This window comes from Canis lupus, chromosome 10, assembly GCF_048164855.1.
Source record: "Canis lupus baileyi chromosome 10, mCanLup2.hap1, whole genome shotgun sequence".
Classification (NCBI taxonomy): Eukaryota; Metazoa; Chordata; class Mammalia; order Carnivora; family Canidae; genus Canis; species Canis lupus.
In genome coordinates, this window is record NC_132847.1 from 27,454,891 (window position 1) to 27,526,265 (window position 71,375).

At 48.4% G+C, this 71,375-nt stretch overlaps 1 long non-coding RNA gene across 2 annotated transcripts; it reads right to left on the reverse strand.

The window, feature by feature from the left end:
• Positions 1 to 8,337: 8,337 nt before the first annotated feature.
• Positions 8,338 to 26,649, reverse strand: LOC140641417 (uncharacterized). 2 transcript variants are annotated; one of them, XR_012037922.1, is made up of 4 exons: positions 26,010 to 26,649; positions 11,915 to 12,087; positions 9,046 to 9,189; positions 8,338 to 8,563 (listed from the first exon to the last, which is right to left on the reverse strand). It is a non-coding gene; the product is annotated as an uncharacterized lncRNA (long non-coding RNA). The 2 variants fall into 2 exon arrangements; XR_012037921.1 differs by having other exon boundaries at positions 8,338 to 8,566.
• Positions 26,650 to 71,375: the final 44,726 nt, after the last annotated feature.

The following is a 71,375-nucleotide window of genomic DNA, read 5'->3' on the forward strand; positions in this document are numbered from 1 at the left end:
TGGCCACAACTTGGCTGCATGCCATTATTATGTATACAGGACCTCTCTGCCCCCAAGTTTTTTTGTTTGTTTGTTTTTTAAGATTTTATTTATTTTTAAGACTCTATTTATTTAATCATGAGAGAGACAGAGAGAAGCAGCAACATAGGACACAGGGAACCTGATGTGGGACTCTATCTGGAATCCTGGGATCACACCCTGAGTTGAAGGCAGACGGTCAACCACTGAGTCACCCAGGCATCCCTTAGTTATCTATTTATTTGAGAGAGAGAGAGAGCACAAGCAGGGGGAGCAGCAGAGGGAGAGGAAGAAGCAGGCTCCCAGCTGAGCAGAGAGCCCAATATGGAGCTTGATCCCATGCTGGGATTATGAGCTGAGCCTAAGGCAGATGCTTAACCAACTGATCCACCCAGGCGCCCCTAGGGGGTTTGGAATTTTAGTTGGGTAAGATGGAAAAGTTCTGGAGAGGGATGGTAGTGATGATTGTACGGATGCACTTAGTGCCATAGAACTGCACACTTAAGAATGGTAAATTCTATGTATATTTTACATTGAAAAAAAAAAGACTTTACATTGATTTCCCATGTAGCAGGGCCCTATAAATGCTGGTTTCTGTCTTCATCCCAGCGCCCTTACCTCAAGGCAACTACCTGGCTCTCCTTCCAGACCCTGAGGCACCACAGCTCCCTGCTCTAGAGAGCCGGAGAACCACAGGGCAATGAAGTAAAGTCTCCAGGCCTGGGAGATAGGACCGTTATGTGCTGGGCACTTTGCAAGGCAAGAGGCCAGGACTTGAGGTTGCTGGGTCTGAGATTTGACCAGGTCCCCAGGGTCTGGGGATGCCAGTACATGGGGCAGTATCCAGAGTCCTGTGGGTGGAGTCTCTCTCCCCGAGAGAGAAGAGCACCAGGAAGACTCCTTGTCGGGAAAGAGTGGATAGTTGAGTTGTATCTCTGTGGGAAATTCCAGAGCTCTCCTGGGAGGTCTTCTTTCTCCTAGCCACCAGTTTTCTGATCACATCACTACAATGTTCATTGTGTGCTCTCTGGAGCTGGGCTGCCACCCCCCCTTCCTTACAGCACCCCTGCTACCTGCCCCGAAGTCAGTGCCTGTGTTAATATGATGATGCTGTCATAATGGCCAGGAGATGACTTCAGCTAACTGAGTAGGCCCTCTGGAATGGTACCCAGGGCACTGTCTTAATTCTCCCTGGTGAGCAGGCATCCAGGGCCCAGGGCTGGAGTACAGGTGCTGGCTGGGAAATTGCATCCAGGAAAGCACTGAGGGGGAAAATTGGAAGTATCAGGATTTCCCAGGTTGCTATTTCATAGGGGCCAAACATCTTTAGCAGCAACACTAATTAGGATCCAGGAGAGTCAGGCCTGGCTGCCTAGCCTGCCCCGGCAGTCCTTGAGAATGGCCTTGGGAGGCAGCAGGGCATAGGCACAGCTGCAGGGAGGTATAGGCTCCAGGGCTTGGGGACTCTGGGAGATGAGATGTGTGAGGAGGGGGAGCTGGATAAGGTTCAGTTGCTGGGGCCCCATGTCCTTCAGCATCCTTGCAACTGCCATAAGAAGAGTGGAAGTTAGGTCACTAGGATGATTTCTGCCTGCCAGGTATTCAGAGGTGTCTTCACTTCAGCTCTTCTTCTGTCTCATCTTTGGTGCTTCCCCGAAAATTCTCTTGTCTGTGCCACCCATGACTTCCTCGTTGCTGATTTCAGCAGCCATGAACATGTCTTAGTCATTCTGGAGCCACATCCACACGGATGGTTGCTTGTTCTTTGCTAAAACATCCTTTTCACTTGGCTTCCAAGACACCCCTTTCTGTGTTCTCCCACCTCCATAGTCTCTGATCCTGGCTCCGCCTCATTGTCTTCATCTCTGGGATGGCCTGGGGCGTCATCATACTCCTGCTTCTTTAGTCACTTCCCTAAGTAATCACATCTATCTCCAGCCGTTAAAGCTAGCGCCATGTTTATGAATCCCACATGGACATCCTCAGCCCCTACAACTTTCCTGAACTTCACACGTATATCTGGCTACTATTTGACCTCTCCATATAAATGTCACCGATGTGCCTCTCAAACTCACTGGACCCCCCAGTCTTCTCTCTTGTGATAAATGCAAATCTATTCCAGCAGTCCCCAGACTTCAGTCATTCCTGGCTCTTCTCTTTCCTTAGCACCTCCTTATCCAATTCCTCAGGAGTTGCTGTAAGTTCTACATTTAAATTATCTCCAAAATCTGGTCACTAATATCTAGTTATACCACTACTGCCCTCATCAGAGCCACCAGCATTATTTGCCTAGGCCATTTCGATTACCTCTGAATTGGTTACAATCTGGATTAGGCTGCTGTATCAGATTCTCCAAAACACAGGGTTTTATACAAGACAGAAGATTGCGTCTTCTTGAATGTGAACCTGTGCATGAGTAGTCGGGCTGATAACAGTCATTCCACATTGTCAGGGACCCTAGCTTCTCAGGGCTTGGGGCTCTGTCATCTTCATGTGACTTCTGCCTTATGGCCTAAGGTAGCCACACTTAGCTTCATGAGGGGTTGGGAAATGAAGTCCTCTTCTCTTCTCTTCTCTTCTCTTCTCTTCTCTTCTCTTCTCTTCTCTTCTCTTCTCTTCTCTCTTTTCTTTCTTTCTTTCTTTCTTTCTTTCTTTCTTTCTTTCTTTCTTTCTTTCTTCCTTCCTTCCTTCCTTCCTTCCTTCCTTCCTTCCTTCCTTCCTTCCTTCCTTCTTTTTTTTTTTTTGGAGTCCTCTTTCTGAGCAGCCTTATGCTCAGCTAAGATGCGGAAAGAGTGAATGAATTTGGGGGGAAAATGAATCGACTCTGCCATAGGTTCCTAAGTGGTTTCCCTGTTTCTGCTCTACCCCCTGGGAGGTTGTTCTCAAAATGGCAGCCAAGGGGCCCCAGGTGGCTCAGTTGGTAAAGTATCCAACTCTTGATTTAGGGTCAGGTCATGACCTCCAGGTTGTGAGATGAATCCCTGTGTTGGGCTCTGCACTGGGCCTGGAGCCTGCTTAGGATTCTCTCTCAGAGACGCCTGGGTGGCTCAGCGGTTGAGCTTCTGCCTTTGGCTCAGGGCGTGACCCCAGGGTCTTGGGATCGAGTCCCACATCGGGCTCTCTCATAGAGCCTGCTTCTCCTCCCTCTGCCTGTGTCTCTGCCTCTCTGTGTCTCTCATGAATAAATAAATAATTTTTAAAAATCTAAAATCTTATGGTCTACAAGGCCCTATGTATCTTAAGCATGAATTTTTTTCTTTTAAGTATTTTTTTTAATTTTTAAAATATTTTATTTATTCATGAGAGAGACACAGAGAGAGGCAGAGACACAGGCAGAGGGAGAAGCAGGCTCAATGCAGGGATCCCGATGTAGAACTCAATCCCAGACCCTGGGATCACACCTTGTGCCAAAGGCAGACGCTCAACCACTGAGCTAGCCAGGCATCCCAAGTTTGGTTTTTTTTTCTGTTTTTTTTTTTTTTTTTTTAATTTATTTATTCATGAGAGATACAGAGAGAGAGACAGAGACACAGGCAGAGGGAGGAGAAGCAGGTTCTATGCAGGGAGCCTGAAATGGGACTCAATCCCAGGACTCCAGGGTCATGCCCTGAGCCAAAGGCAGAAGCTCAACCGCTGAGCCACCCAGGTGCCCCTTGAGCACCAATTTCTTTCTGATCTCATCTTCTGCCTCTCCCTGCCTTGCTCACTCCATTCCAGCCATGCTGACTCCTTGCCAAATGCCCCCACCTCAGGGCTTTGCAGTTGGTGTTCCCTCTGCCTGGAGCACTCTTCCCTCAGATAGCTGCCAGTCCAGTTCCTTCACTCCCTTCAGGTATCTCTGCTCAAATACCACCTCCTCACAGTGGCTTCTCTTGACCCCTATTCTCACTGTCTGTAGCCCCCTAACACTACTTTGTTTTTCCCAAGGTAGTTAATACCACCTGAAATACTATAGGTTTACTTACTTTATATTTGTTTCTCCCCATTAGACAATAAGATCTAAGGTTCACATATAGCAGGTATAGCAGGTATGCTATATGTGCTTGTCTAAGGATGAATGGATGAAGCTGGCAGTGCCTGGGTGCAAAGGTGCCAGGCCAGAGCTTCTTTCCTAATCATTTCAGAGAGGACCCTTTTTTTTTTTTTAAAGATTTTATTTATTTATTCATGAGACACACACATACAAAGATAGAGAGGCAGAGACCTAGGCAGAAGGAGAAGCAGACTCCATGTAGGGAGCCTCCCAAGAGGACCCATTTCTTTCTTTCTTTTTCTCCTTTCTTTCTTTCTTTCTTTCTTTCTTTCTTTCTTTCTTTCTTTCTTTCTTTCTTTAGTACCCATTTTTTTTTTTTTTTCCTTGAGTACCCATTTCTTGATCTCTGTTGTGTTTCCAGTTTAGAAGCAGAGATTCAGGGATCTCTGGGTGGCGCAGTGGTTTGGCGCCTGCCTTTGGCCCAGGACGCGATCCTGGAGACCCGGGATCGAATCCCACGTCGGACTCCCGGTGCATGGAGCCTGCTTCTCCCTCTGCCTATGTCTCTACCTCTCTCTCTCTCCCTCCGTGACTATCATAAATAAAATTAAAAAAAAAAAAAAAGAAGCAGAGATTCATTAGTGTCTTGCTTCCAGGCACTTCTCCAGTTCACTTATCAAATATTCACTAGGCATCTAGTGTGTTGGATATCTAGTATGGAAGATATAAAAGGAGAATAACCTATATACCATAACTGGCCCTCAGGAAACTTACAGGTTAGTTAGGAGCCTGAATTTTGCCTTCTTTCTTTTCTTTGCAAGTATTACCATTCAGGTATGGTGTAAAAGGTCATGGAAAGAGCTCCTCTTTCTCCTTATGGTGTGGCCTGGATGTAGACAGAGGGGAGGGTATGAAGAAAGGCTGCCCCATTTTTTTTAAAAGGTTTTATTTATTTATTCATGAGAGACACACACACACAACGAGAAAGAGAGAGGCAGAGACACAGGCAGAGGGAGAAACAGGCTCCACACAGGGAGCCCAACGTGGGACACGATCCCGGGTCTCCTGGATCACACACTGAGCCAAAGGTGGTGCTAAACCACTGAGCCACCCGGGCTGCCCGAAAGGCTGCCCCATTATGGGTGAAGTTACAGTGGGCTTCTTCATCTTACTCCCTGGTGGTAGGGTCTAACTCCTAGTATGCTTAAGAAACTGAACCAGTTCTCATTCACTGGATGACAGGAAAAGATACAAGATGAATGGGGTGGCCAGAGGGTTAGGGAGATGGTAGGGAGGGACAGAGCCTCAAGGGGGCCAGCTGGACAGAAAGGTAGCTCACAGAAGTTGAGTAGGAGATATTTTACCTGAAATAATTGTTCCATTATCCTTTCCTGTCCTCAGCAAAATATAAAGGGTCAAGGTTAGTTATTTTCCCCAGACTCCTCTGTGCAGGGCCGCTTAGGCATTGTTGTGACATTTACAGGCTGAGAAGGTCAGAGGAGGCCTGGCTTTGGATTTCCACATGGGGAAAGTTAGTTATTTTTTTTTTCCCTTGAATGAGGCTGCTTATTGCATCCTTTCCTAATCCTACTTTGTCTTGACATTCCCCTCTTATCTGAGATAGAGCCAAGAGCAGTGGTTCTCAAATTTAAACACGGGGCCACTTGGAGGGCTTGTTAAAACAAGATTGTAAGTTCTCACATCCAGAGTTTACTAATTCAGTAGATTGAGGGTAGAGCCTGAGAATATACATTTGTTTATTTTTTTAAAGTATTTATTTATTCATTTGTTCATTCATTCATTCATGAGAGACGCAGGCTGAGAGAGAAGCAGGCTCCCTGTAGGGACTCCTGGGACTCCAGGATCACTCCCTGAGCTGAAGGCAGACGCTCATTCACTGAGCTACCGAGGTATCCAGAGTATTTACATTTATAGCTAGTTCTCAGATGATGTCGATGCTGCTGGTCCTAACCACTTTGGGAGAACCACTGGCCTAGAGCAGCTAATTTGGTTGCTAATTTCCCACTCCAGTCATTTTCCCTCATTCTCCAACCACAGAGAAATTGGCCTTCACTTATCACAAGATTAACTTAAGGATTTCCTGACCATTAGGGTTATGGTAGAGTCAGACCCAGGATCTCCCTCCCTGTAAATCTTTGAGAATCTCTTCCACTGCCATGTGTCTGGGTGAGTGAAGATCTGTTCTCCCCCTGCCACAGGTCTTCCCTCCTCAGACAGGGAATCCCTAGACCTGAGCATTGCAGAAAGGGTTGCAGGTGGAGGCTGGGAGAGCAATAGAGGCCGAGTAAGCAGAGGGAACTCCCTTCCCTCCTATATTTCTGTTTCTTAGAGATTAAAATATTTGTTTCTTCCTGAGTTCTGCTTATGCCAATGTCTGGGAAACCATTTATGCTTAATGTCTCCAACCCATTAGCTGCCCGGCATGAGGTTCTGCTAATCAGGCTCCTTAATGGCAGTGCTCTGAAGAGTGAGGTAGTGAGTGTCTGCATCAGCCTCCCAGCCTCAGCTGGAGAGGAAGTGTCTAGACAAAGATCAGGGCCCAGATAGGCTCAGAGGTGTCCTGAGAATGATTCATGCCAGTGCAGGAAGCCCATCTGATAGTAACCTGTCCTCCCACATCCATTTTGGTAGACATGCCATAGTAGGCCCTCTGATCACCTTGGCTGAGATGGCAAGACCCTCCAATCCTACTCTAGCCTTCTTTCTCTTCACATTAGAGGACAGTGGGCTCCTTCAGAAACATATTCCTATTCCAGTGGCCCTCATCCAACATTCACTGAGTACCCCTATGCATGAATGTCTCTTTTCTATATCACCTGCTTCCCTGCTTCCCCCTTCAAAATCCAAAAAGCCTGTACTTTGTTCTACCATCAAATAGGTGGTAAGGGCCTTTGGCCAGGAATCTAGGTGATCCCTGAGGATTGTTTAGCTAAGACTGTGGTTCTGTGTTGCTGTTCCTTCTGCAGCCACTCTTGAAAAGTTTGGGTTCTGTGGCTTTGATCTACAGAAGAAATATTTGGAGTACTTTCTTTCTTTCTTTAAAAGATTTTATTTATTTATTTATTTATTTATTTATTTATTTATTTATTAAGATTTTATTTATTTATTCATGAGAGACAATGAGAGAGAGACAGAGACACAGGCAGAGGGAGTAGCAGGCTCCATGCAAGGAGCCCGATGCGGGACCCGATCCCGGATCCCAGGATCATGCCCTGAGCCGAAGGCAGACGCTCAACCGCTGAGCTACCCAGGTGTCCCAGATTTTATTTATTTATTCATGAGAGACACAGAGAGAGAGGCAGAGACATAGGCAGAGGGAGAAACAGACTCCATACAGGGAGCCCAATGTGGGACTCAATCCCGGGACTCCAGGATCACACCCTGGGCCAAAAGCAGGTACTAAACCACTGAGCCACCCAGGCATCCCTGGAGTACTTTCATTTAAGGGTGACTAGATGATATTGCCAGACAGGAGGCATGCCTTAAATCCAATGTCAAAGTATTTTTCTCTTGCTCCTCTTGACATCACATGATGCTTTTGGTCCTACTAGAAAACTCAAACTCTTGGCAGCTCCACAAGATGCTAGGAGATGAAGATATCCTCCCCCCACCTACACCTCCTTCAGTGAAACACTTGAGAGAGGAGGTGAGTCTCTGTTATTAAGAGGCATGAAGGAGGGATCCCTGGGTGGCGCAGCGGTTTGGCGCCTGCCTTTGGCCCAGGGCGCGATCCTGGAGACCCGGGATCGAATCCCACGTCGGGCTCCCGGTGCATGGAGCCTGCTTCTCCCTCTGCCTGTGTCTCTGCCTCTCTCTCTCTCTCCGTGTGACTATCATGAATAAATAAATTTAAAAAAAAAAAAAAGAAATTAAAGAGGCATGAAGGAAGCCAGCATGTGCCAATGACTGGTTCATGCTTACCCTCTCCTCATTTCTTGGAACTTCAGGGGCTGGGACAGATTGAACATCTTTAATGGGAATCCCAACATTGAGTGAACCCTAAGAGCCATCAGAATCCCAGGGCTAGCTGAGTGAAGTAAGTCAATCGAAGAAGGACAAACATTATATGTTCTCATTCATTTGGGGAATATAAATAATAGTGAAAGGGAATATAAGGGAAGGGAGAAGAAATGTGTGGGAAATATCAGAAAGGGAGACAGAACGTAAAGACTGCTAACTCTGGGAAACGAACTAGGGGTGGTAGAGGGGGAGGAGGGCGGGGGGTGGGAGTGAATGGGTGACGGGCACTGGGGTTTATTCTGTATGTTGGTAAATTGAACACCAAAAAAAAATAAATTAAAAAAAAAAAAAAAGAATCCCAGGGCTAGATAATGCTGACTTTATTCCTTCCAGGCAGGGAGAGCTCATATAGGTACCTATATTCTGTGCAGCTGATTGGCCAAGAGCTTGGGGGCCTTCTCTTTCTTGCGTTTCTCATCCTGGCTCCTCAGCCTCAGGTCTGAGGCATGGGAAACTCTCTCCAATCTGCTGGAACAGAACACCACAAGCTGCTCCTGTTATGATCTGGGCTGCCAGGTCCCCAGCCTGCTGCTGCTGGAAGGAGACTATGATGTTAGTAATCAGTCCACAACATCCCTCCACATGTCAGTCCCTTCGTTTGGGGAGAGGGGAGCCCATTTGGAAAGAATCACATCGGAAGCAGGCAATTTGGGGAGCAATGGGGACAATGGATGAAGGGAAAGTGCTCCAGTAACCAACTGGGCAGAGCCATGTTTCCATCAGGCCACATGTCCACATTCTTTCCCCATAGCCCAGCCCCTCCACATGGCCTCTCCAGGCCCATCTGCCCAACTCTCATCCTCTTTCCTGCTCCCAGGCCCTGGAGAAATGACAGCATTCCCTCTGCCTTTGAGGCCCTACTCGACCCATGCCCAAGATATGAACCTCCCAGGTGGAGGCTGGCTTACAGGCAGAGGGTATAAGCAGGGCAGAGGCTAGAACTAGGTCTGGGCTGACGATCCTGTGTTCTAGGGCCAAGGGTAGACAGGCATACTTAGCAACTGAAATGTTACCTCCTTCTGGGCCCCCTTCTCTACCAGGACGTAATCTGCCAGAAGCAGGCCGAAGAGGTGGAATACTTATGCTTGACTCAGATCTGTTCCTTTCCTAGCTGCTAGCATTGGCAGATTGACCCCTCTGGGTCTCCGCTTCCTCATCTGTAAGATAAGGGCATTAGGTAGGTAATTAGAGAAGGAATGAGTAAACCGGGAACTGCAGTACAGATCTTAGTTATCCTTTTCATGCCCTGACCCTTTGGGCCCTCTAGGATGCCAGTCACACAGCAGATGCTGTCTGGTTTCCCTGAAGGGTCAGGATGCTCCCAGGAGGCAGCCCCATCCTGCCCAGGAGCAGCCAGAGGCCTGACATTTCTAGGAAAGGTTACTGTGAGCCTGTGTTGTTTTTCCAAGGGCCCAAGGTTGAGGGTGAGTGTGAAGCACTGAGGTCAGAGGAGCCACTGGGGGGGGGCTGGGGGTAGGGAGGGGAGGTAAGGTCTCATTTCCATTGCTTTGCCCTGGAAGGCCAGAGAGTGTGGGGTGTGTGCGTGAACACGCACAAAACTGCTCTCCTGCTTGGCTCTGGTTGGGTTTGAAGGAGGAATCCCCACTGGAGATTGATGTCACAGACTTGCCTTCCCCTCCCCCAGCCTCATCCTTGGTGATTTAAGGAAATTATTTGGACATAAGAGTTAATGAAAGTAGGTTGCTGTGTGTGGGCGAATTCATCATGTCTTCCTGCATTCCAGGAGCAGATCTGTCTTTCAGGGTGAAATAGACTGGAGTGACTTTCCAAGGTCTGGGGAATAAAGGCTACCTTGGAAGGACAGGGTTGGTGGCAGCCTGGGTAGGGACTTGGGGAAGCTGGGGTGACTGCGAAGTGCCAAGTGCCTGTAGGGCTTTACTGGGAGGGCTTTCTTTCCCTTTTGTTCTGTAATTCTGGGGGAAAGGGAGGCAGAGGGTATGGGCATTGCTGAAAATGCTGCTGCCCAGACCCCTCAGCTCCCGCTGTGTCCTGCCCTGGGAAGTAGGTGAACCCTTACAGCCCCACTGCTCAGGACCAGGAGGGCTGTGTCTGCAGCTATTGTTGGCAGTGATGAAAGAGGTGGGGTGAAGGAGAAGTAAAGGAAGACTGATTGATGGGGTAAAGCTCTGGGGGGAACACAACTAGTTCTCTTCCCTTATTACCCCCCTATGCCCCCCTCCCCCATTTAAGCAGCTCAGCACTTCCAGGAGGTGTTTTGAAAGCACAAAGACCTAGTACTGCAAGGCTTGGAGGCTAGGAAAGTAGAGGCAATCAATGAAGGGAAGATAATTATGCAGGTGGGGGCAGAACTCCCTGGGCCAAGAGAGCACTGCTGCCCCTTCCAGCCTCACACAGCCAGGCCTTCCCCACAATCTAGGGGTGTGTGTATGAGGGGTGCATGCGCTCACACCTCCATTCTGCATGTGCACACCCGTGAGATGTTGGGAGGGAGGATGACTGGAGGAATGCTGGGGCTTGCTCCCCACCTCTCCAGCCCATCAGATGGTTTCTTTCAAATATTTGCTGAGCCTTACTTGGTCATGTCCACTCCTTAATCTTGCTTCTCTCTCTTCCACCAATTTCTCCAAGTCCTTCCTCTTTCCCCTACCTTTTTTTTTTAAGATTTTATTTTATTTATTCATGAGAGGCACAGAGAGAGGGAGAGAGGCAGAGACACAGGCAGAGGGAGAAGCAGGCTCCATGCAGGGAGCCCAACATGGGACTCGACCCCAGGTCTCCAGGATCAGGCCCTGGGCCAAAGGTGGCACTAAACCGCTGAGCCACCCGGGCAGCCCTCCCCTACCTTTCTATCTCTGATCTTAAATATGGGAAGCCTTGAAAGAGTCCCTTCCCCCCCACACCTAGCTGCCACTATTTAGGATGCAGGAAGAGAAGTTGAAATCAAATTAGAGGAAGACCTGGGAGTAGGGAGTGGTGTGTGGTTGGGAGAAGACAGCCTCTAGAGATGGGCTGTAGAATCCTATAGGCTCATGGAATGTTGGAGCTCAAGAGGCCTGAGGAATCTTCAAGTCTGTCCTGAGCCTGCACACAAGGAGCCAGACGTCCCTTTGGAAACAGCTATTGTCATCTGTAAATTCAATGGTGAATTTAAGGGGTCCCCCTGGCACCTGGAGGAGTTGCTGGGGAGAAGTGGGCTGTGTCTGTGCTCCTCAAGGCTGGCAGGGACCCCCATACCACATTCACTGAGATGATTCGCTGAGTGTGGTGCAGCCTCATCTGTCTTGAGGCCCAGAGGAGCCAAATGATTTTGCTACAGAATGTGACTTTCTCCTGAAGCCAGGATACCTGCAAACTGGACGGCATCCTCAGAGCTCGGGGCAGGTGCCCAGAGGCCAGGCTGCAGGATCCCCATGCGGCCGTGTCCTCAATCAGCAGTTGTCTGTTAATCCCCCTGCTCAGAGGCCCCTAAGGACACTGCCGGGCTGTGACTCAGATGTTGGCAGGGTGTAGACAGGGCGACATGCAGTGCGGGCAGGAGCTGGGGCCTGCGTTACCCCTCCCTCCCTCAGCCCTTGGCAGGCTGCAGTCCAACCAGGCAGCAGGGGGCGCCCCTGGGCCGTCCTGGGGACAGGACTTGGCTGCCGTCTAGCCTGGACTTTGAGGACTGGGCAGATTTTGTCTGTGCCCCTGTCAAATCTGAAGATGAGCTGGGCAGTCCCTCTGGGAACTGAAAGCTGTCATTCTCTGGCAGGCAAAGACAGGGATGAGAAAGAGGCTCTTCCGGCTGGTCTGAGACTCCTTGGGCTGAAAGAACAAGCTAGTAGGGCAGGTCTCCACCCAGGAACCACAGCCACGGTCAGTGAGTCCTAGTTTGGGGGCAGTATAGCTCCCACCTCTTACCAGTCCCCAGCAGCTGACCCTGGTTTGGCTGTCCTTGGAGAGCTGAATGTTCTTCAGAATGACTTCCCAGTTAATCTGTGTGGCTATTGTCCATGTCCTGGTTCTCCATCATGGGGCAGAAACCAAAAACAACTTCAGATCTATCCATCTTCCATGACTGTTCCCAGACCTACCTAGGAGGCAAGCAGAGATGGGGGTGAGTCAGAGACTGCCCAGCAGGGGTGTGCACACTCCTAACTTGAGCTTCCCTCAGGGAAACCTGGAAAGGGGGCGGCTTCCAAAGGCCCAGCTCCTGCTTTTTTTCCAGATGCATCCTTCAAATCTCCTCATCCCAAAGCCACCAATGGTCAGAAGTTCCTGGTTTCCAGTACCAGGGCCTGGGCGGTCAGATTGATGGGTACAAGGAGGGTGAGCCCTGTACTAGGTTATGCCACCCCAAGAGAAAAGCCTGATCGTTGGCTTCTAGCACCTCCGTGTTTTTCTGTCTAAACAATGAGAGGAGAGTCCAGGGCGTGATGGCTGGTGTGGAAGACAGGATCTTGGGGCTGCAGACAAAGATTGCTGCCAGCAGAGTTGAGGACACAGGCTGGAGTCTGTGAATGTATTGCAGGGGAGGACGTGACTGAGTCATACTCAGACCTGGTTTCTAACATCAGAACCCAGCATCACTGGTCCTCCCCAGAGTCTGGCTCTGCAGGAGCCCCATCTCATCCCACAAGGCCTCGGAGTTTCTGTGAACATTGAAGTAAGAGGTCTTCCAGAATTCTGAGGAAGGGGAGGAGAAAGACAAACACAGCATTGGGGGCCACAGCTGGGTGTTGCAGGAGAACTGCTATACCTTCCTTAGTGTCCTAGGGGTCCTGATGGCCCCAGCCCCAGCCACCCCTCATTGGGGCTTTCACGCTCAAGCTCCCCAGTGCAGTAGAGCTGAGGGGTGCAAATTCTGCAGTTTGTAGGTAGCCCTTTCCCTGTGTCCCCCAGCTCTGCCATCCAGGGTGCCTCCTGAGGTTTCCCCTTAAGTTCTTCCTGCTGCCGTGTTAGCCAACCCTCAGCTTGGGACACACCCTGCAGGCCCCTGGGACACCTGGCTGTGCATGCCACACTGTTGGACCAGTGGGCTTGCCTGTGAGGAAGGGGCCCCTATGATGAAGGCTGCATCACAAATTGGCCTGTTCACAGGTCCCAAAAGTCAGAGTGTTACTGGCCCCTGGAGGCCTGTTGGTGTTTTCAGGCAGGAAGGTGCTGAGGGTTTGGGAGCAATGTGTAGTTGTTCAGCCATCTCTGAGGACTCTTCACAGACATGAGACTTCAGGGGCCCTGGGTGGCTCAGTCCGTTAAGTGTCTGCCTTCAGCTCAGGTCATAATCTCAGGGTCCTGGGATCGGGTCCCACATGGGGCTTCCTGCTCAGAGGGTAGCCTGCTCCTCCCTCTCTCTCTCTGCTGCTCCCCCTGCTTGTGTGCTGCTCTCTTTCTCTCTCTCAAATAAATAAAACTATAAAAAGAAAAAGAAACAAAACCTCAGGTGGACCAGAGAAACAGAAGCCTCTAAGAGGCATTGTAGCTCCACCCATCCATGGATCCATGGATGTGGCTCTCTCACCCATTCTCTGGTGTCCCCTCCCTCAGCCTGGCAATCTGGCCTTCTGTATAGGGACAAAACCTTCTTCTATCCTTTTTTTCTTTTTCCCCTTCTTCCATCCTAAATGACCCTTTCCCCCTTTTCTCCAGGATACCAGCCATTTGCTAGACATCAGCCTGCTTGCAGAAGCTCAGGCTCCTAAGACAGAAATGAGAGAGGGCAGAAGTCAAAGTCATTCCTGGTCTAGCAGCAAGTTGAGAGTCCACAGTAGAGCCATTGGGAATGACACCCCCCACCCCCCACCCCAGGATTCCAGAAGCTTCTCATTTCCATGGTCTCTACTGCTGGGGGAACTAAGAGTTTGGGCCAGCTCAGTAATGGCTCCTCCATACATAATCTGAGGCCCTGGGGGAAGAGGGATGTAGGAATCAAAATAACAGCTCCTATTCACTGAGCACTTTCTATGGGTAAAATATTGGTCTAAGCATTTCATATGCTTTGCCTTATGTGATCTCCAAACAACTCATTGAATTGTGATCCTTATTTTACAGATGAGTAAGCTAGGCATGCACTTAATGGTAATAAAAATTAAAATAGTGATATTAATGAGAAGATTTTAACAGCTTTCATTTTTTTTAATACTGATCCAGTGCCAGGCTCTGTGCAAGCAGATTCTACGTATGATATTTCTAAATCCTGACAATTCTGTTATATTATCCCCAATCTCAGCTAAGGAAACTGAGATTGAGAGAGAAGTGACTCGTCCAAGGTCACAGGGTTTGCGAGAGTGACCAAGCCAAGAGCCACACTCACTTCTGATTCTGAAGCAGCTTGAGGTCATGATGCCTTAGCCATATGTCTCCCAAGTGGGTCATTATGGAAAGTGCAGGGGTCTGGCCTTTAAAAGCAGGGGTGTGCCGGGCTCAGAGGTGGGCTCCTGGCAAACCTGCTGTTGTGGGGAGCTGTGGGAGAGACTAGTCCCTTCCCACCTGACAGTGGGGGGCCTGAATGTTCTCTTGTCTCCCACCTGGGACTGGGCTGTGTCAACTCATGAGCCGCAGGAAAGCACTTTCTTGAACAGGGACGCAGGGGATGTTTGCTCTAGTTTGAAGCCTCTGCCTCCCTGCTCTCTGGTTTCTCTTCACTGTTGCTGTGAATCCTGCTGGGCTGCGGTTGCCTTGGTAACTTGGTGGGAAGCTCCTGAGGTTTTCTGGAACCAGAGAGGGCTGTGGAGGGGGAACCAGGTTCTGCTGGGCTGCCCATCACGGAGGAGGAGAAGAAACCATCCCAGTGTTTACTGCCCTTCCCACAACCAGATAGCCGGTCCTTCCCTAGGTTTAACCTAAACCTCTTCTGCAGCCTCTGCAGGAGCTTTGTAGCCTTTGGGGTGGGGCTTGAAGGGAGGGAGCCGCCTGGCTGCTCTGCCCTTTGGGTACGCTCCTGTGGTTGCCACAGCCATCTTGGACTGCTGCTTACACCTGTACCCTGGCCCCAAAATCATAATTGGTTTTATGAAGCTCACTGCTTCGGATATGAGAGACGGATAATTATGGTAAGGGGAAGTCAGGCCCTCCTTTGCTAGACTTGGCGGGGCCTCCAGAATGGCTGACTCCCAGGTGGGATCAGGGTGGGTGGGAGGGCTCCGAGCTGGGGCTGGGGCTGGAGGAGGGGCCAGGTCTTCAAGCTTGTGCTCCCCAGGATGGGATCAGGAATCTGAAGGAGCCCTCATATCTGAGGTGGACACCTGCAGCCGCCGTCTTAGGAGGGGTGGGCTCCTCTTCTGGAGACCTCAGGCTGCTCTCTTGGGCTTCCGGGCGGGGCGGTTCCTACATGGGGCTGCCCGGGCTGTGCCAAGAAACCCTTCCTCTTGACACGCTTTTACCCATGGACCCTTCCTTCCTCCCTGGCTCCTTCAGCCTTCTGTCTTCTCTCCCGCACTCCCGCACTCCCGCACTCCCGCACTCCTGGGCTGAAACGTGATCTCTTCCTCCCTCAGACTAGTCCTCTATAACTGGCTTCTACTGCCCTCAGTCCCAGTCTAGCATCGGTGTCTCCATCTGTCTCTGTCCCCCTCTGCCTACCTTTCTGTCCTCCCCAGGTGGCAGCTGACCCCCTGCCCACTGGCCGGCAGCTCCCTCACTGGGCCGGACACACTGCTACCAAAGGCAGGGGCTGAGGTGGGGGCAGGCCCTGCAAGGCATTCCCCTGACCCTGGATGGCCCCCTCCAGCTTTGCGGCCAAGAGGAGCCTGGAGGGCAGTGGGGGGACACAGGTGGATGTGCTTCCCCGTCGGCTAGGAGCTGGGGTCCAGTGTTGTGACTTCCAGGGAATCTCCATTGCCAACTCTGCCCCTGGACCAGGCCAAATGTCCATGCCCTATGTCCCTTAGCCCCTGGGAAGGATCTTTGACAGCTACTCCGGCTCTCGTTATGGTGCCTTATGCCCTCCTCCAAACAGGGAGAAGGTGGCCGACCCATCCATGGCAGATGCATAAGCACGCTCTCAGACCCAGCTGGTCACTGGATGTGCCTGCCAGTGGAACACAGTGACCTCGGGAAGACGCTAACCTGCTCCATGTCTTGCCAGACTCCTCCCTTGCTTGCTGCCTCAGTGGCTAGCTCCCCAAGGAGTTGCATCCCCCCGCCCCCCCCCCCCCCCCCCCCCCCCCCCGCATTGCTTCCTCTTTAAAGTAAGTCCAACCCTAAAGGGAAAGAAGGAGGGAGCAATGAAACTAGAGCTGCCCAGGTCAGAAGGGCAGAGTCCCAACTGCAGAGGCCAAGCCCTCCTCCTTCTGCTCCTCTTCCATTTAATTAGCTAATGTCTGTAAAGGGCTGGGCCGCAGAAAAGCCCTGTACAAATGTTGAGCACAATTTCATTTCCAAGACTCGCCAAGAATATATTTGCAGACTTGAGCGAAAGGTCACTGGGCCTGCCCAGGACATAGGGAAGCCTCCCTGTGGGGCTCAGACAGAGGACCCGGGGAAGCCAGGGCAGGGGAACTAGAGGCCACCATGGAGGCCAGGGTCCCAGCTCCTTGGTGTTCTAGCAAGGCACCGTGCCTGCCTCCCCCTGCCCTCCACCCTCCGTGACAGCCCGGGTCCTCCAGGCTCAGCCCTCTGTAGGGACCAGCCCCGGGGCTGACCTACCAGGAGATGACGTGAATATCCACAGTAGCTAATATCTACTGAACACTTATTGTGTGCCAGGCTGTGCTAAGGGGGCTCTCTCTCTCCAGCCTGGGGAGACGTGGCTGCTCTCAGGGGTAGTGGGGTACAGGAACTTTCCAGGGGGAGGACTGTCTTTGTGCCGCAAGCTCAGGTCTGCCAGAGGTCTTTAGGAAACATTTAAGGCGGGGGGGTGGGGGGGGGATCATTTATGTTTTCTGACCATCAAGAAGAGTTCCTACTTCTGTAATCCAGGTCCCTGTAATGTAGATGCTCTGCGAGCTTCTGGACTCTCTGCTCCTTGCCCCAGATGGCAACTCACCTGGGCCTACATCCTTATTAAAGATCCCTGAAGCCAATTAGCCTTGACAAGGAACAGCCTTCCAATGTTTGGTGCTCCCAGGCCTGTTTATGGGAACCTACCCAACTCAGGACTCTACACATATGATGCTGAGGAGTAGCTGCCTCCCTTCAGTTCTGGGCAGGATTGGTGGCAGGGGCAGGAAGGCAGAGGCAGGACAGGGAAATAACCAGCCTCACCTTTCATGGCTCCATTATCAGGGTGAGTGCTTCAGGAGGGGGAGGGGGAGAAAGAGAGAGAGAAAAAAAAAATGGAGGGTTCAGGAAGAGCAGGCAGGCCAAGCTGGGAATGCTGCTGTTTCTCACGTCTCCTGGGCCTCCTTTGTCTCCATCCCCTCACCCTCTTACAATCTGAACAGAGCTGGAATGAGCTTCCTGGGTCCTTGGGCCCCCAACCCCCACGGATCTCAACTGTGTCCCTACTTGCTCTTCTCTGGCTTCCCTCCAGAGTCCAGGGGCCTCCATGTGTCATCAGTTCTTTATCATTCTGATAAAAGTCATTAGTCCTTGAAAAAGTATGACTCCCCAGCTGAGGCTGGCTGCCCCTCCCCCGCAACCTGGGAAGGATCGCGAATACTGGGAGACACTGTTGGGAACGGAGTAGGGAGGGATGCAGTTGCACAGACACAGATGCAGTGATGCTGGTTCCTGGGGCTGTGTGTTGATGGGCACAGACCGACTGGTGCACACAGCGTACACCTTTCCACACAGGCTCGGGGGCGGTTCCCATTACACCAGGGGCCCAGGGGACTGTATTACTGCAGCCACACTGGCCACACTTGCTCGCTTCCCACACTGCCCTCGTCCTCCAGACCCGAGGCGCGGCTTCCCGAGCCTCCACCACTGCAAACCCAGAAGCTGGGCTCCCAGGACTTGGCTGGGGGCGGGGAGGGAGTGCAGGAGCCAAGGTTAGAGACCTGCAGGTCCCGTTAGCCGTGGGAAGCATGGCCGGAATATCCAAGCCCCAGGCCAAAGGCACCGGTCCTGATGCATCACATCCCCATCCCTCCCTGCTGGGAAGCTCCTCTGGGCGGTAGAGCCATTTAGGGATTAGAGCCACTTCCTCCAGAAAGCTGCTTATTCAGAAGGTGCTTTCAGTTAATTTGCATTTACTTTATGGATGTTATAATGTGTGGAAGAGAAGCCTCAGCCTGTCCACGTCCCTATCCCAAGCCTCCACCTCTCCTCCAGCCAGGCCTCTGTCCTCTGTCCCCACTGAGGGCACTGTGGGGCTAAGCTGTGCCTGGAACCCCTGGGGGCCCTGAGGGGGGGGGGGCTGAGCTGTGCCTGGAACCCCCAGGGGCCCAGAGGGGAGTTGGGGTGGGGGGACACGGGCAGTGGACCCTGTTCCCTGGGGGCAGCTCTAGGGACGGCCTGAGGGGCCTGGCTGAGAGCTTTCCCCAAAGAGAGGAAAGCAGCCTAAGGCCCTGCGAGGAGGAGAATGAGGGGGGCGTCCCACTCCAGGACAGGTACAGACCTGTACTAGGGAAGAAGTGATGTGACTGTTTGGAGGCGGGAGGCCACAGGGTTGGATGGAGTCACCTTCGGCCTCTGAGACTTCCTCTGGCAGCACCTCCCATACATGCCGTTTATTCAGAGAATATATAATTAGTGCCTACTGTGTGCCACACCCTGTGCTGCACATCCCAAACGCCTCTATGTGAGCAAGACCCTGTGGCCCCTGCCCCACAGAAATTCCTGTCTCATTTCCCACAGGAAACGAGGGAACAAGCCAATGAATATAGAATTACAAGTTATATAAAATGTCATTAGTACTATAAAGTGACCAGCTAGGGCGCTGAGAAAGGAAGGGGGCCTACTTTGGGTGAAGCCATCAGGGAGTGTGTGACATAGGAACAGCTGGAACAGAAGCCACAGGAAAAGCATTTCAGATTGTAGGAACTATGCTGCCAGCAAAGGGCCTGTGGCAGGACTGATGGAGAAACACAGCAATGAGAGGAGGAACGGTTAGATCGGCTAGGTTGGGCAGGGGCCAGTCCTGTGAGCCACAGCAAGGGACTTAGCATTCTCCTGGGGAGGAGGGAAACTGATCCAGGCCTCATCAGGGACACAAAGGGCATGATTTGACCTCCAGTCAGCAGGAGCCTGTGAGACAGGTGGTGGTGGCTGTAGGCAGGCCACTGAGGAAGCTGTGGCCCTCATCCTAGCAGAGGGGTGAGAAGGGGAGAAGGGACCCTCCCAAATTCCAAATTCCAAGGGGAGAATCAGGGACACCTGGGGGCTCAGTGGTTGAGCGTCTGTCTTCGGGCCAGGTAGTGATCCTGGAGTCCTGCATCGGGCTTCCCTGCAAGGATCCTGCTTCTCCCTCTGCCTGTGTCTCTGCCTCTCTCTGTGTCTCTCATGAATAAATAAGATCCTTAAAAAAATAAAGGGAGAATCAGAGTCCTCAAGGTACCTGCTAGATAGGAATCAAAAAGTCCTCTATTTTTTTTTAAGATTTTATTTATTTATTTGAGAGCAAGCGTGTGAAGAGGGAGGGGAGAGGGAGAAAGAGAAGCAGCCTCCCCACTGAGCTGGGAGCCCAATGTGAGGATCAGTTCCAGGACCCTGGGATCACACCCTGAACCAAAGGCAGCTGTTTAGTGGACTGAGCCCCCCAGATGCCCCATCTCTCTGTCCTTTCTTTTTTTTTTTTTTTTTAATAAATTTTTATTTATTTATTATAGTCACACAGAGAGAGAGAGAAGCAGAGACATAGGCAGAGGGAGAAGCAGGCTCCATGCACCGGGAGCCCGACGTGGGATTCGATCCCGGGTCTCCAGGATCACGCCCCGGGCCAAAGGCAGGCGCTAAACCGCTGCGCCACCCAGGGATCCCTCTCTGTCCTTTCTTGATTTGTCCTTTTATCACCCCTGAGGTCCTTTGATGTAACACCCAAGGTACACCATGAGATTTCCCATCCCAGTTTAGGGCAAGGCCATGGCTGGTACCTCCTCAACCCTGTGTCAGCCCATAATATGGGCTCTGTGTTTTCTTTTAAAAAATAATGTATTTTTTTTTATTTTTTAAAAGATTTATTAATTAATTCATTCATTCATTCATGAGAGAGACACACAGAGAGAGAGGTAGAGACATAGGCAGAGGGAGAAGCAGGCTCCATGCAGGGAGCCCGACGTGGGACTCGATTCCGGGTCTCCAGGATGAGGCCCTGGGCTGAAGGTGGTGCTAAACCGCTGAGCCACCCAGGCTGCCCTATTTATTTATTTTTAGAGAGAGAGCAAGACTGTGCAAGCAGGGGGAGGGGGCAGAGAGAGGGAGAGAATCTCGTTTTTTTAAGATTTTATTTATTTAAAACAGAAGAGAGAGCAGGGGGAGGGGCAGAGGGAGAGGATCTTAAGTGGCCTCTGTACTGAGAGGCCTATCTCATGACCCTAAGATCACAACCTGAGCTGAAATCAAGAGTTGGACGCTTAACCAACTGAACCACGCATGCGGCCCTGGGCACTGTGTTTTTGAGACTGTCCAGGGAAGGGGCCCACCTGCCTCCGGGCACATCCCGCAGGACAGGAAGAAAATCATCATCCAGGGAGGAGGGGTCAGCTTCAATGCCTTTGGGCCCAGTTGCTCCACGGCATGTTCACAGAACTGCACAGGGTAGGGCCTTGTCCAGATGGAGCCTGGCTGAATCAAGACACAGCTGCCCACCTCCATTCCCCAAGCCAGGGCCTCAGAGACCCCAGAGCCAGTTCTAGTTCTCCCAGTTACCCTCCTACTGTCAGTTAGGGGATACGATGGATGTTGGAATGATAACTGGAGGAGGGGACAGCAGAGAGCCTGAGTCACCCTCCCAGGGATGTAGGAATATGAGGCCAGGATCCTGTGCTTGAACATTTACAGGTAGGTAGCACTCAGGATTGAAAACTGATTTATAGTCCGCAGGCAGGCAGGAGGGATTGGGAGCAGGTGGGGAGCTCTGTGCACAGTGCAGCCGCGTTGGGCAGCGGTAATTATATATTACATTGAACTGTCCTTGCAGCACAGTGAAGGGCAGTGGGAATGAGCCTCTAAATCACGCTTCCCTGATGCTCCCATAGCTCACCTCCCTGTGATGTGGCCCCAGAGCCCTGGACTGACACTTCTCAACACATGCGCACACACACAGCCTGGGGGGACTCAGAGCAGGAAGATGGGATGCTACCTCTGGCAGCTTCCAGGGGCTACTCCTGCTACATGCCTCATGGTTTATTGCCCCCCCCCCCATACAGCTCCTACATTCTTTATCCCTCCTCTTCCACTGGGGCCCGAATGTGGGCTGTGTCATTTGGAGAAGATATCCCTGCCCACCCTTCATTGGTTTGCTCCTGCAGCATCTCTCTTCTGCACACCACAGTAACTACCTTAGTTCGTTTGGGACCTCCTCACTTCTCTTTTGGATTTCTGCAGCTGACTCCTAACTCACCATTACCCCTAATCCATCATCCTTTGCTTTGTTGCTATGGTGATCTCCCTGCGTGCGCGCGCACGCGCACGCGCACACACTCTGGCCATAATCTTGATCTCACTTGTCAGGTAGGGAGAGATGGCCAAAAGTTTTGGGTTCTTGAGGGCCCAAGAGGGAAGAAGCTTCTCCAGGCTCTTCTGAGGTTGGAGATTTTTGGCATATCTCTCACCCTGAGCTATGAGCCCGGAATAACTCTGGTACTCATCCTTCCTTCCCTGACTAGATCCTGGTCCCTGGCCCAATCACCTGGACTTCCCACCAGTCCCCTTGTCTCTCTCCAGGCCCAGGCCCCTGGCCACAGATGGCTGGTGTTTCCTGGTTCGTTAGGGAGGTGGTAGTGCCTGATGGTGCTGAGAACAGGCTCTGAGGTCGAACATAGAGATTTGAATTCTGGTACAGGACCGTGCACGCATTATCCTAAGCAGCCAAGTGATTGAGATCATGAACTCTGCAGGCAGACTGCCTGCATTTGAATCTTGCCTCTGCTACTTACTCGTTAGTCTCGCTAAGGAAACATTTTTAACCTTCCTGTGCATTTCCCCCATTTCTAAAACAAGGATGAGACTACTGCCTGGCTCTGAGGGTTGTGGTATGGATTAAATGAACAGGATAATAGCAGCTTGCTGGTACAATAGTGTTGTGAATCTAAGCTCTTGTTTGTAGCTTCACCTCCCTGAACCTCAGTTTCCTTGTCTGCAACAAATCTCCATAACACGTCTCCTCCTTGCCTCAAGGTTGTTGTGAAGATCCAAAGACAGATTCTCTTTAGAAACTCTCAAAGGCTTTATAAATGTAAGGTATTATTATTTATTATCAGGTACTTGCTCCCTGAGATTTCTCAGGCAGGAGGGCCACATTCCCTTTAATAACAAGCAGCCACCTTTATCCTCCTCCTCCACCAGCCTGTGGAGTCCTGGAACCCTGAGTGGTCCTGGGAGGTCATCTGGTCCTCTCATACCCAGAGGAAGGGGCACACAAGGTCACGTGGACAGACTGGCATCTCTAATAGAGGAGGCTTCAAAGGAGGCTGTAAATTCAACTAAGAACAGAGTCTAGGCTCTTCATGGCAGAGATGGACCAGATTTTTGAGTCCCAAGGCTTATACAATTTGGGAATGCCCTCTTTCAGAAAAATAATACAAAATTATGAACATGAAATTAAATGCAGGCTTTGGGAGAAGCCTGTGCAAATAGGAGCTTAAACTTCATTAGCTTCATGGAAAATCCACCTCTGCCACCGTGTCAGGGGGGCAGTTTGACAAATACTTGTCATTTGGTTGCTCGTGGCTCAAACAAACCACTTCCACATGTTACAAATCCGGAGGACTGTGGTGGGCTCTATCTCCATCCAGACCCCGAAAGTCCTTACATTACATGAGCTGTAGATCCTCTTCTGCCTCTACTTTGGGCTAATTGTTTTTGTTTTTGTTTTTTAAAGATTGTGTTTATTTATTCATGAGAGACAGAGAGGGAGAGAGGCAGAGACACAGGCAGAGGGAGAAGCAGGCTCCACTCAGGGAGCCCAACGTGGGACTCCGTCCCAGGTCTCCAGGGTCACACCCTGGGCCAAAGGCAGGTGACAAACCACTGAGCCACCCAGGGATCCCTAGGGCTAATTGTTCTTTTGCAAGACCTGCAAGCTATTTTTTTTTTTTGCTTTCAATATATTTGCATGTGATTTGTATCATATTAATATTCACATTCTTCCATGGACAGCTTCCTCTGCCTCAGATTAGCTAGATTTTTGGGACTTAGGTAACAAGTGAGATTCAATTTTGTTTTTTCCCAGGATGGAGGAGGAAAGATATATTCAGTGTAGGAGCGGGTTGGAGAGGGGGGTGATGACAACCCTCGCCTTGGAGTCAGGGTCTACAGTCTTTGGCCCTACTCAGACCATCTTCCTCCACATATTCCTGTTCCCTGCCAACTTCATCCACCCCCAACTTCCCTGCAATTATGATGTTGAAGATGCACATATTCCGGGAGCCACACATGCTAGGCTTACTTTGGTTCGATTTTGAAGTCAAGAAGCACGTGGTGTTTAGGTGCCGGAGATAAAACCACATCGGAGTTCTTCGGGTCACCGGCAGAGAGAATCAGCTCCTAGAATGCCTCAGCTCAGTCCCCCCACTGGCAGAAGCAGATGGCAGGTGGGAGTGTGCGCGCATGTGCATATGTGCACACACATGCACGTAAGCTGTGTACACATGTGTCAGACAGTGAATACTTATGGCACACTAGTATCTCTACTAAGGCAAGCAGAGGAAGTAGAGGTGAGGGTGTGGGAAGAAGACCTCCGTCTAAGAAAACCGCATGCTAAATGCATTAAACGCGTGGTTCTAAATGTGGTGAGGGTGCAACCTGCTTCCCCAGCGGGCCTGTGATGGGGAGGCAAGAAGAAGCTAGCGAGTCAAGAAAAGGTCTTAGGGCAGGGGTGGGGATCAGCTGCCTGTGTCACCAGCAGCTCCAGCCATGACGTCACCCCTGCTCCCTCCTCCCCAGCGGTGAGTCACCAGGGCCCAATCAATGCCGAGGTGCATCTGTCTGCACTCTTTATGCTCCGGTGAGCGGTTCATGCTTCTTCCACGCAGGCCAGCCTCTACTCCCCGGTGCCCAGGGGACCCTGAGCACCCCCACCCTGGGCTTATCTGTCCTTGAAGCCCCATCATAGAAGGCAGGAACCCTTGTTTGTGGGAGAGGCAGTCTGAGGGAGAGGGAGCAGAACGGGAAGACTTGCAGAGCCAGCCTGTGGTGAAGGAGGGGAGAAAGAGGAAGGGCCAGAGGAGGGGCACGGAGAGGGGAAGGCCAGAAAAGAAAGGGGAAACAGGGAACTGGGATTGGGGATGGGGGATGGGCCGAGGTACAGCTACCTGCTCAGGACCTTAGGGCCATTTGGATCCCTGGCCCTCCCCTCCAGCAGTATTCAGGTACCCAGACCTAGTGGTGTAGGGGTGGCGCCAGCCTCAAACCACCTTCCCCAGGAGGGGATCCCAGTATCTGCTATCACCCACCTCCCCACTGAGGCCTCAGCCTGGTCCCACCCTCCTCATCGGAGTCGAGGCTGGAGACACTGGGAACAAGAGAGGCTGGTCACAGGGAGTCAGTGGCACAGAGCGGAAGGCAGTCCCCACTGGGGCAGCTCTGGTGTCTCTTTTGGGACTGTGGCTTTTCCCTAAAGCCTTGGCATTTGTCCCACAACTGTTCCTTCTAGCCTCACCCTCGTGCTCAGTGGCAGCCCGAACGTCATCACTTGTCACTGACGAGATCAGAACAGGGGCCCCTTTATCCAACAGTGACAAGGACCGGGTTGCCCAGTTCCTGTGACTCTAAGCTCCCAAGATGCAGTTTGTTCCTGCTGTAAGGTGAGCTGCTGCAAGGCCACAGAAACCTTTGGGTCTCTGAGTCCCCAACGTGGCACCAGAGGGTAGGGCTGAGGTTTACAAGACCACAGGGTGCTTCTCCCCTCAGCCTGCTGTGGGTGAGTGTCTCTACAGGAAGGAAGCCTGTCTCCAGGCCTCATTTCTAAGTCTATCAACAACAATCACACAGATCCTAATAATAATAATAACAACAACAACAACAGCAGCAGCCGTTTCCTGAGTTACATGCCAAAGGCCTTGTTAGCGTCTTAAGTACCTTATTTCATCAAATTCTACAACATCGCTGTGGGATAATCAGCTCCTGGAAAGCAAAGGAGGGCACTTGGGATTCCAGAGGTTGCCCGAGGTTTCACAGCCCAGGGTAGAGCTGGAATTTGATCCCAGACCTGTCAGATTTCTCCTCCCTCAACAGTACAGCCTCCTTCTTGGTTTTTAGTTGCAAATCCAAAGCCTTTGTCCATTAGCCCTCTGTCCTGCACCAGCTGTGAGAGACCCCATTGGCTAGGACGTCCCTCCTGCTGGCTCAGGTTAGGTCTGGAGTTCCTCTCTGGACCTTGGGGTTGAGGTGGTGACAGGAGAGCAGTCCTGACCTCGTCTCGGTCGCCTGCCCCGAGGGAAAGCAGTGGCATCTCCAAATTGACTTAAATAAGAAATGTACAGTGGCGGCAGCCATCCCTCACTTGGCCTTCACTTGCCCAAGGCAGAGAGATTTTAATTTTCGAGCCATAATGAGAAAAAGAAACTCAGAATTCAAGAATATTCCAGTGAAGCAGTCAAAATAGCTGTCCAGACTCTGAATGGGGTTTATGTAAATCAAAACTTCCCTCTCCCTCTCCAGTACCAAGTGGGCTTGAAGAAACAGGTCTGGGCCACGACCCAGTTGGTCACGGTCCCCATGACCCTGCTCTGAGGTCAGACGGCAGGCCCACCTCCACCCTGGGGTGCTGAGCCGACAGCAAGGGATAGAAGCCCTCCACTCCCTCCCAGGACAGACTGGCCTCCATCAGGGTGGTCATGCATGTTGAGCAAGGCCCTTCACGTGAAGCTGGGAGGAGGTGTGGGGAGCTCCGCAGCCCCCAAGGCTAGCTCCCTGAGGCACAGTTGGTGCAGTCTACCGCTGCTTCCCCTTCTCCCAAATGCTGGTCACTCACCACGAAGCCCTGTGTCCCCGAGGACTCAGGCCAGGCGTCCTGGGTGGGCACAGGCTGCCTCGGAGGGGGAGTGGCTGAGACCTGGCTCAGTTCCTCTGATCTTCAGTCTGTCCTCAAGGGAACATCCTTTCAAACGTGGCTGGAAACTGGGCTGGTAGGGGTGGCAAGGGCCCCGAAGGGGTGTGCGCACCTGGTGCTGGCATGCAGCCCTTGGCTCTCTGCCATCCCCTCGGTTCTGGACTTGCTCCTTCCCCCTCTCCTCGCCTCTCCTCTCACTTATCTGAGAGACGTTGGTTGAGGAGCCAACTATGTGCCAGGATCTGTGCGGGGTTCAGAGGCTAAGTAAGTAAACGAGTCCAGTTCCAGTTGCTGGGAGCAGGGAATTGTGATCCAGCATAGAGCGTGCTCAGCAATCAGGGGCGGAGTTGCTCCAGAACTCTGGGGCACACTGACTGGGCCCAAACACTGCCTCCGTCTCAGTCCTTGCATTGTGACCGCAGGCGGATCGTCCTCCCCCAGTGAGCTTCAGGTTCCTCACCTGTGAAATGGGGATGACCCTTACCATCCAGGGTTGGTGTAAGACTGGAATAATCCTGGTACATTGCTTGGAACAGCGCCTGGCACACTGCAAACCCTTACCAAAGGCCAACGAGTCTTATTTTAAGTATTCCTCTGATAATGCTGACGTTTAACACCTCGTACTGGAGGTTAACCTTGAGCTAGCCATGGCTCTGGGGATACAGCAGTGGACTTAACCGTGACCCTGCTCCCTAAGGGTTCCCCAGCCTATTGGGGTGACAGATGTCCTAACGACCCCTGAAAAAGTGTGATCCCTACCATCGTCACACTGGAGCTGTCACTTCCTGAGCTGTGACCATGTATTAGGCACAACACTGGGTTTTTTTTATTTATTTGTTTGTTTATTTATTTATTTATTTATTTATTTATTTATTTATTTTTTTTTTTAGTCTTCTATTTAAAATATTTTATTTATTATATGTAGAGAGACCACAAGCAGGGGGAACAGCAGGTGGAGGGAGAGGGAGAAGCAGGCTCCCCACCGAGCAGGGAGCCCCACATGGGGCTCAACCCCAGGACCCTGGGATCATCATCTGAGCTGAAGGCAGATGCTTAACCAACTGAGCCACTAGGCACCCCCACAATACTAGGCTTAAAGATACGTTTATCCCTAGTTCCTCCCTAATCCTGAAAGGGCAATAGCATCTCCATTTTGCAGAGGTTCTCTACTACTTAGTAGCTTGCTCATGGTCAGGCTATTTGCAGAGTCAAGCACGGAGTTGAAGGAGTGTATCAGCTCTGCCTAAAAAGAAATGAGGAAAGCTTGTAGAGAGAGGTGATCTTTGATCAGGATCTTGAAGAGTGAGTAGGAGTTTTCCAGGAGTTAAGGTGGAGGAGGAGTGAAATGCTGTAGCAGTGCTGTGGGTCTGTTGCAGAATGATCTGCGGGTCCCCAGGCTGGAGCCCTTGTGTCCCACCTCAGGGAGTGCTACACGGGACCATGGTTCCCTGAACCCACCTGACAGCCGTCGCCCTGTGTCCCTCAAGACCATATCAGAACCTACATGAAGGGTGATTTTTTTTGTTTTAGAAAGATTTGTTTATTAGAGAAAGAGAGCAAGCATGAGCAGGGGCAGGGGGTGGGGCAGAGGGAGAAGCAGGCTGCCCACTGAGCAGGGAGCCCAACACCGGGCTCATCCCAGGACCCCGGGATCACGACTCCACCCAAAGGCAGATGCTTAACTGACTGAGCTACCCAGATGCCCAGGGTGATATTTTCTTAAAGATTTTTTTTTTTAAGTAATTTCTACCCTCAATGGGGTACTCAAATTCACAAATCCAAGGTCAAGAGGCCCATGTTTCCCTGAGCCAGCCAGGGGCCCCTGAGGGTGATTATCTTAAAGAGCATGCGGTCAGCAGACCTGTGATGTCAGAGAATTTCAGCACAGGCCCAGGGATGAAATAACTGTGTGGGACAGAGCCCCTCTCCCCATGTCCATCAACCTCACCAGGGGTGTAACAGGTGGGAGGTGTTGGTTGAGATCCCCAGGGAGTCAGGGAGATGGTCTCAGTGACCTCGAGAAAGCCCCACCAGATTTGGGGCAGATCAATGAAACGTCCTCGTCCCTTCCAGTCACTTCCCCTCCAGTCCCTGTCCACCTGTTCACTCCTCTCGCACCCACAGAGGCTGGAGAGGAGCCAGCCTGGTGCAGTAGCTGGTGTGCCGTCTGAGCCAGGGTGCGGCGTGAGGCTGCAGCTGGCTGGTCACCCCTGGGGCAATGTGGGCCTCATCCTCAGTCACGTGTGACTGCTACTAGTGGATGCTTGTCATGCCTCCTCTTGAACCCCTCCCAGCATGACTTTTAGGTCTCTATGCTCAAGTCATAGCCTGAAATAGCCACGCTTATCTATCTTGACTCCCTGTCACAAGTCCTACAGCAGGTCAAGCTGGTCTCCTTGTTATTTTCCACAAATAGCAAACTCATTCCTGTGCTGTGCCTCTGCTCGTGATGTTCTTGGTCACCTGATAAGCCAGTGGCCCTCTGCTGAGTGTCTGAGCCCCTCTCAAGCCTTTGACCACATCTTGCCTCTCCCTTTTACAAATCTCCTGTGTACCCTCAGGCCCACAGCAGCTTCTGAAACGAGCACTTCAGTGGGCTCTCCTTGATGTGAGACAGAGCAAGTGATTGCCGTGGTTGAGCTTTATGTCTTTGGTAGGCTTAAGTCCTTGAGGACTAAGTACAGGCTCCAGTTGTTTGGTACTTTTCTTATACGAGCCTTGGCATTGAGCGTGAGGCTGAGTGTGCTGTGGGTGCTTGTGTTTATTTCTCTGCCACTCCTCGTTAGGAAATTGCCTTGGTCCTAGAACCCATAATCCTCACTTACTCACGTATCCAACATTTGTCAAGTACCTCGTAAGTGTGGGCTCTTTGCTGAGCTCTGGAGGTCCATAGTGAATAGAACACAGGCAAGGAACTCACAGTCTAGTGGTGGAGATGTGTTAAGAATTAGGTAGAGCAGAATGATCTATATAGACAATAACTGTGTCTAGCTTTTCCCAGCTGTGGGCTCCCCTCTGAGGAACGAAAGGCATTCCACAGCTCCTGGGGGGAAGAGCCAGACATTGTCTCCTAAGGTTTGGACTTTCTTAGCTCCCATGAGGATTTGTATGTTTCTGCATAGAAAGGAAAAGCTGCAAACAGCAGGCTGCCCTGAAGACAACTGCACATAGCCTTCCTTAGCAGAGTTTAGGATTGGAGGCTTAATGGCTCCCAGATTGAAGACTGATGGGCCCAACACAGGTGGGTGAGTTGGAGTTCTCAAGTCTAAAAAGGGAAGGAAGGTATGACTTCCATCAGAGCAGGGCCCTGATCTCACACAAAGGTAGGTTCCCTGAGGTGGGAGGACCTAGGAGGAAGAATCTTTAGATGAATACATTCATGATAATAATAACAGCCAGCATTTTTTGCACACTTACTGTATCCCAGGCTCTGTGTTAAGCCCTTTATTCACTCAGTTCACACAAAAACTCTTTGAAGTGAGTACTATCATGATTTCCATTTTACAGATGAGCCAAGAAAAACTAAATAAATTGCCCAGGTTGCTGGTCTGAGGATTGAACCCAGGCAGTTGCTGAGCACCATATGTGACTGAGCACCGGGCCCCAGTTTGGGGAGACCTGGCAAAGGTAAATGAATAAAATCTTAAAAAATAGACAATCACCGGCAGTGAGCACTTAGTTCATGTGCTTAGGGACAGGGTGGGGTGCTTACAGACTGGCCTTAGTGGAGTGGTTTTGCTCTGCCCCATGTGTCTTTTATCCTCCCTCCAGCACAGTAGGCTAGCCAGGGAACAGACCGAAGAAGCACAAGACTACCAGCCCCCAAGGCACAAGCCTATTTTAGGTCTTTGCATATGTCAAGTCTGCTAAAAGACCCCTGTTCAAAATAAGTCATGTGGCCAAGTGTAGAGTCAAGGGATGGAGAAACACACTCTGCCCAAAGGAGTGGCATGCAGAGTTACCCAGCAAAGAATGTAGCTGTATGATCCTGTTGCCTAGGAGGGAGGGAAGGGATGGAACAATAGTCTAGTGTTCTGACAGAACTTAAGCTGGATTTACTTTTGATTTAGAGAGAGAATGAAATCTCACACTGTATCATGGAGCAGTTCATGCCTGTTGCAAAGATAAATTCTATATTCAGGGACTACAAAATTTACTGTGTGAATATTTAGTTTTTATTTGAGTGAAAATCTTAAAAATACTTCTTCATATAAACATTATTTGGGTAGCCTTGTCACCTTCCAGTTTCCAAAGCCCCAGTGACCACCAGGAGTGCCAGTGTATAACTTTTCAACGTAGGGTTTTTCAAACTGGGGACTGTATCCTTAGGAAGCCATGCATTTTCCAGGTTGGAAAACATTACTGAGGATGAGACACAATGGACAATGGATGAAAGAGGCCCAGATATAGTGTAATAGGGCAGCAGCTATGGCGCTCAGGACAGGACTTGTGGTGCCTTACAGGGGAGCAGTGGTGGCATTTAACTAGGTCTTGAAGGATGGCAGGGTGGTGTCCTAGGGATAATCTCCAGGTTCCCTCTCTGTGTGGACATCACCAGATTCCTTGTTTCTAGGCCTGCTCTGGACAGAAAGAGCTCTACCTTCCATCTCTGCAAATCTGGAATCTGTTTTTACGTGCTTTTGCCTCAAGACTTCGTCCTTCACCTTCACAAATATGCTGCTAATTACAGGTTTTGAAGAGGAGGCTGGAGAGAGTAATGGCTAAGCTCTCTGACTTTGAAGCCAGGTCAGCCGAAGTTCAAATGTGGGTTTGACAATTACTAGTCTGGGCCCAAAGGCAAGTCATTAGAACTCCGGGAAGGAGTTTCCTCCACCAAGGAAAGGAGTCCTCTTTCTCTAATGGAGTGTTTTCAGAATTTCTACTCACCAGTGAAGACTAGGTGTTCTTTATGGGAGTATTTTTGACTCCGATTAAATTTCTTTTTTTTTTTAAAGATTTTATTTATTCATGAGAGACACAGAGAGAGAGAGGCAGAGAGAAACAGGCTCCATGCAGGGAGCCCAGTGTGGGACCCAATCCCAGGTCTCCAGGATCACACCCTGGGCCAAAGGCAGATGCTCAACTGCTGAGCTACCCAGGTGTCCCCTGATTAAATTTCTCTAATGTTATAGGATTATCCATATTAGTAAGGTATGTGTATCAAGCAATATGTTTATTTCACATAAATCTTCAGTTTTATTGGTACAAAGTTATTCATAATATTCTCTTCATTTCTTTCTAATGCCTGAAGCATCCATAACAATATCCTTCTTTTTATTTATGACACTGTTTATTTTTGTTTTCTTTCAAGTTTTTCTTGGTCAGTATCATCAGAGATTTATCCACTTTCACAGAATTAATTGGCTTTTGGCTTGGCTGATCTTCTCTGTTGCATATTTGGTTTTTGTTTCTTCAATGTGATTTCCTTATCTTGCTGTTTTCCTTCTACATCCTTTGAGTTTATTTTGCTCTATTCTTACTTATTAAGATAGATCCTTAGCTCTCATTAATTTTCAATCACTTTGCTTTTCTGAGATGTGCATTTAAGGGTCTCCATTTCGTTTTGGAAGCTTTAATGAAAAAGATATATCTAAGTAGCTGATCCCAAATAGGCACTTAGTAAATGTCTCATCATCACCATCATCATCATTATCCAGTGTCACTGGTAATGAGACTCCCTAGCATAGTCCCAGATCCTTGCTCTCTAATGTGACATGTTCCCTGAGTTTTCATCAGCAGACTCTGTGAGGACTTATTCTGGGCCATAGATCTCCTCCTCTTTCAGGTTTCTGGGGAGGCTTCCTCTGTAGGTAAAGGCAGGGCTTAGATAGGCATGTGTCTTTGGCCCCATCTTTCTCAGGGAGCTCAGACTTTCTCTTCCTAGGATGGCTGGCAAGGTCCCAGCCATGGGGAAGTATGAATTCTAGCCTGCAGGCCTGGGCCAGAATGTACTTTCCAAAATGGGTACAATACTACCTCCCACCCCACATGTTTTCTAGAGCTTTTTCATTCCCCTCAACTCGGGCAGCCCCGGTGGCTCAGTGGTTTAGCGCCGCCTACAGCCTAGGGTGTGATCCTGGAGACCGAGGATCGAGTCCCATGTCTGGCTCCCTGCATGAAGCCTGCTTCTCCCTCTGCCTGTGTCTCTGCCTCTCTCTGTTTGTGTCTCTCATGAATAAATAAATAAAATCTTAAAAAAAAAAAAAGATATTTAATTCCCCTCAACTAGAGGTAGAGTATACACTAGAGGTAGAGTATACTTTCCCTACCTTTGAGTCCAGGAGGCTTGTGACTCCCTTACACATTAGAGATTACAGACCAGTCAGTTGCAGTGGAAGTGGTGCCAAGGAACTTCTGAGGCTTTGTCATAAAAGGAGATGTAGCCGCCACCTTGTTAGCTGAAAAACTCATGTTTAGAGGCCTGAGTCACCACAGAGGAAATCTGACGACCCTGCAGCCACCTTGCTGTAAGGAAGCCAGGGCACTAGGGAGGCCACATATAGGCTCTCTGGTCTCCCGTCCTAATCTTCTTTTTTTTTTAAATTTTATTTATTTATTCATGAGACACACAGAGAGAAGCAGAGACCTAGGCAGAGGGAGAAGCAGGCTCCCTACAGGGAGCCCGATGTGGGACTCCATCCAGGACCCCTTGGTCATGCCTTGGGCCAAAGTGAGACTCTCAACCACTGAGCCACCCAGGTGTCCCAGTCCTAATCTTCATGTCAACCCAGCCTAGGCACCAGACATGTAAGTGACTAAGCCTTTACGGATTCCAGCCCCCAAAGGCTGAGAGACCCACATCCTTTTAATCTTACCAGCCAAGGCTTTAGACACTGAGGAACAGAAACAGACCATTCCCCACTTTGCCCTATCCAAATTCTTGATCCAGAGAATCATAAACATGAAAAAAAAAAAAAAAAGATTGTTTTAAGCTCTAAGCTGGGGCACCTGGGTGGCTCAGTGGTTGAGCATCTGCCTTTGGCTCAGGGGTCCTGGGATCGAGTCTGCATTGGGCTCCCTGTAGGAAGCCTACATCTCTGCCTCTGCCTCTCTCTCTCTGTTTCTCTCATGAATAAATAAATAAAATCTTTAACAAAACAAAACAAAACAAAAAAAGCTTTAAACTTTTTGCTACACAGCAATAGATACCTGGAACACTGTTCATTACCTACTCCGGCACCTAACGCCTCCACTCTCCACCTCCGGCATGCTCATCATGCTCTGTATGCTCCGATTTCCCACTCAGGTGCAAGCAGAGCCCACAGAAGCAGAACACAGCCAAGGTCTTCTGCATGAGACTTGTGGGAGCATCCTGGAAATGGAGATTTTCTGATTCTAGCAATTTGTCTAAACTGAGCTATGCTAAGACTCTTGGTTCCCATCCTTTCTGGTACTAGGACCTCCTATGTCTCACCCAAAAGGCTGGGTGTCTCCCATAGAATGGTGGTTGTACTTTCAGTGTGGCTTCATAACATCGCTCACATTTACGGAGATCTTACTAAGTGCTGAGCACCACGCTGAGTCTTTTACGTACATTATCTCTTGAACCTAATAACACAGCTTGCTCTTAGGTTCCAGCTCAGGTGCTTCAGATCCTAGGCAGCAGCCTCACTGGCGCAGCAGTTTTAAACAATGGTTGTCATCATCTCTCATTTTGCTCTTCTAGCCCTGGGGCTGATAGTGTGATGTCCCACAGTCACTAATCTCTGGATAGCCTCATCTCCCTCTTTTTGCTCCTCCAGCCCTTTGAATGTATTTGTTACCAATTCCTCAAGTTAAATCCCTCGCAGTGGAAATATTTAAAGTGATTTCTGATTTTTCCTGAGTATCTAGTGACTAATTACTTGACTTTACAAAACTTCCTATAACCTGAGCTTTATTCAACTCTCCAATCTGACTTCCAGTCGTTCTCCCTCCTCTCTCTGTGCTTCAGCCACTCTTGTCTCCTTTCTGTTCCTCAAATACTTGCAATCTTTTCCTGCTTTGGGGTCATTTGCACCTATTGTTTCCAGTGCTTAGAATGCTTTTCCTCCAGCACTTTATAGAGCTTGCTTCTTCACATGCCTCCAGCCTCAGCATAAATGTCAGCTTTGCCAAACAGCTTTCTTCAACTAGAACCTACAGTGAGTTTACCCTTCACTTAAGTACTCATATCACATAACCCTTTTATTGTCTCAGCACTTATTACTAGCTGACCTTATCTTCCTGATTTATTCCTTAACTTGTTTATTGTCTGTTCCTAGACTGAAACAAGACTCTGAAAGAGCAGAGAGCTTGTCTGACTTGTTAACTACAATATCCAGTGCCTGGCACAGAGTTGATATTTAATACATATTTTTGAGTGAACGAATGATGGAATGAATGACATGCAAGCCTCTACTCAGGCCTGAGATGTGCCCTCGCACCTGCTAAGATATTTGACATTAGAGGCTACCCAAGCGAGAGATCTCTCTGCCTCCCTGGAGGTAGGACCACCAAGATTCATGCCCAGCAACAGGGCCCTGAGCTCCATTTGTGCCCTCAGGTAGGTCCCTTCTGGTCAGTGGGAAGCCTCCCTGTGGCTTTGTCCTTGTTTTCTGGCATGTTCTAGTCAGCCTGTTTCTTTCCATGCTTCCAGGAGGCTGCAGGGCATTAATGATTAAAAGTGCAAACTTGCCCAGGACCAGTGTCAATTAGACCACATGCCCACAATGCAGGTAGCTCATTAATTCCAATAAGCCAGGACCCCTTCTCAGAAACCTATTCCATCTGAGTACTACACTTGGTAACTATAAAGAAAACGAGTAAGATTGTCATAAAATTAATTTTACTGATCATCGCATTCTTATCAAATAATAAGCAGAAAGTTTCCGTTACATAATCATTTTTTAAAGATTTTATTTATTTATTCATAGAAACAGAGAGGGGGAGCAGAGGCACAGGCAGAGGGAGAAGCAGGCTCCATGCAGGGAGCCTGACATTGGACTCGATCCAGGGTCCCCAGGATCACACCCCAGGCTGCGGGCGGCGCTAAACTGCTGCGCCACCAGGGCTGCCCGTGTTACATAATCATTTAACTGAAATCACTGCTGTAATGAGAAGCTGAATCCAAAACACAATGAAATGCATACGGTAATGCAACAATAAAAACCCATTATATTTTCCTTTTATGACACTATGAACAAAATAAATTCTGGGATCTTACTCTATACAAAACAAAACAAACCTCATTTTACTGCTGCCGTGGACTAGAGCAGCCAGCAGGATGGAGCATTCTTTGTAAGGTTGGGTCTTTTACCAGGTCATCTTGTCCATCTCCCGGCCTCTGGGACAACTCTTTTTTGTTTTAAAATCTCCTAGTGTGGGTTTTGGAGATCCCTGGGTGACTCAGTGGTTTAGTGCCTGCCTTCAGCCCAGGGCATGATCCTGGAGTCTTGGGATCAAGTCCCACATCAGGCTCCCTGCATGAAGCCTGCTTCTCCCTCTGCCTGTGTGTCTCCCTTTCTCTGTGTGTGTGTCTCTCATGAATAAATAAATAAAATCTTTAGAAAAAAAAAATCTCCTAGTGTGGGAATATCCTTTGGATGGCAAGATCCACATAGAGGAAACAAGCAGAAGACACATAGAAACCTTTATAAGAACATCAGCAGTGTGATTTCTTTTTTTTTTTTTAATTTTTATTTATTTATGATAGTCCCACAGAGAGAGAGAGAGAGGCAGAGACATAGGCAGAGGGAGAAGCAGGCTCCATGCACCGGGAGCCCGACATGGGATTCGATCCCGGGTCTCCAGGATCGCGCCCTGGGCCAAAGGCAGACACCAAACCGCTGTGCCACTCAGGGATCCCAGGAGTGTGATTTCTAATAGAACTTTGAAAGAGGCATTGGGAGAAGCTGAGTGTGGACTAGGACCTGGCCTTGCCCAAGCCAAGAAGGGCGGAGGAGTCTAGCCCAAGGCCGCCCTGGGCTCCCTTACTAGGGATTGCAAGCTGTCTCCCAGGGCAAGAACCCTGGCTGGGCAGCCGGGGCAGGTAGTGATTAGCACTTGTGTCTGCTCCTGGAGGCTGGCAGACATAACCACTTCGCCATCTTTCCACTATTTGCTCCCAATTCCTCCACTGTAGGCTAAGTCCTTATTTACATTTCCCACTTTCCCTCTTCTCTGGCTTTCTCCCACCCTGTCTGCTATAATGCCCTGTCTCCTTCTATACCCACCCATCTAGATCCTCTGGTATTGTTCAAGACACAGCCCAAAAGCCGCTTCCTCCAAAAAGCCTTCTCTGATCTCTCCCGTTTGAACTTCTTAGACCTTGGATCAAGGGCTCTGATTTCTTTCTTTTGCATACTGAGCATTTATTTATGTGCTTCTACCCCTTTTATTGTTTTTAAGATTTTATTTTATTTATTCATGAGAGGCACAGAGAGAGAGAGAGAGAGGCAGAGGGAGAAGCAGGCTCCATACAGGGTGCCCGACGTGGGACTCGATCCTGGGTCTCCAGGATCTTGCTCCGGGCTGAAGGCTGCGCTAAACCTCTGGGCCACCAGGGCTGCCCTTTCTACCCCTTTTAGATGTTTATATTATCTTCCCCAATTATTCAGTTCTTTAAAAAAAAGGGGGGGGGGGGCAGCCCCTATGGCGCAGCCTTTTAGCACCGCCTGCAGCCTGGGGTGTGAACCTGGAGGCCCAGGATCGAGTTCCGCTTTGGGCTCCCTGCATGGAGCCTGCTTCTCCCTCTGCCTGTGTCTCTGCCTGTGTCTCTGCCTCTGTCCGTGTCTCTCATTAATAAATAAATAAAATATTTTTTTAAAGATTTTTATTTATTTATTCATAGAGACACAGAGAGAGAGGCAGAGACACAGGCAGAGGGAGAAGCAGCTCCATGCAGGGAGCCCGGAAAGTGGGACTAGATCCTGGGACTCCAGGACCACGCCCTGAGCTGAAGGCAGCCGCTCAACCACTGAGCCCCCTAGGGGTCCCCCCAATTACTCGGTTCCACCCCCTGTAAAGTACAATGAGTCACCACATATTGCCGTGTTACTCAATTCCTCCTTTGGAAGCCGGATACTTTATTACCTTATTATCAGTTTGGTCATGGGACTTGCTTTGGCCAATCAAATGCTTATAGAAGCAATGGGCACAGAAGCTTTATGAGCCATCACAGTGTCCTCTTGACCTTCTGCCACCGGATGGCATGTCCTATCCGAGAGAGAAGACTTTCACTGAGACAAAACTCACCTCAAGAAATAAACCATTGCTGTTATAAACCTGAAAGACTGAGAGGCGCCTAGCGGCTCAGTCGGTTAAGCCTTAGGTCATGATCCCAGGATCCTGGGATGAAGTCCCGTGTCCCTGATGAGCAGGATCCACCGAGCAGGGAGCCCACCTCTCCCTCTCCTGCTCCCCTCGCTTGTGCTCTCTCTGTCAAATAAATAAATAAAATCTGGGCAGCCCCGGTGGCGCAGCGGTTTAGCGCCGCCTGCAGCCCAGGGTGTGATCCTAGAGACCCTGGATCGAGTCCCACGTCAGGCTCTCTGCATGGAGCCTGCTTCTCCCTCTGCCTGTGTCTCTGCATCTCTATGAATAGATAAATAAATAAATAAATAAATAAATAAATAAATAAATAAATAAAATCTTAAAATTAAAAAAAAAAAACCTCAAAGATTCTGGGGCTGTTTGTTACCCAGCACAACCTGTCAAGAGATGACTGATATAGCCTAACTGCAGGCTCCATGGGGCAGGTCACATCATAGTCATGATGTGGCTCCTTCACAAACCTAGCACAAAGCCGGGGTCACTTGGAGGCTTAAGTAACTGTTCACTGAGTGAATAAACAAATCCATCATTTATTAAGCACTGCAGTAACAACCCCTCATCTTGTGTAGAGCTGCGCAGTTCACAGCGCAGCTTTACAGACACTGCCTCACCAGGGCCCAGGGCAACCTTGTGACAGCAGTATGGGGACAGTGGACAGCTGTTGCTTTTTTCTCTGTCCAACACCCCAGTTTTTGCCTAACATCCCCTCCTCCACATGGCTCTGCTGGGGCTGTGGGTGACAACAGCAGCCACTCCAGCCCCAGGCAGGGGCAGGCATGGGACCCAGATCTGCCCAACCACAGGACCTCATCCTCCGAGTACAGTGCCTGGGCCAGACACAGGCACATGCCCGGAATAGGCAGATCAGAACTCCTTCCTGACAGGCGTTACAGACTCTGAAGAAAGAGGTCCAGAAAGAGTCCCACATGTGAACGGGAAATCTGTTTTTTTAGATTTTATTTATTCATGAGAGACAGAGAGAAAGAGGCAGAAACTCCCTGAGTGGAAGAAACTCTGACGTGGGAGCCCGACGTGGGACTTGATCCTCGGAATCCAGGATCAGGCCCTGGGCTGAAGGCGGAGCTAAGCCACTGAGCCACCCGGGCTGCCCCAGAGTGATCAATTGATCGGTTTATTATTTATTTATTTATTTATTTATTTATTTATTTATTTATTTATTTATATTTTTTAAAGATTTCATTTATTTATTTATGAGAGACAGAGAGAGAGAGGCAGAGACACAGGCAGAGGGAGAAGCAGGCTCCATGCAGGGAGCCTGACTTGGGACTCAATTCCAGGTCTCCAGGATCTCCCCCTGGGCCAAAGGCAGGTGCTCAATGGCTGAGCCACCCAGGCGTTCCCAGAGTGATCTTTTTAAAACATAAGTTAGACAACCTCCCTCTGTTGCTTAAAACCCTCCAAAGGCTTTCCAAAATCCTTAGAATGCAATAAAAATTCCATATCTTGGCCTACAAGATCCTTTGTGCTCTGGTCCCCCCCCCCGCCCTTGGTTGTCATCTCTTACTGTTCTTTTCCTGACTCACTGCTCTCCACCCACACAGGCTTCCTTCTCATCCTTGAACAATCTCATTCCTGATTTGGGACCTTTTTCACTGAGTATTATATTATCTCTGCCTGGAGCTGCCCTATCCACAGATCTGTTCGTAACTGATCTTTCCTGATGTCTGAACATAATGTGGGCCTAGTTTCTACCATATCACCAAGTTTCATTTCCTTCACAGGAAAGCATGTCCCTATATGCTGAGTCCCTGGTTCTAGTCCCTGTGGCCTTGGTTCTGGGCTTCCTTTGACCTTTTGATTAGAATCTAATCTTTGATTAGAATCTGTGAGTCAGTGCATTCAATTTTTACTTAAGAATTTGAGAGGCGGGGATCCCGGGGTGGCTCAGCGAGGGGATCCCGGGGTGGCTCAGCGATTTAGTGCCTGCCTTGAGCCCAGGACATGATCCTGGAGTCCTGGGATCAAGTCCCACATCAGGCTCCCTGCATGGAGCCTGCTTCTCCCTCTGTCTGTGTCTCTGCCTCTCTCTCTCTCTCTCTCATGAATAAATAAATAAAATCTTTAAAAAAAAAAAAAGAGGGATCCCTGGGTGGCGCAGCGGTTTGGCGCCTGCCTTTGGCCCAGGGCGCGATCCTGGAGACCCGGGATCGAATCCCACGTCGGGCTCCCGGTGCATGGAGCCTGCTTCTCCCTCTGCCTGTGTCTCTGCCTCTCTCTCTCTCTGTGTGACTATCATAAATAAATAAAAATTTATAAAAAAAAAAAAAAAATAAAAAATAAAAAAGAATTTGAGAGGCATTTCTGATACTTTCAGTGGAAAGAGTCTTACATAATCAAAGGCTGAGCCTAGTCTGTAAAGGATCACACCCCAAGGAAGGCTGCTTGTATGTCCAGGCCCTTCTTGTGCAAGAAGCCTGCCGGCTTCAGATTAGCATCTTCAAACTTTGTTCGTTTGTCTAATTTTTAATTTTTTTTGCATTTGCATTCTTACACTTTCTGTTCTGTGATGCCAAAAGGCCATTTCTAGTCTCTACCAAGGGCAGAGGGAGCCAGAGCTCATAGTTTATCTACCAAATGTCTTCACGCCCTCAACCAGCTAGCAGAGTTCCCCTGACCCTTGTTTCCTTGCAGACTGAGGGGGAAGCAGAGCAAGATGGAAAAATGTAGGAAGAGAGGGATTGTGTCTGTGTGATCTGCAGTTGGCTCTCATCTCCAGAGCTGAAAGGAGCTCTGCAGTTCTGCAGGGCCTCTGGGGGATGATGATCGCAGTTTCATTTACTGAGTGCATTCTGGACACCAAGCACTGTGCTAGGAATTTAATGATGATAGTTCATCAACTGCTGCCCTTTGGTGAGTGAAATATCTGGACAGGGCACAGTCCTCAGTGCTCTAGAAGCCTTCCAGCGTCTCGTTCTCACAACACCTCTCTGAGGTAGGTGTTATTCCCATCTCACAGATGAAGAAACAGACGCACTGTGCAGAAGGGACTTGCCAGGTGGTTTCTACTGCGAAGCTATGGTCTTCCTACCACATGACATCTCCTCTTTGCTAAACCTTCTGGCACCCAGTTCCCAGCATAAGAACAACCTATGACTCCATGCAGGTACTGGGATCTGCAAGTCTCCATTTCAGCCAGTAAGTCACCTAAATCAAGATCTGCCACCCTGGACTCTGACCCCCCAGGAAGCTGTCTGCAGCCCTTCTTGGGTGGTGCTTCAGAAGAGGATACTAAGGCCTGAGTCACTTCCCTGGGGACTTCCCTGCGGGGACCATCCTCAGAACAAGGTATGGTAGGATTCTGAGCTGGACCAGGCAAGGAGCTGATTCCTGCCAACTGCCAGAGGTGATTCGCCTCAGCCTGTTCAGGTTGCTACTGTGAAGGTGAGCTTGCAGCAAGGCCCCAGCAGGAGCTGCTCCAGAGTAGGAGGTAGGCCAGGTAGACAAAAGCTGCTGGGGTGGGACAACAGCATGTCTAGAGGGCCCCTGGGGGTGGAGATCTGAGAAAGGGATGCAGTGGGCATGGGCCCCCAAGAAAAGGATTCCTAAGGCTTCCTCCCAGGAGCCTAACCAGAATCGCAACCTGAGATTCAGTGGGTTAGGGGTGAGGCTACATTAGTGAGAGCTCCTTGGCCTGAGCCCTTAAAGGAGACATGGAGGCCATTGCTGCAAGCATGTGCTGTGGCCAAGAGCTCAGCAGGGGTTTGGCAAGCAAGCACCAGGCGCCTCAGACGGGGTGCTGATATAGGTCTGAGGGCCCAGAGAGAGTTCTCTGTGGCATGTGGGTGATGGGAGCCTGTTAGGGACATGAATTCCAACCTCTTTACTGCACAGATGAAGAAACCATAGCCCAGGTAGGGGAAGTGACCTGCTTATGGTCCCATAGCAAAGGAATCATGGAGCTGGTGCCTCCCACCCCTCGGTACACCCCCCCACCCCACCCCCCGTGACAAAGTCCCCATCTCTTCCTTGCTCTACCATTAAAAATAGAGCAGGAGGGATCCCTGGGTGGCGCAGCGGTTTGGCGCCTGCCTTTGGCCCAGGGCGCGATCCTGGAGACCCGGGATCAAGTCCCACATCAAGCTCCCGGTGCATGGAGCCTGCTTCTCCCTCTGCCTGTGTCTCTGCCTCTCTCTCTCTGTGACTATCATAAATAAATAAAAATTTTTAAAAAAATTAAAAAAAAAATAGAGCAGGAAATACAGAAGGGGAACAGTACGTAGCATGGCTGCTTCTGGAGGGCCTCTATGTGGGCTCACGTGCTGTCCTCTGAGTATCCCTGGAAAGCCAAGTTGGTGCTCTGGGTTGTGTGGGTGTGGTTTACGCCTGTGCCAGTCACACAACAGCCCACCTCCAGACACAGAAGGGTGTTCCCCAAACCCTCTGGGCACAGCGTCTTCGCCTGTGATTTTCCTCTGATGATATCTTGTTTTGCCAACTAAATTAAGACTATGACAGAGAACAGAGACTACCTCTAGCAGTTTAGTTCAATTAAGATTTCACATCAACAAATTAAAATGCATTCTCACCGTCTGCAGAGTAAATCTGCCTGCGTTTAGAAGGAGGCTCTGACATTTGCTGTTCAGACACCTGGCCAACGTGAGCTGCTTGTGGAAGAAGGCCCACTTTCTCTGGGATTGGTTCAGGGGTTCAGGGCCAGGGGTCATCTTCAGGGACTTACAGCCTCTGCACAGGGTCTTCCCAGTCACAAGTGTGAGAACTAGGCTAAGACGCCAGTACAGTTTTCACTGGGCCTCCGTAAAATGATAAAAATGAGAAGAATGTCATCACATTTGCCATAAAACTAAGTCACTTCAAACTAAAGGACTTTCAACAAATACTTTCTGAGTGCCTCATCTGTCGGTCAGTCTTCAAGGGACAGAGGATACAGCAAAACAGACCAACTCCTGGCTCTCTGAGCCTTTATTCTGTGGGGGAAAGACAGACACTATACAATACAAATGAAACATGCAGTGAATTAGAGAGCGATAAGAGCCATAGAGAAACATAAAGCCAGGAGAGAAGACAGGGAGTGTGGAGGGCCAGGGATTTGTCATTGTAAATACGCCATTGGGGAAGGCCTCTGTGAGAAGGTGACAATTGAGTCAAGCCCTGAGGAAGGGAGGAAGGGAGTGGTATGAATTTGGGGGTATGGAGGCAGCACTCTGGGCAGGGTGTGCAAGACGCTTGTGGGGCTGTGTGTGGGCAGAGAAGGCTGCAGGAACAGTGGAGGCCTGGAGACCGTGAGACAGACTCCACAGCACCTCCTGAGGGGATAGGAAGGTAGCGCAGGGCAGGAGCTGAGAGGAGGCAGGCCCTGTCCTAGAGCTGACAGAGGAAGAAGGCTGGGACCAGGGAGATCAGATAGGTGACGGACGTGGGGTATGGCGATGACCAGGGTGACAGCTGAGGACCTCAGGGGCCCCTGGGCTCACAGTGGTCGACATCAGTGATATCCTAGAAACCCCAGCATGTAACGTCTGCATCCCCTGAGACCTTCACTGGAGGTGTTCAGCCTTGGGAGGCTATACCGGGCCCAGTAGCAGCATGTACACTACCCACAGTGTGCTCTCTAAAAAGTGAACCTTTTCCTCTGCGAAATGAAGTGGATGATCTTTTCTTTCCAGAGAAGGCAGGTAAAGGGTGTTCCTTCGCTGAAAATCAGAGTCGGATACCTGGATATGCAAGCCCCACAGAGTGCAGTGCCCGCATCCTATTCACACATCTTCCCCAGCACCTATCTCAAGGCCCAGGACATGGGCATCCCCAAAATATATGTTGCACAAGTGAACAAGTACCCTTTCTCTTGCATTTGAGGTAGGAATTTAAACATTTTTAATAAACTCTGAAAATATATATCTTTTTTTTTTCCTTAAACCCAGAGGGCCATTTGTATGTGGAGTATTTTGTGTGTTTTCTCTAAATATAAAGAATTGTTGGGGCCCCTGGCTGGTTTAGTCAGTAGAGTGTGTAACTCTGGACCTCAGAGTTGTGAGTTCAGGCCCCACATTGGGTGTAGTAATTACCTAAAAATAATATCTTACAAAAGAAAAAAAGAATTGCCTTTAAGTAAATTAGCTTTTGCTTTTGAAGGATTAGGGTAACTGGGGGGTTGTTTCTTGATCTCTCCTTTCTTCTCTGTTTCTGTCCTCTCACTTCCTCTGTAATTTTAGTTGGCCATCTGTAAAAGTAGAGTTTTATGCTTCCTATTTCTACTATTTAAAGTGGATAAGTGGAATGTTTTTGATTTCTATCTCTCAGAAAAATCCAACAAGTAAATTAAATTCTTTTTTACTTGTATAACTCTCAATTGATTTTTCTCTCACTGTGTGTCAGCATTCCCACTTTCTGAGGCTCAGGAGTTGATACCACTTCCTGGTGAGAAGGAAAACACACACAACATGCTATTGGACTTCCTACTACTTCAGACTTCTCCCGTATTTAACTTGCCTGGTAATTTGCATAGATCTACATATGTTATGCAATCAGCCTACTCTCCTTTTACGTTAAGCCTAAAATAATTTTTCTTTTATGATGTTTTTCTTCTCTGCTGCTGTCTTTATTTCTTACTGGTCTTGAGATTTAGATTTTTGTAAGAGGAATCAATGGAAGGTCAAAGTTACAGATAAACACACAACCCAAACGGCCATGGGGGAGAAGACTGGAGAGTAGCATGGTGAGGTTGGCTCTGTGATTCATTTATTTAATTCACCAAATGTTCACTGAGTGCCTACTATGTGCTGGGCTCTATGCTAGGTGCTAGGAATACAGCAGTGAGCAAGCCAGGCCCAGTTCTTACTCACATGGAGCTTATACTCTACTGGGATAATAGGCAAGTGAACACATTCATAAAAACATGATTTCTGATAGTAATAAATGCTAAAATGAAAACATAGTAGCTGGAAAACTGGTTTAGGTTGGGTAGTTCGTAAAAAGTCTCTCTGGAAAAGTGACATTTGAGCTGAGGCCTGAAGGAGATAGCCAGGTGAACATCTGGTGGAAGACTATTCCAGACAATGAGGACAGCCCTGAAATGAGAATGAGGTTAGAGGGCTTGAGGAACAGAAAGGAACTGTACCATTTAGCATTCTTTCAATGGAAAGAAAGAGAAGTTGCTGCAATTCAAAACGGCACAATAGGAAGGAATTGTATTACCTCACATAAAGAGGCTAGGTACAGAGTGGGTAGGGTTCCAAGGGTTTCTAATTTATAGGTTTCCAATTTAGCAAATCAGCATCACTTAGGGCCAGACTATTCCCATCTTTCTGCTCAGCTACCCGCTTGTGTTGACTTCCTTCCAGATGCCAAAATGGCTGCCAAAGCTCCAATTCCCCATGACGTCTTCTCCTCAGTGTTCAGAGGGATAGGGAAGACGGCAAGCTCTTCACTTCTCAGAACAGGGAAACACTTCCCTTGATTCTGGGGAAATTTCCCTTCACTCTCATAACATAGCAAAATGGTCATTTTAGAGAATGAATGACTCAGGTTGGTTGAGAGTTGCACAAGGGAGCAACCTAACTTCTAATGAACTTCACTGAAGGACCTGTGCTCCCAATTTCTGACAAAAACCAGGCTTCTGAGAGTGAAACTAGGTTTCTGTGAGCAAGGAAGAAGTGGGGAATGGCCAACTCTAAGCTTGTACTTGAGAAAATCAGTCTCAGGAGGCTAGTGTGGCTGCAGGTGATAGAGATGGAATTGAGGGAATGCAGAGTCTGTTTTAGGTTCTTCAGTTGTAATCTGTCAGAATCCTGTGAGTACCTATAGACCTTAACCCATTTTGCACCAGTTACTATCCGCCCCCCAGTCCCCGCCCCCAGGCCCTAGCCCCACCCCATGTGCATCAGACACCGACTCTAATGTTAGCTGATGATACTGGGTAAGTCACTTCTTTCGTTTAAGCCTTGGCTTCATTATCTGTTGACATGACACAACATTTGTCCTGCTAGCATGTCAGGGAGGTTGTAAAGATGGAATGGGGGACTATCTGTATGTCCTTTGGAAAGCATAAACTGCCATGGTTATTATTATTGCTATTAGCGTCATTCATCTTTCAGGAGAAACAAAGGGGTTTTAGATTTTGAATAGTCACATCCTCCAGCTTCCTATGGAAAGGACAGCTGTCATTTTTGAAAAACTATGTACACTGAGCGGGTATGGAGAGCCTCCTTGAGCACCCTTTTGCCTTTGTTCCCCTAGACCTTTCTTCCACATCCCTAGCACCACTCCCCATGCCCCCCTCCCAGCAGCTTTCTGTGCTTCACATCAGAGATGTCGTTAGAAACAAGCTGGGCTGATGTCTGATGTTCAATAAAATGTAGGCTAAAGCTGGCTGAGTTATTATCTTTTTTCCTTGATAAAAAGAGTGGATGTATTTTCATTACTGGCAGAGTGCTTTTAGCTGGTGCGGACAATTAAGCCCTGGGAATGTAGCAATCCATTTCACACTGAGAGGAGATTTGAGGGGTGACTCTCACAAAACACCCAGGCCCTAGGGACCAAAAACATGGCCATTGTGGCCAACAATAAAAAGCCATAGAATCTTTGTGTTAATAAAGTAAAGCAGCCTACAGCTGCCCCCAAGCGATTTGCCCCACAGTGGATGCTGCTGTTGCTGTGGTGACCCTGACACTTCTTACACATGCCTCAAGACTCTTCTCCTCCTTATCCTTCTCTTGGAAAGACAGGCAGGGAGGGGTTCCAGACTATGGGCAGTAGCTTCTAACAAATGTTTCCTTTTAGATTTAGACACTCTGCTTGATTTCTCTTCATGATCTTTTGATCTTCTCCCTCACCCCTCAAATCAGAATCAATGTCCAGAGAACCTGATCTCTGAGACCAACAGAGTTGTCCATTCCAAAGCTATTGAATCCATGGAGAATCCAGAGATTCTGGGAAGCATGACATCCCTCCTACCTCCTTTCATTCCCACCCTTCTTTCCTTTTCTGTTGTTTGGTTCTTTTTAATTTTTTTAAAAGATTTTATTTATTTATTCATGATAGACAGAGAGGCAGAGACACAGGCAGAGGGAGAAGCAGGCTCCATGCCGAGAGCCCAATGCGGGACTCAATCCGGGGCCTCCAGGATCACACCCTGGGCCAAAGGCAGGTGCTAAACCGCTGAGCCACCCAGGGATCCCCTGTTTGGTTCTTTCTTAAATGATAAATTAGCACCTCTAATCCTCTAATTTCCAGCCCCTAGAAGCAGAGGTGAGATGACTCTCCACCTTCGCTGTCCCAACCCAAACTAAGGGAAAGAGTCTTAAGCTGCAGATTTTTTTAAAAAGATTTATTTATTAGATACACAGAGAGGAAGAGAGTGTCAGAGACAGGCAGAGGAAGAAGCAGGCTCCATGCAGGGAGCCCCACGTGGGACTCCAGGATTATGCCCTGGGCCGAAGAAGGCAGGTGCTAAACCGCTGAGCCACCCAGAGATTCCCTAAGCTGCAGATTCTTAGAAGCAGCAAATGTGCTTGTAGTATGCTTATCTGGCTACACATTTGTCTCCCCATTTATACTTAGAGCAAGTGGGGCTAGGCAGGGTTTTCCCCACCTCCCTTGTCCCTGCATGTACTGCAGCCAGCTCAGTGTCTGGGACAGTCAGCTTTCCTGATCTTTGACCAATGGATGAATGAATGAACAAGACCACCTATGGATTTGTTTATTTCTCGTGGCTTTATCTCTTTGTTCTGTTCAACACCCACAGCTCCTCTCATTATAACTTAGAAAGTGGAAATTACTTCAGAGATGCAGGGACTGAGTATCAGTGGAGTGATAGAAATCTGGTCCATTATTACTTTTTTTTTTTTTTTTTCCTTAAACCACTTAAGCTCTAGGTTCCCTCCTGTTAGGAGGGATCCCAAATCAGCTGTGAATTTTCACCTGCCTGGAGGGAGTAAAAGGAGAGGGCTGAGGTGGTTGTCCAAGCTTATTATCTTCCCCATTACTCAGGCCTGTTCCCCTGAGCTTTCACATGATTTTATTTTAATGTGGTTATTTGTATTGGGCAAGTCTCCAGCTCAGCTAGGCCAAGAAGGGAGGTGGGGGAACCAGGGAGGAACTGATGGAAAAATAAATACCCTGAAGGTTCATGATGATCTGACCATGGGTTTAATATGAATCAAATTTTCTCTAACCTGCTTTCCTACAGTCAGCATTTCTGCTAGAAATAATTTGTAATTATCAAACTCCAGTTAGGCCAGAAGACTCCTTGCGAAGACTTTGATTTGATTAGAGAAAGGCTTGGAAATATAATTTGCATGGTTCTTGTCCTCTCTGCCTATGACATTCCTGGAGAAAGCACCTTGTCCTTCCGGGCAGGAGAAATTCCAAGGGTAGATAGGATCTAGGAACCAGACTTGAGGGTCAGTAAGGCTGCTCCAAGACTGGCCAAAGAATGGTATGCTTTCCTGGAATATAATAAGCTTGAGAGATTTCCCATCTCAGTATTTGAGAGTTGAGAGCCAGTGAGTGGCCCAGAGTGGGACAGTGCCAGGTCATGCTGACCAACAGCTGTGCCTAGCACTTCAGCATGAAAGCACTTGGGTAACTGCCCAGCATCCAGCATGGGTCATTCTAGAGGAGTTCTGGTGTTGCCTTTGATTGAGAAATAGTGACAACCACCACCACCCGTTCTCACATCTTAAATCCTTCAGCTCTGCAGCAACTGAGCCAAGGAAGGACAAAAGTCAAGCAAAGGTAGAGTGAAAAATACCAAATGTTGTTGAACGAAATCAAAGAAAACCTAAAGAAGTGGAAAGACATCCCATGTTCATGGAAGGCTCGATATTGGAAAGATGACAATACTCTCCAAAATAATCTACAGATTCAACTCCTTTTTTTTTTTTTTTTTTTCAACTCAATTCCCAACAAAGTCCCAGCTGCCTCCCAACAAGAAAAATGCTGGACAAACTGAAAATCAACAACTTTTCTTAGATCCATCAGAAACTGAGGTCACAGGATAAACTGTGACCCTGAAAGCTGGAGAAACAGATGAATACAAAATATAGATCAATTTACCTGAAGCGGAAGCTCTTGAAGCCAGGAACCAAGAGGAATAAAGCACTAACACATGCTACACTACAGATGCACCTTGGAAATATTATGCTAAGTGAAAGAAGTCAGTGATAAGAGCACACATTATATAATTCCTTGATGTGAAAAATCTGGAAAATGCAAATCCATAGGGACTGAAAGTAGATTATTGGTATCCAGGGCTAGTGGGAAATGACAAACTGCTAATTGAAACAGATTTCTTTCTGGGGTGGTGAAAATGTTCTAGTGTGAGATTATGTCACACATATAATCAGATAATAGTTGCTCAATTTTGTGACTATTTTAAGAATTATTGAATTGTACATTTTAAAATAGTATGCCATGTGACTTATTTCTCAATTAAAAAACAAAAATTAAGCAAAGATGATTTGAGATAGGAAGTCCAAATTTCCCATCAGATTCAGCCTGTAGGGACGCCTGGGTGTCAGCGGTTGAGCATCTCCCTATGGCTCAGGGCCTGATCCTGGATTACTGGGATCGAGTCCCCCATAGGGCTCCTTGCATGGAGCCTGCTTCTCCTCCCTCTGCCTGTGTCTCTGCCTCTCTTTCTGTGTCTCTCATGAATAAATAAATAAAATCTTAAAAAAAAAAAAAAGATTCATCCTGAAGACCATTTTTGGGAACCAGAATCTTGGTAAATCCCAGCCTTTGACTATCCTCCTCCCACCTCTTCACAAGGCCCTCCCTGTGTTTTCCTGATTTGATAGGAAGAAGTCTGGAGAATGAGAAGAAAGAGTGAGGAAGGAAGCTGAAGAAAGGGGTTTGGGGTGCCTGGGTGGCTCAGTTGGTAAAGCATGCAACTCTTGATTTTGAGGTTGTGAGTTCAAGACCCATGTTTGGTATAGAGATTATTTAAAAAATAAAATCTTTGAAAGAAAGGAAAGAAAGAAAGAGGAGAAAGAAAGAGGTCTAGGACTGGAAAATGCTTAAAACAAGACTCCAGGGAATGCCTGGGTGGCTCAGTAGTTGAGCATCTGCCTTTGGCTCAGGTCACGATCCTGGAGTCCTGGGATTGAGTCCCACATCGGGGTCCCTGCATGGAGCCTGCTTCTCCCTCTGCCTATGTCTCTGCCTCTCTCTCTGTGTATGTGTCTCTCATGAATAAATAAATAAATCTTGAGATCCCTGGGTGGCGCAGTGGTTTGGCGCCTGCCTTTGGCCCAGGGCATGATCCTGAAGACCCGGGATCGAATCCCACATCGGGCTCCCGGTGCATGGAGCCTGCTTCTCCCTCTGCCTGTATCTCTGCCTCTCTCTCTCTGTGTGACTATCGTAAATAAATAAAAATTTTAAAAAAATAAATAAATAAAAATAAATAAATCTTTAAAAAATAAAAAATAAAAAGACTCCAGAGCCTTGTGATCCCAGCCTGCAGGAGGCCACCCCCTTCATGAAGTCTCCCTGTTTTTTTGTTTTTTTTTTCTTTCCCTGAAGCTTTTTATCCAGTGAACATCATTTTGACCCAAAGACTTGAAATCCTTTACTGGATTGTAGGATCTCTGACTATTCCATAGAGACCTAGTTTACTTGTCCCAGATACGTGTCCCGTCTACAGGGACACCACAGTCTCCTCCAGGGTAGGACCCCTGTCTTAGTTTCACAGCCAGCCACCACCCCCCTGCCCACCCCGAGTCTACTTAGTCTCTATGCCCAGCCGCATCCCTTCCCACAGATCTTTTTGTTTTTTTTTTTGTTTTTTAAAGATTTTCTTTATTCATGAGAGACATACAGAGAGAGGCAGAGACACAGGCAGAGGGAGAAGCAGGCTCCATGCAGGGAGACTGATGTGGGATTTGATCCCAGGACCCTGGGATCACGCCCTGAGCTGAAGGCAGACGCTCCACCTCTGAGCCACCCAGGCATCCCCCACAGACTTTTTTTTTTTTTTTCCCCACAGACTTTTAATGCAGGAAAGAAATTTGGGCAGTCCCTGGCCCTCTGTTCCTAATTTAAATGTAGCCCTACTGTCAAACTCTTGAGTTTATCCACATCTCCTAGCCTCCTGGGATTATCCTTCTCTCCATGTTTAAGTACAAAAATTCACCTCATGCTGCCCTCCACCCCTAAGTACCATAGGAAGCCTCATGTCCTCAACTGTAGACCTTTGGGAATACTTAAGGGCTGGTGTTGGGTAGTGTTTAAGAAGATGGCTTGGAATATGGGTTTACATCCCAGCTCTGCCACTTACTGGTCGGTATGACCTTGGGCAAGTCATGTAACTTCTCTGTGCCTCAGTTTTCTTGTATATGAAAAGGGGGTAATCAGAGCTCCTCCTTCACAGCATTCATATGAGCATTAAATTAGTTACTAGTAAGATATGGATATAAAGCCCTGAGAACTGTATCAGCCACTCCACAAGTGCTATAAAAGTATTTGTTCTTATTACCTGTTTCTGCTGAATTTGTGACCTGCTCTGCACCTCATCCTTTTCTCCTCTCAGGCTACTAATCTCTCTTTGCTCTTTGAAGCATCCCTTATTCAAGGATCCACATGGTAGACCTACTGAAAGCTTGAGTGAAACAGAAGAGGCCAAATATCACAGAGCCATCAACTTAAAAGTATGTCTTGGGCATCGTTGTTATTTAAAATTTCTTGGTTATTCTTGCCACTAGGCATCTCTCAACTGCTGTCCTGCCTTCTCTTCTCTGAGACCATCTTGCTGCCTTGCTGTGTACACTAATTTTCCATCAACATCTGCTCACATGTCCTCTCATTCCCCCAGCCCTTGCCTCAGAAGCTCAATATGTCACAAGCAGAAGTTCAGGTGTTTTGTTAAGCCACAGTGCTTCAGATGGGCAGGGGCATGTGGGGACTGGCTGGGAGATGTTTCTTTTACTTCCAAAGGGTCCTTCCTACTAAACAGGGCTCTCTCATTACCAAGACCTAAAGAGGCCCTGCCTCAAACTTCACCTAGGTAAGGAGAAGCTGCCATCTCCCCAAAGAACGAATTGCTCACCTAGGAAAACTCCATCAGGCCCATGCTGCACAGAGCATCAGCCAGAAAGCGGCAGAAGGAAAATCAACCTCTTTGCACCACTTGCCCTGTATAATGTGTTACTAGGCCCAGATAATTGGGAAGTTATTGTTTTCAAGGGAGGGTTGGAGGTGATATTTCAGCCTATTAAAGGTTCTGCTTCCCAAGGCCTAATTTTCCTCTGGCACAGCGCTGAACTTTTTCTTGAGCTGCCAAGGAAGGCAGGATTTCAGCCCAAGGTAATTTATGTTAATTTTTTCCCTTTCTGGTCCATTACATTTTGTGATGTTAATATATCTTACATGGGGCCTCCTTGACACGCTAGCTGCAGGCATCCGCATCCGTTGGGGGCTGCTGGGCCCATGCAGGGGCCACCTCTGCACATTGCCTCCAGGGGCCTGTACTAGCCCTTCCTCCAATGCTGGGGGACTCTTCACTGTTGGGGGCTTTGGTTGAGGGAGGTCCGCTTGGCTCCTTTCAGCTTAGATGCAAATTAATGGTCCCATCTCCTAGGTCTCCTGGGAGCTCTGGGAGGGTAATGCTGCTAATGAGACCTTCCCTGGTTGTTCCTTTGGAGTTCCTTTGGCTACCCCTGTTCTAAGCTCAAGATGATAGAGTGCTAATGGAGGGTCTCCTGAAAGAGGCTAAGGAGGAATAAATTGAGCAACACGACTTTCATGAGCGTCTGTTACATGTACTGTTCTGAGAGGGTTGGCTTTGGGGTTTACAATAGGAATAAATAAAAAAATAAATAAGGAATTAAAAAACACTCCCTACCCTTCTGGTGTTTTCTTTCTTTCTAGTTGGGGGATGAAGGAGAGGAAAGATGTGCCTAAGTATGGTCAGTTCAGTTATAAGGTAACATATGTGCTCCTAAAAATCATGGAATTTTGCAAAATCCCTCAGGGCTTATGGGAAGAATGAGATTGGGCACACACCAGTGAAAACTTCACCAGTGACACATTAAAAAAAGATAGGAGGGACACCTGGGTGGCTCAGGGGTTGAGTGTCTGCCTTTGGTTCAGGGTGTGATCCCGGGGTCCTGGGATCAAGTCCCATATCGGGCTCTCCACGGGGAGCCTGCTTCTCCCTCTGCCTGTGTCTCTGCCTCTGTGTGTGTGTGTCTCTCATGAATAAATAGATTAAATCTAAAGGAAAAAAAAAAGAAATTGAGGTGCCTGAGTGGCTCAGGTTGTGATCTCAGGGTTGTGGATCAAGCTACCCCCACGCCCTACTCAGTGGGGAGCCTGCCTGAGAGTTTCTCTGTCCTTCTCCCTCTGCCCCTCTCCCCCTCTTCCGCCTTCCCTCTCTAAAAAATAAAATAAAATAAAGATAGGAACCTATTGAAAATGGTAACACATTTTTACAGATGTTAAATGGTTAAGAGAAACATAAATATTGTAGTACATATGGCACTTGGATTGGAAAAAGACCTGAAGTTGGCTTGTGGAAGTGGATGTTGGAAAAATGCAGCTCGGGGATTGTTGTGAAGCAGTGGTGGGAGGGTTACATGAAATCTCATAGCGTGTCATCACACCACTGTGGATGGCTCCGCACACTGTGTGTAGTGTCTGTGTGTGTGTTGTGTGTCTCTGTGTGGGTCAGTTCAGGTGCGGGCATTTTGTGTGTGCTCACCTGGTTCCTGAGGATGAAGTGGTATTGAAGCAGACAAGAAATTTGCATTTTTATTCAAAGAACAGCAAGTTTCCATTTTGCGTTATTTTGTTTTCTCCCCTTAAACCCAAGCTCACTGATGGGACCGTCCCCGAGCAGGTGGGAGAGGGGACGGTGCCCTGGATGGCAGCCAGATGGGGAAGAAATATAAACTCAGGGACAGATTGACCCGTACGTGGATCTGAATCTGGCTGTTGGCTGTGCTTCTGGGGTGCCCTAGAGTGCTCAGACCCCCAAGAGACCCTGCTTCGAGTCTGGCCCCCAAACAGCAGAGCTTCCTGGGCCAAAGGGATGGGTGGTGGCCTCTGTGGTTGATGTGTAGAATGGCAGCCAGATCCTGCCTGAGACACTGAGCTTCATGTTAGTGGGTGAAACATCTGGGCCTCTGTGTCCTGCCCACTTGAGAAATCAGCCTGTGAGTCATCCTCACGTGAAGTTGAAGAGAAGGGAATGTAGTTACTTGGGAAGCATTGTAGATGGGCCGGTGCCCAGGCCTGGGTGTGAGGGAGACTAGGAAGGGCAGCAGGTGGGGCTGGGAGGAGAGGTATTCCTGCCATGCGAGTTCTACATCCTGAGTCTGAGTCAACGCTCCAGGTGTCTTCTGGGACTTTTGTAAGGGGTATAAAGGATCCTCTCGTTCAAGTCATTCTATAAACATTGGCTAAGAAGAACTTTTAATCTTTTGTCCATTTTGAGGAGGGTGGGAGTTCCACACGGGCATACCCAGGCCAGGACAAGGACAATGAGTACCTCTCTCCCGCAGTAAGAAGATAAAGGATGCAGAGCAAACAACTCTGGGTTTGAGTCCCAGGTTCCTCTCAGACAGGCTGTGTGATTTGGGACAAGTAAGCTCAGTGAATGAATCACTTTTTTCCTAGCCTCAGTTTACTTCATCAAATGGGACCTTACAAGTTTGAAACAAGGAACACATAACATATGCAAAATATCTTAAAAGAGCTCAGTAAATGCTTATCCCCCTTTTCTGTAGAATTGGCGAAAGTGGCTCCTAACAGCTTTGGCTCCAGAACCTTCCTGCAGCATGCTGTCCTAAGTCTCCGCTGTTTGACCTGGATTCTCCGTGGCATGCTCCAATCCCTTCATGGGTTTTTCTCCCCTGCATTAATTCCGAGCGTCTGCTTGTTATTAAAGCAAAATTCTCTGTTTGCCTGGTGCCTTGTGCTCTGAAACAGCAGCTACAAACAGAATGTGCTCCCTGTGACGCAGCACCACCACCACAGGCATCCTGCTCTTTAAAGGTTAATGGCTGGGGCTGTACCTCTGGAAGACTGCCTATAGCACTCACTGGAAATTATTGCACCTGGAGGTGGGGCTGAGGGGAGGCGGTGTTGGAGATCTGCACAGTGGCTTGGTGAGTCTCTAAGGAGACTGGTACATCCTGGTAGAAACGAAGGGCCTCTGGAGACCCCCAGCCATGACAGGTAGCAGGACTGTGGCTTCCATTTGGCCTCTTTCCTGGACTGACTTCTTATTGCCTGTCCCTTGCAGAAGAGCAAGGGCTCTTGGGAGGACTTGTGATGATAATTCAGTGTGTGGTCGTGCTTCGCTTGCAATTTATTTAAAGTTGACAATAGGAAAAAATAAAAAATAAAAAAAATAATAAAGTTGACAATAGGGTTTCTGCCTTTTGTAAGCAGATTCCCAGCGCTTGAATCTCTGAGCCTCGGTTTTTTTTTTTTTGCCTTGATGGAAAAGTAGTTAAATTTCACACTTATTATAGCACCTGGCACCTGACACCCTCCAGAGACTTTAAATGAACCCTCAGCACCACTGTAAACAGGGAACAGAGAAGAGAGACCAGATCTCATATCCCTTCTCCACAGGAGACAAAGGACCAAACCCGCCTCACCTCCACCCCTTTTTTTTAAAGGCCAATCTTCAAAGGGCTTTTGGTGGGTCCTCAGAGAGGTGCTAGCTCAGAGCATCTCCTGGAGGTCAGGATCTGCCTGAAAAATGGGCCAATCTGGCACCAGCATACAGGCCTAACCTACTGGAGATAAGACCTCCAGACCCAAGAACCCTGCTCCAGCTTCTCATTCTCAGCATCAGATAATAACCATTAGAGAAGCTAGATCAATCTTTGCCAGGTGTGTCCAAATGTCCAAGTAGGTGGGCATATCTGTCCTGAGATGGGGAGGTGGGTACAGGATTTGCAGTGTGATTCAATTAAGGAAACATGGAACCGTATGATTCTCCCCAACCCCACAATCTAGCGAGTCCATACATCCCATCCCTGACTGGATCCCTCTTGGAAAAACAATGGTCCTTATAGTCAGAAACCTGAGTTCACACGGTCCCTCTCCACTTACTAGCCTTAAAGCTTAATTTCTCCGAGTCTCAGTTTCTAGCTCTGTGCAACACGAATACTAATACTGTTAATGGTTTTTCTATTGCTGTGTAACAAACAATCCCACATTTTAGTGGCATAAAAAAATATATCATGCTCATAGATTCTGTGGGTCAGTAATTTGGACAAGGCACAATGGGAACGGGGTGTTTCTGTTTTGTGATATCCGGGGTTCAGCAGGGATGACCTGAAACAGCCCAGTTGGGACTCTTGACCAGGGCATCTATCCATGGGCTCTCCACATGGCTAGGGCTTCCTCATAGGATGGTGGCTTCTGAGCTCTGGGACTTCTTCCATGATGACTCATGATGCTGACAGTTTGTGTCCAAGCCAACAGGGTAGGAACTTTATGGCCTTTTATGATATGGTATTGGGAGTCACATAGCATTATTTCCACCAACTCTGCAGTCCAAGATGTCACCAGTTGGCCTCCATTCAAGGGAAGAAGCCATAAAGTAGACCCCATCTCTTGGAGACAGAAGGAGCAAAGAATTTGAAGCCACGTTCTACAATTGCCACCAAAACCTCACTCACTTGGGTCCTGTTAGGAATGAAATAACAGGGGCAGCCCCAGTGGCGCAGTGGTTTAGTGCCGCCTGCAGCCCAGGGCATGATCCTGGAGACCCGGGATTGAGTCCCACATCGGGCTCCTTGCATGGAGCCTGCTTCTCCCTCTGCCTGTGTCTCTGCCTCTCTCTCTCTCTCTCTCTCTCTCTCTCTCTCTCTGTGTCTCTATGAATAAATAAATAAAATCTTAAAAAAAAAAAATAGTCCTGTATATAGTAGAGACTCAAGTACCCTGTATCTCCTTATCTCCTTTCTGCCTTTCAAAACAATTGGCCCCTACTCCAAAGCGAATAGAGAACGGAAACGGTCATATTGCCAAAATAACTAGAACTGCTTCCATCTTTTCTGTCCTCTGACCTTTCCTGAACTATTATAAAACCTGGGGAAATGGTCCCTCAGTGCCAAATCCTAGGGTGGTGGCCTGGGCCAGGCAGGTGGTTTAATGACTGTTGGGAATTTTCAGAGCTACTTCTCACAGAAAATTAAGACAGAGAGGGGAAAACCAAGCCCCAGAGCTTGAATCCCCTGCTGATAAAGAAGCCAGCCCTATAATTCAGTTCTAGACATGTCCACACCCTGCACTCCAGCTTTAAGATAATTCTGTATTTAAGTGTATACTTCCTTCATGCCCTCCAAGGAAGCCACCCAGGGAAGTGTTTATATATATGTGCTGGGAAGAGCAGTCCAATGAGGCAGACAGACTGAATCAGAGGACAGTGAGGAAACTTTCAGGTTTGGAACCCACTCAGAGAACACAAATTCCACATTTAAAATCTAACTCCATCCAACCTTTCTTGAGGTCCAAGTTCCATTTATTCTTGCAGGCTCACTTCTTTGGTTCACAGAGAGAATAGAAGCTTCGAGGGGCTCAGAGAGAGAGACCTCTCACACCAAACCACTCTTCGAGGGCCATGGGAAAAAAATGAGGGTAAAGGAATCAGGAACTTATGTTCCTGTTTTTTTTTTTTTAAAACTGTGAACCACAGGCTTTATTTTTAGCTCCTTCTATGGCCTCTTCCTTTGTGCCAAATACTCTGGAAGTCTGCTATGGTTCACAGAAGGTATGCTCATTTGAAAATGTTTGCTCATCTCTATTGCTTCAGAGTTCACGTTGATTGCCCTGAGACCTTTTACTAGTAGTGACCATATCAATGGGCTGAATCAAGTTCAAGATCAATCAGCTTCTAACGTGAGCCTTTTCTTTTTGCAGCTTTTAAAAAACGCAGTCTCTGGCCTCACACACACCTTAATGGATCAGGCACTCTGGGGGGCAGGGCCCAGCAATCTGTCTTAACAAGCCTTCCAGTTGGCCTTGTGGTTCCAGTTTAAGCCAAGCAGAGTAAGTGGACCCCTCCCCCCAACAAGGCTTATTTTTTCCCCCTTAAGTTATATAAGGGAGCATAAATTAAGGGAAAAACTAGTAAGGGAAAGAAAAATATGAAGGGTTCTAGTCAGTTTTGAGACTTTGGAAGCACCTTCAGGATCACACTATAATGCTTTCTGTTGGGCCCACCAAGAGATGCTGGTGAACAGGTGGACGACAGGAACCACATGGGACAAGCAGAAAGGCTCTGGATATTAGGGGGAAGGTGAAAGCATAAAAGGTGGTATATTAGTTATTTATTGCTGTGTAACAAATTACCCCAAAATATAGCGGCTTAAAAAGTCTTATTATGGGACAACTGTGTGGCTCAGCAGTTGAGCATCTGCCTTTGGCTCAGGGCATGACCCCAGAGTCCCATGATCAAGTCCCACATCGGGCTCCTTGCATGGAGCCTTCTTCTCCCTCTGCCTGTGTCTCTGCCTCTCTCTCTGTGTCTCTCAATGAATAAATAAATAAAATCTTAAAAAAAAAAAAGATTTATTATCTGATAGTTTCTGAGGATCAGAAATCAGGGAGCGGTTTAGTGGGGTGGTTCTGTCTCTTAGGAGGTTGTATCACCTGGGCCTTGACTGGAGCTGAAGGATCTGCTGCTGCTGCTTTTTTTTTAAGATTTTTTAAATTAATTAATTAATTAATTACATTCATGAGAGACCCACAGAGAGAGGCAGAGACACAGACAGAGAAACAGGCTCCATGCAGGGAGCCCGTTGTGGGACTTGATCCCAGGACTCTGGGATCACTACCTGAGCCAAAGGCAGATGCTCTTGTGCGTTTATGTGCGGGCTCTTGCTGCTTGTACAGCCTAGAACACTCTTGTCACAATTTTTGTCGTGTTCAAGAAAGGTAACTGATAACAGAATAAAGGGTTGAAAGAAACAGTGTGAGCGTGCATGTGTGCGTATGTGTGTGTGTGTGTGTGTACAAAAGCACAAGTAGAAGGAAACTATTCCAAGCCCAGAGCAAAGAAAAAAAGAACGGATGACAGAAGTGTGTCTGTAAGCCAGCTTCCTCACCCTGAGGCAGGGCCAACCCTCCACGTGGTCTCCTGAGCTTCTCAGCAGATATGAGCCCCAGTTGTCCCTGTAGGAACCCGGCACCTTCCCCTCGCTTTCTTACTCCCCTGCCAGCGTCTCCTGAGTCACCTCCTAGGCAAAGTATTGCATATAAACCCATTTCAGAGTCTGTTGTGGCAGAACTCAAACCAGAGCAGCCACTTCACAAGGCACCAGCAGAGAGGTCCGTCCTGAGGTCCTCCTCAGGGGCCTGCAGGATGGGGCCTGCCTCTTCAAGGCCTCGTGTGAGGAGGAAGTATCTGCAGAGGCTTCGCCCACTTCCCGTATGACTGGGACTTGCTATGCTAACATGGTCCTCTGTCCCCATCTCTTTTCTCCATTTTTTCAAAACCTGCCTTCCAATGGCCTCATTGTGTAGGTCACCCTCCAGCTGTGTCACACATGCCGTGGAATTCATTTTATGTCTGATGGATCTGAAAGAACTTGATGAACTGTATAGTGTTGAGTAAATGGAACAAGTGAGGAAGTGGGGAGGCAGAGGAGGAGGAGGAGGAGGAGAAAAGGGGGAGGAGGAGGGGGAGGAGGAGAGGAGGAGGGCTAGGAAGATAGAACATCTAGTGCAGCATGGGACACAGAGGGCCAGGGCAGGGCAAGGGGCAGGCAGGGACAGAACTTGGCCTGAGCTTGGGTGGGAAGCAGGGGCCGAGCTGAGGCCTGGAAGGCAGCGAGGGGCCTCTGCTTGTGGCTGGTCCCTGACTCCCCTTGACCCTGTTTTCAGTCCCCCAGGCAGGCGTGGGCTGCGCGGAGCTGTTGTGACCGTGCTGGGGGCTGGGGACCTGCAGTTCTGAGGCCAGGCCTCCCAGGCGTGTGGCACCCCCAGCACCAGGGTCCTCCCAGAGCTGGCCTGCAGCTGACCCCTGGGGTGGGCGGGGCCCGGGAAGGAGGGCGGGATGGGCTGGGTTGGATGTCCGCCAGGCAGCCCAGCCCAGCCCAGCCCTCTGGGCTTTCCAGGGAGCTGGGGAGAGGAGGGCTGCCTCTGGGGAGAGGAGGCCTGCACCGGGTGGGTAGGAGTCAGGGGTGGCTGGTAGGGAAGCCCTCGGGGCCTTTTCCCAGGGCAGCGTCCCTGCTGCCTGGAGCCCTCTGACCAGAAGCTGGAGCAAGGAGGAAGGCCAGATCTGCTACTCCTGGGGCTGGGGGTGTGGGGGGGATTGTCAGTGAACACAGGCCACAGGCCTGGGAGGGAGGGGAGAGCTCTAACCTGAGGCCAGTAGTGGCTAGGAAGGCTGCTGTGTGCGTTCATTCTTTCATGCATGGGCGCATTCACAGGTTCACCTACTCGCAGGCATTTATTAGGTCCCCGCAAGGTACTGAGCTCTGAGCGGCCAGAGGCCAGAGCTTCCTGGTTTGCTGTCAGGGCGTTGCCCAGGGATGGCTCACCCACGGTGGTCTGCTCTCCGAGGAGCAGATTAAGGGTAGGGAGGAATTCCAGACCGCTGCCCCTGGAGGGGATTAGCTTCCAGGGCTAGGAGGCCTGGCACCACCAGTGTGTCTCGCTGTTCCGTGGGCCCTGAGTGGGCACACTCGTGTCTCCTGAAGCAAGTCCCTTTTCCTTGGGCAGTCTGCCCTTTGGTTTCTGCACTTCTTCATTCCAGCACCACTTCAGTCCCCAGGATGGAAGGGATGTGCAAGATGACAGATTTTTTTCCTTCCATCTAACCTTTCTTTCTTTTCCTTCTAGTATTTACTGAACATCTCCCAAGAGCCTGGCAAGCTACCAGGTGCCTTCCTTAAAGCTGTTGAAGAGAAACGATGCTTTCCAGACAGGAAGTGTTCCTTTGTCATTCCTTTCTCTCTGGCCACAGGGAACCACAGAGGCTGTTTCTCTCCCACTCTTTTTCTCTGCCTGAGTTCATTTCTTTGAGGTTCCAAAGCTAGCCTTTGGCCCCCTTCTTGGTGACAGTCCATTACACCCCCCTTCCTTTCCCCATTCTGTGGTGCCTAGGGCCCAGATGAGACCAGGGCGCCCTGGAGCCTGCCGTCTTTGCCTGTGTCTGTCCATGAGCATCGTGGACACTTTAGGGCCTCTGGGATCAAGTTCTGAGGAGCCAGGATACTTTCTCATAAACCCAGAGGAGGCCACGGTATCCAGCTTTCTGGAAGCCAAAGGTTCCTTCCCATGTGGCTCTTGCCTTAATAACCTATCCCCTTTTTTGTGTGTGTATTTTTTGGGGTTGGGTGTTTTTTTTTGGGTTTGTTTCTGCTTCAGGCACATTTTCTCTGTAATTTTTGGAACCCAAATATAAGGGAAATCTCATTTGCTCTGTTCTGACTCATTTACAATTAAATACACTTGTTCCCATCTGTGTCTGTATACATCTGCATACATTTGCTATAGCATCGCCCTTAATTTTGGAAAATGATGCAGCTAGTGTTATTTTTACCCTGATTCCCAAATTGGCTGAGAAGACCAGTGGGTGTTCACCCACACAGTGACAGCCCCCACCTGGGCCTGTCCCTGAGGGGGTAACGACATTTCTCCCAGGCAGGACACCCAGGCCCCTGACCAGTACAGCTTTTTATGTTTCCTTGTCTGAGGGCTCCAGTGACCTGGCCTGGGGGGTTCCTGTCTATTTCGGTGCGAAGGCTTCATTGACTTGACTTTACTCCCTGGGCCACTTGCTGGCAGCTGCCTCCCCATGCACTGGATTTGGATGTGGGAGTGGAGGACTTGCTGACTCTCAAGGAAGATAATACTGAGGAAGTACTGCCAGGTCTTCTAGGCCCATCCCTCCCAGTCTGGGAGGGGAGAGGAGCTATCCTTACTTTTCAGGGGGATACGGTACATTTGTGGGTGTTACCTCCCCTACATACCTAAAAATACCACGTAATGGTCGGCTACTGCTTTTCCCCCCAAATACCCAAGTTACGTGGTAAAGATATTCACATTTAATGAGATGGTGGTGCCTTTCAGCACACGTTGAGCCCTTCTGATACTATCTCATTGAGTAATTTTATTTAGACTCATACGCTAAAATAGAACATGGCCAATAAGAATTAAAGGATGCAGAAAATAAGATGCCAGTTGTTCTCAATAAGAAAAAATAATATTACAGCAGTACTTGAAACAATATTTACCCTCTCCTGATCGCCAACCTATTGTGGAAATTCTGTGATGGGCAGTGCAGCTGTTGCTCTTTTTTTTTTTTTTTTTTTTTGCTCTTGATTAATAATTCAGATCTACTCAGGGAAAGGCCAGGCTTTCATATTTTTTTCTGGACTACTTCTAAGACCCTAGACTCCTTACTTCATGTTGAACCAACTGCACTCCTAAGAGGTGGCTTGAGATGATGCCAGAATCACCTAGAGTGTCATCCTGTTGCCTACGGCCTCTTTAGGTTGGAAAACAATGATGAATGGTGCCAGTTACAACCAAGGTTCCTCTTTGTGTTTGGCTGTGTCTTGGGCCTAGGAGCTCCACGGAGGTGGAGAAGCTGCCATCTCCCTGCCCTCGGAGAACTGAACGTTTGGTTAGTATTTCTAGTCCAAGGTTGGGGATCAGTTAGCTCCTCTCCTCTGGTGGGTTCCTGAGTATCTGCTTTTGAAAGTCTCCTCCCAAGATTCCTTGACTGGTTAAGGTCTTACCTTCCTCAGTCTGAGTTGCTGAGGCCACACACACACACACACACACACGCACACACGCACACACACTCATTAATCATTGTTTTTTTCAGTTGTAGGCAGAGTCAGATGCTCCTTAGGCAATCAAACCTATTCCATATAGACCCTGTGCCTAGGTTCTAGCACTATAATGCCTCTTAAAATATCTTCTCTTTTGTCTGCTTAACTCATCATCATTCCTGAGGTCTTGATGTAGATGCTTCTTTCTCCAGGAAGCCGGTTTGGGCTTGATGGCCTGGCTCTGAGACCACACAGCAGTGTGTTGTAATTGCCTGCTGATGTGTCTGTGGTTCCACTTGACTGTAGGCTTTCTGCAGGCAACAGCTGTGTCTGTCTTGTATCCCTTGATACAGGACAATGTATCAAGAGCAGTGTCTGATACTTGGTATTTGTTCAATAAATATGTATTAAACAGATGGATGAATGGATGCATTCCTGAACTCAGTTTATGGAATCCACACTCCCTAACTTTATCCCCACCCAATTCATCCTATGGGGAAAACCAGTTTCCTTAAAGAGAAACGTATATGCAGAGCTAAACATCTGGAGGGATCTACCCCATAACAAAACAGTAACGATAGTTATAGTTGGAAATGATCCAGGGCAGTAAAATAACAGGTGAATTTAATTTTCTTTTGCCTGCTGTGTGTTTCAACAATGAAACATATATAACAAAAAGAAGTTTCAGAAGGAATATACTATTTAGAATGAGGTGCAAACATTTAATGGGTCTAGAATTTCAGCTTGGGAAGATGAGAAAGTTCTGAAGGTGAATGATGGTGATGGTTGCACAACAATGTGAATGTACTTAATGCCACTGATTTGTATATTTGAAAACAGCTGGGATCCCTGGGTGGCGCAGCGGTTTGGCACCTGCCTTTAGCCCAGGGCGCGATCCTGGAGACCCGGGATCAAATCCCACGTCGGGCTTCTGGTGCATGGAACCTGCTTCTCCCTCTACCTGTGTCTCTGCCTCTCTCTCTCTGTGTGACTATCATAAATAAATAAAAATTAAAAAAAAAAACAGCTAAAATGGTAAATTCAGTAAATTTCATGCTATGTATATTTTATCACATGCACACCAAAAGTTGCCCATCAGAGGAGTCCTGTGCTGCTGAGGATTGGCTCAGCTCTGGCACCCCTGCTGTGCCGTCTTAGGCTGAGAGTGGCCCAGCGGAAGCATGGCCTAGGTGTGGATGCTGTGATGGGTCTCCAGGTGGGTCAGCTCTGTTCACTACAACAGTTCTCTCAAAGGGACATCTGAGCAGCACATCTTCAGGGTCACCATATCTAGGTGATGCCTCTGGACTCAGACTGCCTGGGTCCAACACCCCGGTCTGGCACCTTCTGGCTCTGTGGCCATTGTGAAATTATTTTACTTCCCAGTGTATGCCTTTGTTTCTTTATAAAACAGGGGTGATGATATTAATTCCTAGCTTATAGGATGTTACATAAATGAGCTAATATATGAAAAATCCTTAAAACATTACCTGTCATAAAATGTGCTGGTTGTTAAGAATTTGCTTGTATGACCATGAAGCATTTGCTGTGATAGAAGTTCGGTGATAGGGCAGCCCCTGTGGTGCAGCGGTTTAGCGCCGCCTGCAGCCCGGAGTGTGATCCTGGAGACCCGGGATCGAGTCCCATGTCGGGCTCCCTGCATGGAGCCTGCTTCTCCCTCTGCCTGTGTCTATGCATCTCTCTCTCTCTGTGTCTCTCATGAATAAATAAATAAAATCTTAAAAAAAAAAAGAAGTTCGGTGATAATGGGAATTTAGATCAAATGAAAGGCAAGGCTTCCTCCTCATCAGCCCATTGCCCGTGGTGCCTGCTGTGGCTCCATTCAGATAGAAGGGTTCCCTCCTGGCCCTTGTGTTAAAGGATAGCATCTTCACCACCATCATTAATTGCCATCATCTTCAGCATCATCAGCATCATCAGCATCATCCAAAAGACTTTATTAAAAGCATCTAATTGCACATTCTGCTGTTCTGTATTTTAGACAACAATAATTACGCACACTTCCAGGAGTTTAGTGACTAAATCTTGGATGAGCATGTTAAAGGCTCCTGAATAGCAGAATAAAGGCACTGCTAAGAGAGCACCTCACTCCTGATGGTGTTTCCTCAGGCAGCCTGCTGGACCCCCCTGAGTCTCATTGATAGGATGAAAATTGCTTTCCTTTGCCCCAGACTCTAGTGATATAAGGCTTGAGGACATGTTTGGAGGTATGGAAACACTATGCAAACTTTAGCTGGCACTTCTCCAGGCCTCCTGAATTGATCCTGCCAAGAGTTGATAGCATTCTCCTGTACTTCCCACCCCTGAACTAACTGCTGCTGCCCACTTGGGAGTACGTGGATGGTGAGAAGCAGTGTCTTTTTGGCCATACCCATCCCCTTTTGCTTTGCATTATCAGAATTTAGTATGGTGTTATTTTCCTGGTTTGGCCTATAGGAAGAGGCTGCATCTCTACTGTAGGTCTAGATTTATGACAACCCCTCCTACCACTGCCAGAAGAATAACTGTGGCTTCCTAATCCATGTTTCTATGAATCACATTTTTTTTAAAGATTTTATTTATTTATTTATGAGAGGCACAGAGCGAGAGAGGCAGAGACAGAAGCAGGCTCCATGCAGTGAGCCTGATGTGGGACTCGATCCTGGGTCTCCAGGATCACACCCTGGGCCGAAGGTGGCACTAAACCGCTGAGCTACCCAGGCATCCCTGAATCACATTTTTCTATGTAGTCAGTCAAACATGAAGTGCCTACTGTGTGCTGATGACTGTCTTGTGTACTAGAGAGAAGGAGGTAAATGAATGTCTGCCTTTAGGAGCTCACAGACATGGGCAGGTGGGGTGGATGACAGGTAAATAAATTTCTCTATTGCAGTACAGTGAGATGAGCCTTGACAGAGGTATGTACCAGGCTTGAATATCTGGGGAGATTCCAGAATCTGGGAGAAAAGGGAGATTAATTGTGGGAGCCAGGAGGTTGGTGGCTAGAAAAGGAGGAATGTCATTCCAGGTTGACAAATGACAAATTAGGAGCTTCCGTTAGCAAGGCAGGTCTGAAGGCCTCCAAGGACCTCCATCCCTCCAAAGCTTAGGGAATAATGCAGGAATGGAGTGGGATGAGGTTCAAAAGATGGGCCAGGACTATTCATTCTTCTTCTTCTTTTTTTTAAAGATGTTATTTATTTGAGGGCAGCCCGGGTGGCTCAGCAGTTTAGTGCCGCCTTCAGCCCAGGGCATGATCCTGGAGACCCAGGATTGAGTCCCACGTCGGGCTTCCTGCATGGAGCCTGCTTCTCCCTCTGCCTGTGTCTCTGCCTCTCTCTCTCTCTCTCTCTGTCTCTCTCTCTGTCTCTCATGAATAAATAAATAAATAAAATATTTAAAAAAAAGATGTTGAGATGGAGAGTAAGAGCAGGGGTGGGGGTGGTAGGGGAGTAGCAGAGGGAGAGGGAGAAACAGGCTCCCCACTGAGCTGGAAGCCTAATGCAGATTCTGGGATCATGACCTGAGCCAAAGGCAGATGCTTAATTGACTGAACCACCCAGGCGCCCCAGGACTATTCATTTAGTCGGTACCTACTGTGTACTGGGTACTGAGTCATTTAGTTGGTACCTACATTGTCCTGGGTACTGAGGATAAAACAGTAAACAAGACAGACAAGAACCAAGCTGTCAGCCCACGTTCTAGAGGGAGACGACCAACAATTAGCAAGTAGATAAACAACTAATTTTGGATGGTGACATATGCTATGAAGAGAATACACTGGGGTGATGGGATATAGTGTGACTCTCCAGTTACTTAGAGTGGGTTGTCAGTAAGGCCAAATGGAGTAGGTGACATTTAGTTTGAGACCTGAACAATAAGAAGGCACCACCACAGGAATATCTGGGGGAAGAGCCCTCCAGACAGGGGGTCAGCTGGTAGAAGGGATTGATCCCCAAGGGCCCTCTCAGCCAAGTTAAAGTGTTTATATTTTCTTCCTGTAACAGTGGGAAGCCATTTGAGGCAGGAAGGACCTACCTAGGCCACATTTTGGAAATTTCACCCTGGTGTTGTGATCCTTAGCCTCAATGGAGACACTGGATACCTTCTCTCCACCCCTAAACCTGAAGACCCCCTGGAGGGCAGGGCAATCAGAAGACATAGCCCACCACCAGGCTTAAATGGCTTTGGTGTAGAGAGCTACATGTTTGGCTGAAAGTTCAAGGTGAGAGCAAAATGCTGAGTGCAAATGGTAGTATCTGGGGGTTCATAGCCTCACCCTAAGCAAATTAATGAGAGGAATAAGCCACTGAGATTGGAAGGGCCCTTGTTCTGTGGGCCACATTATGGCCCATGAGGCAAAGGAAATGGTTCCTTGTGGGCCCAGTTATAGAGGTACAGGTAACTTGCTCAGCACAACAAGCAGAGGTCTTCCGAATTCATGCCTCCTGATGGTCCTGTGCTGGGCATGGACAGAATGAAGAGGCAGTAATAGAGCCAAATAAGGTGGCCCAACTCATTTCCTAAATCGTTCCTCCCTCAACCCAGAGAGTCCTAAGAGGGATTTCATGGAGGGCATGATGTCTACTTTCAGTAGGATCTGCTCTGCTTGATAAAGTATGGCAGGCTGTGAGGGCTCAGCCTGTCTCCTCTTTGTGTCCAGAGAAGTCTCTAATACTTCATCTGGCCTGGTCTTTCTCTTGCTTAAAGTCCTTTAGTAGTTTCTTGCTGCCCTCAGAATGAAATTCAAAAGAATTATTAGCAGAGCATGATTCTAATTCTGCTTACTTCTCCATTCTCTTTGACCGTGCTGGGCCTTTCTACTCTACATACAACTTAGCCATACTGAACACTTTGCCCCCCCCACCCCGCCCCGCCCCACCCCAGAATCCATGATGTTTTTTTGTCTCCATGCCATTCCCTTGTTCTGGAATGTCTTCCTTTCCCCTCCAGCTCCCCTCACCTGGCTAACTTCCTCTTATGCTTCAGGACTCAGCTTAGACGTCAGAAAGTCTTCCCTGGCCCATGAAGCTAGCGCTGGCGCACAGTACTCTACCCCTTCTTTCCATCCCTTCTTTATTGACTTAAAATTAACAATCTTAGTCTCCTTTTTTTTTACCTACTTAACTGCATACTGCAGCTCATCCTTCAGGGCTCCTGAATCCTCCCAGACTGTATCAGGCTCCCCTCCTAGCCAGTCACATTATTTGTCTTCCATAGCTCATATCACAATGGGTAATGATAGGTCTGTGAGAGTGTTTAATTGATGTGTCTCCTCCACTAATCTGTAGATACTGTGGGGATATGTGCCTTGTCTGTTTACTTTGCCATTGTATCTTAAGAGTGTGGCACATAAATAATTACTAAATGAATGAATAAATGAATGAATGAATGAATTCTTCTGGGTTCCCATATCCCATGAAGGTTACTCCTAGCACAGCACTTAGCTCATTATAAGAACCTACTCCTCTGTCTCTCCAATTCTTGTAAGCTCCTTGAGGGAAGGAATACTGTTTTGCTCACCATAATTTCCCAGTGCTTGGTACATTGCCTGGCAAACAGGCACTACAATAATATTTTGAATAGATGAATAGATGATGATAGGCACTTATGTTCCCTTACATTCCATTCTTTTATTTTTTTATTTTTTTATTTATTTTTTTTTCATTCCATTCTTTTAAAAAAAAAATTTAAGGATTTTATTTATTTATTCATGAGACACACAAAGAGAGGCGGAAACACAGGCAGAGGGAGAAGCAGGCTCCATGCAGGGAACCTGACATGGGACTTGATCCCAGGTCTCCAGAATCAGGCCCTGGGCCAAAGGCAGGGCTAAACCACTGAGCCACCCGGGCTGCCCTTACATTCCATTCTTAATGCAACAAAGCTACCTTTTTTTTTTTTTTTTTTTTTTTTTTTTTATTTATGATAGTCACACAGAGAGAGAGAGAGAGGCAGAGACATAGGCAGAGGGAGAAGCAGGCTCCATGCACCGGGAGCCCGACGTGGGATTCGATCCCGGGGCTCCAGGATCGCGCCCTGGGCCAAAGGCAGGCGCCAAACCGCAGCGCCACCCAGGAATCCCCACAAAGCTACCTTTTAAAAACGCAAATCAGGGCAGCCCGGGTGGCCCAGCGGTTTAGCACTGCCTGCAGCCCAGGGCGAGATCCTGGAGTCCCAGGATTGAGTCTCAGGATTGAGTCCCAGGTCGGGCTCCCTGCATGGAGCCTGCTTCTCCCTCTGCCTGTGTCTCTGCCTCTCTCTCTCTCTCTCTCTCTCTCTCTGTCATGAATAAATAAATAAAATATTTTTAAAAATTAAAAAAAATAGGGATCCCTGGGTGGCGCAGCAGTTTAGCGCCTGCCTTTGGCCCAGGGCGCGATCCTGGAGACCCGGGATCGAATCCCACGTCGGGCTCCCGGTGCATGGAGCCTGCTTCTCCCTCTGCCTATGTCTCTGCCCCTCTCTCTCTCTCTCTCTCTCTCTCTCTCTCTCTCTGTGACTATCATAAATAAATAAAAATTAAAAAAAAATAAAAATAAAAATAAAAGCTAAATTTAAAAAAATAAATAAATAAATAAAAATGAAAATCAGATCATGTTCATTCCACTTCTTCACCCCTCTGTGGCCTCCCATTGTCTGAGAGGACAACCCAAGCTCCTTACCATCACCTACAGGGTCTTACATGGTTTGGCTCCTGCTTACCTTTCTGACCTCATCTAGTACTACTCTTTTTTTCACTACCCCTCAGGGCACTGGCCCTCCTTCTGTTCCTTGAATGTGTTGGGCTGATCCCCATCCTGGGGCTTTTGCACTTGGGACATTTGGCTCATCACCAAGCTCTTCTGGTCATTCTAGTCTCAGGGCAGACATCATCTTTTTAGTGAGGCTGTTCCTGACCTCCCTATCTAAGTGAGCACGCCTCTTCCCCATCACTCTAAACATCTACCCTTATCTGAAATCATTCTGTCCTTTTGTTACCTACTTACTGTCTGTCTTCCTCTCTAGAGTATAAATTTATTTATTTTAAAGATTTTATTTATTTATTTGAGAGAGAGAGAGAGACAGAGATAGTGAGAGGGAGTGGGAATGGGGAAAAGAGGGAGAAGCAGGCTCCCTGCTGAATGGGGAACCAGGGCAACCTGGGTGGCTCAGCGGTTTAGTGCCGCCTTCAGCCCAGGGTGTGATCCTGGGGTCCCGGGATCGAGTCCCACATTGGGCTCCCTGCATGGAGCCTGCTTCTTCCTCTGCCTGTGTCTCTGCCTCTCTCTCTCTCTCTCTCTCTCTGTGTGTGTGTCTCTCATGAATAAATAAATAAAATCTTTAAAAAATAAAATAAAAAGTGTTTTAAAAAAAAGGAATGGGGAGCCAGACGTGAGGCTCGATCCCAGGACCCTGGGGTCATGACCCAAGCTCAAGGCACTCAACCACCTGAGCCCCCCTGGTACCCCCTAGAATGTGACTCTCACAAGGGCTGCCCACTACTGTGTCTACAGGGTCTAGTACAATGTGTGCTATACAATAGGTGCTCCAAAATGTTTGCTAATTGAGCAAGTGAATGGACGCATGGCTATGATAACAGCCTTCTGTGAGGGAGGGGCAGCGTCTGCCAGACTCCCAGGCAGACAGGAGAGTGATTTATTGTGATTAAAGACATAAAGAAGCTGGACTGGCAGGAACCAACGGAGGGGGTCAGGATGGAATGTAGGTTTGCCACGTTCCACTGGGAGCTCATGGATCCGGGAATCCCAGGGCCAACTCAACCCGGAACCAGATTCACTCTGGGTAAACAAAAAATAAAGGCTGCCCTGGCTTCCATTTTCAGTTCTCAGGTATTCAGAATGCTTATATGGGACCTACAGGGGCATGTAAAGATTCCTGGCAGATGTAGCTCTCTGCTCTGTTCTAATGGATTTTTATTTTCTCAGAGTTTCTTGGAAGCTAGAAAAATTGTTGTCAGGCAACAGAAGCAATGAATGGAGACACATGACTCATTCACCAATACATCTGAGATCTAAAGTGTATTAGTTTAATTCCGTTTATGCTACAATGCAACAATTCTTATTTTGATAGCACTTTTCATACTCTTATAAAAATCTAAAAATGCCGACAAAAAAAGAATTTTTAGAATGCTGAATACAAAGAACCAGGTTTTCATAATAAAGGCCACTGATACTTTTAAAGAGAAGAATAAAGCCCATCCCCTACTCCTTCATCCCCCTCCCCTTTTTAAAAGACTTATTTTTAGATATAATTTTGCTTGGTTGTCACAGTCTTTAACTTTTTTCCTTTCAATTTCTCTTTCTCCATTGTCATCAACAAAAATATGAGCATAAAAGGGGTGGGAAGTGTTTGTTGTTGTGTACACATCTTTGATCATATCAGAGAGGAGAAAATCATGAACACCCGCTGCTGACTGATTTTAAGAACTAAATCTTTATTTCATTTTCTGCAGGGAAGATGAATAGCATGAATAAAGAGAACCTTACACATGTTTCATAAGTGTCAAGGGCCTAAGCTTTTTTGTTTTTTGTTGTAAATTTAAAAACCCATTGGTTAAAACCAATAGCACGGTCTGTTAGAAGAGGCTGGGAAGAGATGCATGTGAGCCCTGTCCTTTCCCCACCCCCAAGCCCCCAAACAGCCCCATTTGTTGAATTGAAGTTATGCAAAAAGACAAAATGTATATATATTTTTATTTATATTTTAAAAGATTTTTAATTTATTTATTCATGAGAGACACAGAGAGAGAGGCAGAGACACAGGCAGAGGGAGAAGCAGGCTCCATGTAGGGAGCCCGACATGGGATCTGATCCTGGGACCCTGGGATCATGTCCTGGGCTGAAGGCAGACGCTTAATCGTTGAGCCACCCAGGCATCCCAAGAAAAAATGTATATAGTATGAGAACCAGGAATTTATTATTTTTTTATTTTTTTAAATTTTTATTTATTTATGATAGTCACACACAGAGAGAGAGAGAGAGGCAGAGACACAGGGAGAAGCAGGCTCCATGCACCGGGAGCCCGACGTGGGATTCGATCCCGGGTCTCCAGGATCGCGCCCTGGGCCAAAGGCAGGCACCAAACCGCTGCACCACCCAGGGGTCCCAGAACCAGGAATTTTTTTTTTTTTATTTTTATTTATTTATTTATTTATTTATTTATGATAGTCACAGAGAGAGAGAGAGGGGCAGAGACACAGGCAGAGGGAAAAGCAGGCTCCATGCACCGGGAGCCTGATGTGGGACTCGATCCCAGGTCTCCAGGATCG